General features: G+C 37.1%; 3 protein-coding genes across 9 annotated transcripts; 1 reads left to right on the top strand and 2 right to left on the bottom strand.

Moving 5' to 3' along the window:
* Window positions 1–1,844: 1,844 nt before the first annotated feature.
* LOC135114104 (UDP-glycosyltransferase UGT5-like) lies at window positions 1,845–21,154 on the top strand. 5 transcript variants are annotated; one of them, XM_064029805.1, is made up of 11 exons: window positions 1,845–1,941; window positions 8,540–8,689; window positions 9,480–9,752; window positions 12,570–12,763; window positions 13,551–13,646; window positions 14,322–14,415; window positions 14,649–14,740; window positions 15,197–15,330; window positions 18,300–18,519; window positions 18,658–18,801; window positions 20,724–21,154. In XM_064029805.1, exons 2-11 carry the CDS (start codon window positions 8,540–8,542, stop codon window positions 20,860–20,862), a joined length of 1,536 nt encoding a protein of 511 aa, XP_063885875.1. In that variant the 5' UTR covers window positions 1,845–1,941; the 3' UTR covers window positions 20,863–21,154. The 5 variants fall into 5 exon arrangements, with proteins under 5 accessions (XP_063885875.1, XP_063885872.1, XP_063885874.1 ...); XM_064029802.1 differs by lacking the exon at window positions 1,845–1,941 and adding an exon at window positions 3,844–4,000; XM_064029804.1 differs by lacking the exon at window positions 1,845–1,941 and adding an exon at window positions 4,860–4,986.
* Window positions 21,155–24,144: 2,990 nt separating this feature from the next.
* Window positions 24,145–32,023, bottom strand: LOC135114106 (uncharacterized). The gene is made up of 4 exons (XM_064029807.1): window positions 31,934–32,023; window positions 28,577–28,649; window positions 28,021–28,194; window positions 24,145–26,036 (listed from the first exon to the last, which is right to left on the bottom strand). The coding sequence occupies exons 1-4, from the start codon at window positions 32,006–32,008 to the stop codon at window positions 25,822–25,824; spliced, it is 537 nt and encodes a 178-aa protein (XP_063885877.1). The 5' UTR covers window positions 32,009–32,023; the 3' UTR covers window positions 24,145–25,821.
* An 8,177-nt stretch (window positions 32,024–40,200) lies between these two features.
* Window positions 40,201–47,007, bottom strand: LOC135114102 (uncharacterized). 3 transcript variants are annotated; one of them, XR_010275220.1, is made up of 7 exons: window positions 46,947–47,006; window positions 45,511–45,592; window positions 45,044–45,195; window positions 43,600–43,794; window positions 41,692–42,412; window positions 40,780–40,939; window positions 40,201–40,312 (listed from the first exon to the last, which is right to left on the bottom strand). XR_010275220.1 is itself a non-coding variant. In XM_064029800.1 (7 exons), the coding sequence occupies exons 4-7, from the start codon at window positions 43,682–43,684 to the stop codon at window positions 40,297–40,299; spliced, it is 1,011 nt and encodes a 336-aa protein (XP_063885870.1). In that variant the 5' UTR covers window positions 43,685–43,794; window positions 45,044–45,195; window positions 45,511–45,592; window positions 46,947–47,007; the 3' UTR covers window positions 40,201–40,296. The 3 variants fall into 3 exon arrangements, 2 of the variants coding, with proteins under 2 accessions (XP_063885870.1, XP_063885871.1); XM_064029800.1 differs by having other exon boundaries at window positions 40,780–40,968; window positions 46,947–47,007; XM_064029801.1 differs by having other exon boundaries at window positions 40,780–40,968; window positions 45,529–45,592; window positions 46,947–47,004.
* Window positions 47,008–51,711: the final 4,704 nt, after the last annotated feature.

Raw genomic sequence — 51,711 nt, 5'->3', positions numbered from 1 at the left:
TGGTAAATCCAAAGTACTTTCATTGCTCAAAATGTCATCATTGTTGTGCATTTCACCATTCATGTTTCTGAGATCCACTTTGATTATTTTAAAGCAAGTGTTTTCTTTATGTTCAAGGCTCCAACGACCACTAACTAGCCATTGAAAGTGAAAGATTCTTTAAGTCAATAAGAAGTCATGGTATTTTATGCTTTTTTGTTTTCCCAGAATAGGTCAGCAAATAAATCCTGGACCACTGAGTTTTTGGAATGTTGCAAACGGCTCTGAATTTGTGATGTGCATGTACATATGTCTTAGGAGAAGCGAAGCCAATTTTTTATATAAAAAAATAAACTTTTCTTGATATGTAAATGTACTTTGGTGTGAAAAGTAAAGTATCATTACAGATACCTCTGATTTTTTTTTGTTTTTTTTACCTATAAATCCTGAATTGTGTATTAAGTAGGAGTACCATTAAAGTTAAGTTTTGTAATCGTCATTGACACGCCTAGATTTTGCTAAGTATTTGGATTAGGGGAATTTGGCTGCTCAAGAACTACACATTTATAGTTATAGTTATTTAGTTTGGATATATATATATATATATATATATATATATATATATATATATATATATATATATATATATATATATATATATATATATATATATATATATATATATATATATATATATATATATATATATATATATATATAATGGATTGCCACCTATCCCCACGTAAAAGGACGCCTCTCTCTCTCTCTCTCTCACACAATTTAGACAGGTATCTCTTAAGTTACCGATCAAGTCAGAAGTGATGAAACGTATGTACTTAAAGTAAAATTGTCTTCTGGTATCATAGATACGAGTTTCATTGAGATCTGTCACGTAGTTCCAGAGATTTCAGCCTGTGGATAGCTTAGGCCGAGCTGGGCCGCTCGTTAGATCTACCTACCTGCCAAACGTGACTTCCTTCAGCTCGTAATAAGTTGACTACACCGTGAAAGCAGTGGCAAAAGTAAATACAGTAACCTCCGTTCGTAAGTTCAGAAGACCGAGAAAGAGTAGTGTCAACAGTAAGAGAGCATTGGAGGTGTATGAATGGGAAAGGGGAAATGTATGAGGAAGGAAAAGGATGTTGGAGCCATGTCTATTGTCGAGGACAAAAGTGGCAAAAAAATCTTGGCAAAAGAGCAACACGTCACGTGAAAAGGGAAATGATAATTCCAGGAACAGAATTACTACCGGTTTCTTGTTTCTCCCGAATGATCAATAGTTCTTTAGGCACAGAAGACGGTCACAGTTGCCGGAAACACTATTCAATACACGTCGTCGGATTAACGACCACACTTTTGAAGTCTCACGGCAAAAAATAAAACCATTTGCTTGAGAAAGTTCTCACTAAGTCTAAGAGTGTGATTGGTGAGACTCGGGACAGGATCATACGGTCCCCCTAAATGTGAATTGAGTTAGAGCATTGAGTATTGACACAGGATAAAGAAAATGGATTATCAGAGAGTGATGATGGTTGAGCGTATGGCGTGGCTCGTAAAAAGTGGCAGTTCTGGTGTACCTCCGGGTTGTTTCCATGGATCCGCCAACAACGGTGACGACTGAAGAGTGACAGCTGGGATATCGAAGATAACTACCGTCAGCCTAATACAACGACAAATACATGAATTCACAAACACCAAACACAGAAGCAATAAATATAAGATTATACAAACAAGCATACAAAATATTAGAAAATCACGAGAATATCGCAAAATACACCTTTCCAAGCATCCTCATGCATATCCAGAATTATCCGGTTCCAACCTACACGTAAGACCCATAGTAGCTACCTCAAAGCTAACACACACACACACACACCGCGTACTAGTGTAGCGGTGAGCACGCTCGGCTCAGCACCGAGAAGGCCCGACGGGTTCGAGTCCCATGCGCAGCGAGGCAAATGGGTAAGACTCAATGTGTAGCCCCTGTTTACTTGGCAGCAAAATTGGTACGGGATGTAACCCGAGGGATTGTGGTCTCGCTGTCCCGATGTGTGGTGTGTGAGTGGTCTCAGTCCTACCCAAAGATCGGTCACTATGAGCTCTTTCCGTAGGGTAACGGCTGACTGAGTGACCAACAGACGATCGTAGGTGAATGACACACACACACACACACACAACACTGGCGGGTTCTGCCGTAAAGGAGAGTTAAAACTTATGAAGTAATTTTATTAATTGACGGTAGTGCTTAGTATGTTTAGATGAGAAATATGTACATTTGGTCCGATTTGCTTGTGTTATTGATTATTAAATTTTCAGCTCAAATTGCTATGTAGCTGCGTCCATGGGTGACCTCTGCATACTGTTGACTGTTGAGTTAAAGCTGTAGGTTATACATTTTTGTTTGTTCTTGTCATCATATTGTCAGGTCCAGACTTTATACGTTTGAGCTGTGGTCCATACTTTTATATAAAGTCTGAGCATATTTAGTAAAATCATACACACACACCGGGTAGTGTCTGGTCAGCACGTTCGGCTCACAACCGGGAAGGTCTGGGTGCATATTTCCGGTCTGGAAGAGTAGATGCCCACCACTCTTGAACACGTTTAAGTTAGGTTTAATTAGGTTTATGGTTATATATAATCGGATAAATTTTATTGGGTAATCACAATCAGGGTATTTTCGAGAATATCTTGTGGCTAGTTTTGGGGTTACAACCGAGCGTCTTCATGTGTGAGCGCATGTACTACTCCCATACGTAGACCTAGGAAAAATGCGGCTGGGTTCGAGTCTCGAAATGCGTTCTGGGCGCGGCGAGGCAAACAGGCGAGCTTTTTTTAATGCGTAGCACCTGCTCACCTAGCAGCAAGTAGTAACGGGATGTAAGCCGAGGGGTTGTGACCTCGCTGTCCCAGTACGTGACGAGTGGCGTGGTGAGACGTGTGAGTGGTCAGTCGAAGCTTCCCGTAGGGTAACGGCTGGCTGGGTGACTATAGCAGACGACCATAAATAGTGTGAATGACTCACGCAGATATGCAATACTCACACAAACATATTGTACAAGCACAGTTACATTACAGCTATCCAGCTCCAACACACACACACACAAAACTACTAGCACCAAAAATAAATAGGTACGTTAATAAATAAGTAAACAAACTTGCCGCATTGGATGAGCCACCAATATATTCTCGCTCCTGTACTTAATTCTCTCTCTCTCTCTCTCTCTCTCTCTCTCTCTCTCTCTCTCTCTCTCTCTTAGGAATAAATCAATAAAATACTTCACTGGCGAAATTGTTTGGAAGCAACACTGATAACGATATTACATTATTCCCGTCAGATTAGGACATAAAGATTTCAGTGGCCTTGACCAGTAGATGCGTGCCTGATCTCATTATGACGAAGCAAGTGATTATGATGGAAGGCTCGAGTTACTGGTTGACTTTAGACGTTCCTGCTGTATTCAAATGATCAAGCGTAGATTACCTTTTGATACAGACTACCTTTTTTTTTCCATTATCTTTCCTCCCTCTCCCCACACACACTCAGTTTGAAATAGGAAATGCAACAAGCTACTTTCAGTCTGCTTAACTTATCGTAAAACATTTGAAAACTAATCATAGTCTGTAGTTGATTGGGATGATCTATCTGAGGCGGGCGACTTTGATGGTAATTCTTAGTGGTGTACTTTCAGGTGAGTGTTACGTATAAATGAAGTTAAAATACAGTATGATAATCTAAATTCAGCATACCCAATTTTCTCTCTCTCTCTCTCTCTCTCTCTCTCTCTCTCTCTCTCTCTCTCTCTCTCTCTCTCTCTCTCTCTCTCTCTCTCTCTCTCTCTCTCTCTCGTGACCTTCAAACAATGTCTATCTTAGTGGTTGCTGAGTCATCGTGACTGCACGACAGACTTTTACCATATCTATTGGAACATAACGTGTGATAAGGTACTGTGAGGTGGGCAGACGCATACTTACCTCCTCAATTTCCCAGTGTGGTTGTTCCTTGATTGCCGCCAATAAGGTAAGTTTCTGCTGCTTTATTGAGTGCTTACGGATATGTACTTGTCATCATATTCTTTTGTCCAATGTTGACTTGGCGCACCCGCTTCGAAATAATCATAATATTTTTGTTTACTTTCGTACTGTAGTGTAAAACACCAACACACTCCCCTTTCTTAATTATTGTCCTATAGTGGAATCATAAAGGCTATTATTATTATTATCATTACTATTATTATTATTATTATTATTATTATTATTATTATTATTATTATTATTATTATTATTACTACTACTACTACTACTACTACTACTACTATGATCTTGTAGATGTACTAAGAGTTAATATATAATCATATTCGTGTTGCCTTTTTTTAATATCTGATTTTATGTAGTATACTGACTGTCATGTACAGTGCATGACAATAACACACACACACAGACACACACACACACACACACACAGAGAGAGAGAGAGAGAGAGAGAGAGAGAGAGAGAGAGAGAGAGAGAGAGAGAGAGAGAGATTTTAACTGTGTAATAATCAATAACCTGGCAGTAAGATTTGAAGCCAATGTAAAGGTTTTCATATTACTGTCATTTGCCAAGCGGGATCTACAAGTAATAAATAGTACGAATTACTGTTCATGGTCCTATGTGACTATTGCAATCAGTCGCCTGGTTGACAGTCATTCATTCGTTCGGCTGTTCAATTAAGCTGTAAATGCACATGTGCGCGTCACACCACTCCATCCTTGTTGTAGCTGTTGTTGCTGAGGGCTGTGATGATCCTGAAGATCAGCATGAGCAGGATGGTTGACCTGACATTTTATGAAGGCACAAGTCAGGCGAATAACTGCAGTTTGTTTTGAGGAGTCAACAGTGAACTGTCGCCAGTAGGGTGGGTAAGTCGAAAGTGATGATCCCGGAGATTATCAGTTGGTCGCGTCTCTTTCCGTGCCTCGCGTTGCAGTTATAACAACCAACAGGACGAAGAATAGTAATGTCAGGTGGGTGCATTCGTCTCTTTCCACAACTCGCATTACAACAGCCAACAGGACGAAGGTTAGAGATATCAGGTGGATGCATGATTATAATTTGTATTTGCCGTTATGATAGTGACTATCCTTTAAAGTTACGCGCCACTTCCGAGCACAAGTTTTGAAATCTCGAATGAGTTGTTGACTCAGCCAGGGAACGGAGACCAACGGCACCCAATGTAGGGGATAATTTACAGGAAGATTTAACTTAGTGTAGTACTGAAAACTACTTGAAAGTAATGAACAACAATAACTCTCCTGCTGAACTACATACAAGTAAGCTTTTGCATTTGTATTTTACCTACACTGTTGCTTAAGTTAATTTATTTGCTTCATGGCCATTGTGGTTTCCTGTTTTTGAGCCTTGCACTTGTGTTGATCACAATAAAAAAATAAATAAAATAAATAAATAAATAAATAATGTCCAGAAAGTAGTAGGATAAGCTTATTTCCATACACTCTTTCTTGCTGTTATAAGTAAATGACTAGCTACAGTGTAGGCAAATTCACTATCTTCCTAACCAGAAGTGGGAGGGTTTGATCCTACCAGGGTCTCCATAAACAATAACCAAACATGTAATAGCTGAGAATTTCTTCAATTTATTTATTCAGTTTTTTATTAAGTTTTTATTACCAGCCTTTGCAGCAAAATTGAGGGCAACTGGCTTGTCACTTCACATTCTTTTCTTAATTAGTGTTTGGTACACAATTTAACCAATATCTTAAGTTTCCAGTTTAGTGGTGGTAGAAAGCCAGTGGTCCATGATCACACTCCTCACAGCAATCCACCCTAAAAAAAAAAAAAAAAAAAAAAAAAAGTTTCTCTTATTAATGTTTCTGTTGGTGAACTTGAACTTTTGTAAGTTACAGGCACCTAATCTTCTTTTTTTGTAATATTACCTTCTTACCTTATTTTATCATTCTACCCCAGGTTTCCCCAAGTAAGGTGTGTGTGTGTGTGTGTGTGTGTGTGTGATTTAACCATGGTCTTATGGTGGTCTTGCAACACAGCCAGCTGTCCCCATACAGAAAGAGCTTAGAGCTCATTGAGACCAATCTAAGCAAAGCATTAAGACCACTGACATACTACATGCCAAGACACTGAGGTCATAACCCCCTAAACTTAAATCTCATACCTACTTGCCATTCCCAGGACTTGAACCTAGACCTCAATTGTGAGCTGAGCATGGTAACCACTGTATTACCAAGGCTGTTAAGAGTAAGGTTGCATGGGGAGAGGATGCTGAATAGGATAACTTAGAGAAAGTCTACATGTCAGTGAACAATGAGAGAGAGGAAAGGCAGATCAGAATTTTTATTGATCAGAGCAAAGAGGGTAGGGAAGAGAGGAAAGATTTGTATTCGAGAACGAAAACTCTGAATAAAACTGAAAAGGAGTATCTTGAAAAATGAGATGTGGACCATCAAAAAAATACAGTTGTTAAAATAGAAAATCAGCCAAGGGTAAATGATGAACACCACAGCATTAGTGATGAAGGTCACTTACACCACACACTCATATATATACTCTGATTTAGTGATAAGGTTAGTGAGTTACATATCTGAACTGATAAAACTAGTTTTTTTTTTTTTTTTTTTTACTGAAACAAAGGCACACAAGCTACTGAACTGTAATATGTTTGATGATGCTAATTAGGAGGTTTATAAAAAAGATGGAGCAAATAATCATACCCCAGGTGGAGTGGCATTTTAGTACATGAAGGTTGCAATCAATTGATCATTGGCTGGAAGTTTTGAAAAATGCTGAGATTAGATAAGAATTAGACTTGGTAAGCAAAAATTGGACAAATCAGTGGGACCAGATGGAGTCTCAGCATAGTTTCAAACAGGTGTCCAGAATACTTGACTCTTTCTCTTGCTGATTTATTTAAATGTTCTTTTTAATTGTGCCTGTTTCCTCAAAAACTGGAAGAAAGCAGATGTGTGTCTTACAAATAAGAAAGTAATAATAATAGCAACCCATTGAACTATAGACCTATTTCAGTAGCAAGTGTAGCAGATAAACTGGAGGGAGTAATTAGAGACTAAATAATTAGATATTTAGAAGACCAACTCATTGCAGATAGTCAGCTTGGCTTTAGAAGTAAGAGTTGTGTGAAAAATTTGGTTTTATGTATTGAAGATGTAACCAATTAAAACCACCACTCTTGGCTGCGAGACATGTACCTAACTCCAACATGTAATCTAACTGCTGAATATAATTTTCTCACTGATATGATAATAATAATAATAATAATGATAATAATAATAATAATAATAATGGTAATAATAATAATAATAATAATAATAATAATAATGTTTATTGTCATGATGTGCTTACAATTTACATCATTACATTTCACAGTAATACCAGTCTAACAGATTTTTTCACTACATTATTTTCTCTGCCAGGATTCCTTGCTGCAGGACAAATTGATTTGATGAAAAAAAAAAAAAGTAACAAAGGCAGTAAGACTGTCTTGAATATTCATAAGGGAACTGGTATATCATATAATATATTCAGTGTGGATGGTGCGATGCAGAACTTTTTTTTTGTTGTAGATTTGGAATATATGTGGATGTGAGAAATGAAGAAGGCAAAGAACTGTTGTTGAAAAATAATTAGTTGATTTAGCAGTGCAGGGAGATGTGAACATTTTGGGCTTGTAGAGATAATGGAAGAAGAGCAATTGAATATGATACTGAGGCTGATGGAAGAGATGTAGGACCATGTGGAAGATTGCAAGTGGAATGGATGAATAGTGTAAAAAGAATATTAGATGAAAGAGAGAGAGAGAGAGAGAGAGAGAGAGAGAGAGAGAGAGAGAGAGAGAGAGAGAGAGAGAGAGAGAGAGAGAGAGAGAGAATCTGTGGAGCAGATTTTCGGGAGGAGTGTATGGATGGAGAGCGATGGTGAATGTACAAATGGGATGCAGTCTACAGAGCCTCTGTGGGAAGTGGCTCTCCTATCTGGTCCAGTCATCTAATTACATGTTGAAGTAAAATATGAGTATGTTGAGGTGTAGCAGAGATAAACCATTTCTGTTGTCAGGTTCCATCTGGAAATACAGTGTTTGGTTATGCTACAAAACCGGCTCACGTGTCATGTGGCTGGTGAAAGTTCATTCTCTCTCCTCAAGAGGTCTAAAGGTTAAGTTGTATAGGAATGCTTGTTAATGTGATTTGATATTTTTTATGCATATGAATCCCTTTTTGGGGTTACTCCTTTATGGAGGATATTGGTGGTATGCACATTATTGTTATTGTTGTTGCTGCTGCTGTTGTTGTTGTTGTTGTTGTTGTTGTTGTTGTTGTTGTTGTTACCGCTAATTGAAGACTCAAGAAATATATATTTATTTATCATAATATAATTCAGAAATAAAATGTTACTAATTACTCAGTCTTAACATAGCTAAATTCAAAAATACTTAATAGACTGAATTGGGTATTATGAGTACCTCGTGATTAACCTGTAGATATGAAATCCATAGGGCTGAAAGTTAAAACTGTTGAATTCCGTCAGATGAGATGGTGGGTAGCTGTGGTCGGCCTGCTGGCAGCTATGCAGGTGATAGAGGCCAGCAAGGTGCTCGTATTGACTCCCATATCCTCCAAGAGTCACAAAAACTTTTATATGGGTATCATCAATGCTCTGGCAGCCAGAGGTCACCAGGTGGGTTCCATTAGGCACCAGTTATGTGTGTTGTGCATATAAGGTAGGATTTTGAAGGTAGGATTTTGATAAACTATATTGATTTTATATTGAGGATTGTGATAAACTATATTGACTTAATATTAAGGATTATGATAAACTACATTGATTTTATATTGATTTTTCTGAGCTGAGAAATTGTGATATTTGTTAGTTTTACTAATTTTTAATGTATTTTTAATTCAGTTGATGTCTTCCTATTTGAGAGTAAAATTTTCCCCTTTATTTTGGAAAAGTGTTTTATCTGCCATCTGATATGATCGGCACTCAGGCCACATTGTAGTGATCATGAATTGGCAAAATGATTTGGACTCCAAATGAGGAAAGTTAGTTTATAGTTTTCAATTTTCAGTAAACATAATTATTTATGCAGTAGAAATTACAATTTAGCTAACTGATATACTACATAAATTATATATTTATTGTCACTCATGTTTTCAAAGGAAAGTACTTTTTCACTCATGTTACATGGTGAGTCTTTTTATTGATATCACAGTAGAGACAGTGTGTGGCTCCTTCCCCTTTAACATGCTCCTGCCCTATTCAGTAGCTGATGGGGCTAAGAGTGTGAATGATATATGTGTAAGTGTTTGGTGCTTTGTCTGGGCTATCCCATGTGGGATTGTGTATAAATATACTTATTTATTGATTTTGTATTTATTTTTGCTTCTACATTTCATGGTGGCATGCAATAATATGTTAGTTAATTTTAACTTTTATAAAAGGACTAAATATGTTAATCTCTCAACAGATCACAATTTTAACACCTTACAAGGCATCGAAGGTACACCAGAATGTCCAGGAAGTTGTGCTACCACAGATGGAACTCACCAACTTCATACCAAACTTATTTACTAGTGGCAAGTTTTCAGGCCCCTTCCAGTTATCACTTAAAGCACCCCAGATGTGTAATGATGCTTTGGCTGATCCAAAAACTCAGAACCTGCTGAAAGAGAAGTATGACTTGATCATGCTTGGCATGTTCTTCTCTGACTGCTTGTTATCCATCGTTCATCAAATGAAAGTAAGTTGTATCATGTACTGAAATAATTGAGAGGATTAATATAAAAGCTAATTTTTCCTCAAAAATTATATATTTCACATAAAATCAACATAAAGCTTATTGAAATAGAAAACTGAAAGCATACTCAAAGCTTAACTTCAACTTTTATATCTGTAATTGGTTCATTGAAAATTAGATAAGTAGTTTTCACCAATCTTGGATATTCCTTATTTTGTGCATCTCTCATGCTTTCATTAGGACTTTAGATATGTCAGTAATTTCCTGTTGAGGATCTCTTCCTTCTTTTACTATGTGTGTGTCTTTACCTAGTTGTAATTTACAGCAGCTGAGTTACACTCATGTGATGTTGTCTTTATATCTAGACTTATCCAGTTTTTTTCTTAAAGTTCTGCACACTTACTGCCAATACTACATCCTCACTGGGCTTATTCCAAACTTCTATATTTCTCTGTGGTAAACTATTTTGCTTTATATATCTTCCTTTTCTTATTTATTTATTTATTTATTTTATTTTTTTGCTCTCCTCATGTGTATCTGGTAATTCCTACTTCTCTTAGCAGCAGTTTCAAATTATCTGTTTCTTTCATTCTATTCCACAATTTATAAATTAGTATTAAATCTCTCCTTTCTCTTCTTTGTTTCAATGTTAGCAGCTTCATTTCCATTAACCTGTCTTCATATGTTAATTTTTCCAGTTCTGGAACCATCTTCATTTCCATCCTTTGTAACCTTTCTATTTTATTTATTTTTTTTACATTTCTTCTTGTGGGATGACCACACTGATTCAGCATATTCCAACTTTATTCTAATCATGGTGGTAATTATCTTTCTCATCATATCTTTATCCATGTATATCTATCTCTGGATATCCTTTCTACATGCTTCTCTGACTGTTGACTATCCTGTATTATCACTCCCAGGTCTTTCTTTTCTGGTACTTTATTACTTCTTCATTTCCCATTTTATCTGTCTATTTTGGTCTCTTTTCACATTTTTCCCATTTCCATTACATGAGTTTTTTTCACATTAAACTCCATCTCCCATTTTTTACTCCAGTCCCAGATTTTATTCAAAATCCTCTTGTAGAATCTAAGTCTTTGTTGTTTCTTATATGTCTTTGTCATTTTGTATCATCTGCAAACAATCTCGTGTAACTCTTTACTTCTTCAGGCATATCATTTATGTAGATCAGGAAAAGTATTGGTGCTAGCACTGATCCTTATGGTACGCCACTATCTACTTTTCTCCATCTCAATTTCACATTTTACCACCGTTCTCATTTCTCTTCCCTTTAAGTAACTTTCCTTCCATTTTTTTTTATTTTTCATTTAATCCTCCTATATTTTCTAACCTTCATAATTGCTTGCTGTGGAGAACTCTTTTAGATCTAAATGCACATAGTCTACCCATCCATCCCTCTCTTGTGTTATATCAGTCACTCTCAAATAAAAGCTCATCAAATTGGTCACACATGATTGCTTGTTGTCTATAGCCATACTGTTTTTCAGTTATTATATCATGTTTTTCCTAGAAATTCTGTCCAGTGCTTCTTTATCATTTTTCCACAGAGCTTACACACTATGCTGGTCATTGATACTGCTCTATAGTTTAGTTGTTGGTCTTTCTTTCCACTTTTATAAATTGGCACTATGTCTGTCTGCTCTCTTCTATTCTTTAGGCACTCTTCCATTTGATATTGAGCACTTAATTATGTCACATACTGATTCATTTAACTGTTTCTTGCACTATTTTAAGATGAAACCTGATACTCCATCTGGTCCTGTCGCTTTTCACTCTTCCAGTTCCTTCATCATTTTATAAACTTCTTTAATTACTATAATTTTCCACAGTTGCTTTTTTATCTTCTCATCTTTGGTTCTTTAAATTCTAATTCTTCTGTGAAAACTTGTTGGAACTTTCCGTTTAGTACTTTACTGATGTCTTTTGGGGTTTCAGATGTGTATATGTGTGTGAGGGTGAGTGTGAGCATTATGAAGTGGATAGAACAGTGGATGCTTACTCTAAGAACAATATTAGAAGACATCAGCAAAACAAACCTTGTGCATGTAGCAGAATTTGATTTATGAGCAATATTTTATTTAAGTGTATCCATAACATGAAAAGCAGCATCCATGTGTAGTGACAAGACTGTCAAGGCTCACCATAAAATCAGAGGTGGAGGAGGCAAGATGGTGTTCTTGGTATAGAGGAAACTAAAACAAAAGAAATTAAATTAAATGGAGAGGACAGCTGAGTAATGATGGGACATTTTTTTAAATATCCAGTAAGGTATCTACTGTTGGAAAAATTGAAAAATCTCATGCAGAGGGAAAAGGTTATATGTTTAGAGAAAATAATTATCTGATGGGTTTTGTTTTGATAGATGAAGAAATTAAGAAATTAAGGTTTTTGGTACAAAAGATTTTTTCTTTTTTTGGAAATAGCTATAAAAACGTAAGAAGTTAAGCATTCAGCAGCATTGTTGTGGTAATTCTGTATTTTGTTAGGGAAGTGAGACACCAAAATCTGTAGGCTAAGGTGGAAGGTAGTATGATATTGGTATTGGGGACAGACTAATGATAATGAATTGTTTACTGGCTTTTTATTTATTTTAGTTTTTTGCTTGTTTTCTTTGTAGGGAAAAGGATTTTCCATTTATAAAAGTTTTCATTTTTCACTTTTTGTGTATTTTCCTTACAAAACAACAAAGTTTAGCAAAAAATTGTTGGAACCATCCATCTTATTCTTACACTAATTGTACTGTTTCTAGTTAACTTTATCATATTGAATACAACTGTATTATATTTTTCTCGCCAGGTTCCTTATGTCTATCTGTGTCCAGCTGCACTTCATGGACCCATGGCACAAATGGCAGGAAGTGTCACATTTTCATCATTTGCCCATAATGCACTCTTCTACTACAAGCACCCATACAGCTTCCTGGAGCGCATGGTGCTTTCCCTCACAGATGTTGCTTCAAATACCATATTTGTTAAATATGTAACTAATATGTAAGTTTTCATCTTAATCCTATATGGTGGTTTACTTTTATCTGCTTAGCATCTTATCTTGTACATGGGTTGGCTGTAGAATTGTTCCCCAGATGCAATTTCCATGAATAGTTACTAGTACCTATAGCACAGGACTGATCTCCATTTCTTTGCATTATGTGGATTCACTCCAGAGCAACTCTCTCTCTCTCTCTCTCTCTTGTTGTGAATTATGTATTGTCACACCTGCATTTACAGGATCATCCCCCCCCCCTCTCTCTCTCTCTCAAGTTGTTAATTATGTATTGTCACACCTGCGTTTATATGACTCTCTCTCTCTCTCTCTCTCTCTCTCTCTCTCTCTCTCTCTCTCTCTCTCTCTCTCTCTCTCTCTCTCTCTCTCTCTCTCTCTCTCTCTCTCTCTCTCTCTCTCTCTCTCTGTATTCTTGAGCATTTAGCTGGCGTGGACATGTCTTTATTATTATTCCAAGATACACCTTGTTATCTATTCCTTTATTAAACTTTGATGAATACTCACATGAACACAAAGTTTACAATATTTATTTGTCCTTGTGGTAGAAATGACAGCCAACCTTGCTGCACACTCCACAACCAGATTTGAATATCATTTGTATTCCATTTCATAATTTCATAAAAGATGGCTGAAGATTTCATCCTTATCTTTATTCTGATTTTTACAATAAGACAGTTTGACATGGCTTGATATCTTGTCATGGCCACCATTCATGTAAAAAGGGTGTTGGCCAAGTACATAGATCTACTTTATTTCACAATTTTCTGTTTTCAGTATAGAAAAAGAGTGCCGTCAACGAGGGTTATGTCCTGAAGATATGCCAGCTTTCCCAGAAATGCACCTAAACTCCAGCCTTACATTGATAAACAGGTTAGAGATATTTTTTTTACATCTTTAATACTCATAAAAGATACAGTGCAAGTCAACACAACAGCCCCTTGGTTAATAGAGACAGAGGACTGAACAAGTGTATGAATGTTTCTGGAGGAAATAAAGTTTGAGAGAGAGAGAGAGAGAGAGAGAGAGAGAGAGAGAGAGAGAGAGAGAGAGAGAGAGAGAGAGAGAGAGAATGCACTACATGGCTGACAGTCACTCATCCACTTATGAAATAAGGTCTGCCTATGTAAATGACTTTATGTACTAGCATCTGATTTATAGATAATTTTTTCTTACCTAGGTAATTTTTTCTTACCTAGATAAATTTTTCTTACATGTTTATTAATGTTGCAGTGAAAGGAATGAGTTGGTGTGATGTAGTCTGTAAGGGGATGATGCACCCAAGAGGTAAGCCACAAATACAGGGTCTGGCTGAGGAGGAATTTGGAGTGACCTTTAAAAAAATAAAACTATGTATTTCACTTCTGAAAATTGCTTAAATGTATTGGTATGTATGAGTGTATATGAGTAAGGGTGTGCAAATGTGTATTAGTACACATACTGGCATATGAATATGTAATGAAAACAAAAATGTCAACACTAATTACTTGCATAACTTTGCCACACACCTTAATGACCATAAAAGAACATTTTTATCAACTTTAACAGTATCAAAACATTGGAAATGCCTGCCCAGCCATCTGTACCTACTACAGTGTATTGTGGAGGAATCCATTGCCACCCATCAAGTCCACTTCCTAAGGTAGGTTTTGATAACATGACCTATCAAAATTTACTTTGTAAGATGGGAGAGACTCATAAGGATTTTAAATGTAATTACAATTATTTGAAAATGTGAAGAGTTTGCACTGGAACAGAAACATAACACAGAGCAGTCTAATTTGTTTAATAACACTTAGCCTTGTAAAAGTTCAAGAAAATGCTAGCTTGTTTCTCCCAGTTGGTATTTGACCATCATTGCTTATTTACATGCAGGACCTGGAGGACTGGGTGGCAAGTTCTGGAGAGGATGGGTTCATCTTCTTCAGCTTGGGCTCAGCTGTAACCCCCTCCTCCATGCCAGAAGAGTGAGTTTTGCTTCTTAGGTGTCAGGATTACTCAGTGCAGTTTTAATCAAGTAGTCTTAATTGTTAGTTGTAGCATGTCTCATGATAGTGTAAGTCTTATGCTATTATTAGGGAATATACCTGCATTCCAACATGCTTCTTTTGCATTTCTTTACCAGGACAGTAAAATGGATTTAATGTGGTGAAAGGCATATATAGTATGTAGTATAAGAACCTCCATGATAGAATAATTATACTTCTATGCCATCTCCTTGGGGACTTCTCAGGAACAGACTTCAGATATAAATGGATGGAATTAGGAGTTAGATTGTCTATAAATGGATGGAATTAGGAGTTAGATTGTCTAGCACTCTCATGCTCCATATATAAGACAATGGATAGTCAAGTTAATATATCATTACAAATTGTTTTTTATGCGCTTTATTCTTATATTGATTGAAATTTGTATTTTAATAGGTATCGAAAAATTTTAGTGCAAGTGTTTGGATCACTTAAGCAGCATGTCTTGTGGAAGTGGGACAAAGACACCATGGAAGATCTTCCCCCCAATGTGCGCCTTGGAAAGTGGCTCCCACAACAGGATATACTTGGTAAGATAGTAATGCCAGAGGGTGTCATCAGTCACAGGTCACTGTTTGTCTATATATTTTAGGTAAAAAAAGTCAATGTCTCAGGCAGTTGAATTTAAAGCAATGGGTGTCTAAGTAAAATTACTTGGCATCTCTATTTCTTGAATCAGGTAGTTAAATAGTGTTCCTTGCTTGATATCTTTTATATATATATATATATATATATTTTTTTTTTTATTGAAGTTTTATTCAAGTCAGAAACCACAGGACATGTTACCTAAAGAATGAAAGATTAGTTGCCCAGCTAATCTTAAAGCCACACCCTCCATCTCCTCACCCTTTTTGGAAAGGCAGATGGATTGGTGCACTCTTTATTCTTGTTGCTTTCATAGATGTTCATATTGAGATATTTTCAATCACCTTATCATTACCCTAAGCTAATTTAACAAAACAAAAATTTCAAGAAAACAGTAATATTAAAATGCTAACTCCTCGGAATAATTATAGAAACAAACATTTACTCATCCCAAGTGTCACATGGCTGTTGACACGTGGTATGTCTCCAGTGGCTTGTGCCAAAAGTCATATGGACAAGTGAATAATGTCTGTTTCCATAATTTTCCTTCAAGGATAGTTAGTTATCTTTATATTTTTCTTATAATATTTTCTTTATATTCATATTTTTTTTATTATTTTTGTGGAGTAAGACTGACAGACAAGATAGCTGAAAATATCTTTGTATAATCAACAGTGTGAAAATAGGGGAAGAGGCAGGGGGTGTTTTTTGTGTTAGCTTTGCCAACACAGAATACAATTAATGTGGAAGAAATACTAGGAACCATTCTGAGATAGCAATTCCTGAATGACATCCCACAATGTCACAGGCCTTTGCAATCATGCGTATCCTGACAGGGATTTAAACCTCTAATGCAAGAGTTAACCAGAATTCTCAGTCATTCATCCCTTTCTCAGATAAACTCTGGAACTCCCTACTTGCTTCAGTATTTCCTCTTTCCTATGACTTGAACTCTTTCAAGAGGGAGGTTTCAAGACACTTTGAGCCTCCATTATTTGATTCTCATATTTGGAACTTTCTCTGGAACCTGGCATTAAGTGGGCTTTTTTTCATACATTTTTTTGTTGCCCTTAGCCAGTGGCCTTGCATGAAAAAAAAAAAAGAAAAAAAAGAAAGGGGGGTCTTGCAACCTCCCTCTTGAAAGAGTTCATCATAGGAAGGAGGAAATACAGAAGCAAGCAGGGAGTTCCAGAGTTTACCAGAGAAAGGGATGAATGATTGCAAATACTGGTTAACTCATGCATTAGAGAGGTGGACAAAATAGAGATGAGAGAAAAAAGAAAGCCTTGTGCAGTGAGGTCACAGGAGTAGGGGAGGCATGCAGTTAGCAAGATAAGATCAGTTAGTATGAAAATAGTGATAGAAGATAGCAAGAGATGCAATGTTGCAGCAATGAGAAAAATGCTAAGACAAAAAGAGGCTGAAGAGTCAGTCATAGGAGAGGAGTTGAAAAGCTTTTGATTCCACCCTGTCTAAAAGCATGGTATGAGTGGAACCCCCACATACAAGTGAAACATACTTCATACATGGGTGGTTAAGCCCTGTACAGAGCAGCTGGGAGGGTGAGAAAAACTGTGGAAACAACACAGAATGCCTAACTTCCTAAGAGCTGTTTTTAGCAAGAGATGAAGTTTCCAGTTTAGATTATAAGTAAAGGACAAACCAAGGATGTTCACTGTAGAAGAGGGGTCAAGTGTCATTGAAGAAGAGGGGACAGTTAATAATCTGGAAGGTTGTGTCGAATTGATAGATAGAGGAATTGAGTTTTTGAGGCATTGAACAATACTAAGTTTGCTCTGCCCCAATCAGAAATTTTAGAGGGATCAGAAGTAAGATGCTTCCCTGCTTGAGCTGTTAACTTCCTGAAGGATTGGACATCTATGAAAAGATGTGGGAAAGTGGAGGATGGTGTCATCAGCGTAAGAGTGGATAGGACAAAAGTTTGTTTAAAAGATCATTGATGAATAATGGGAAGAGAGTGGATGACAGGACAAAACCCTGAGGAATGCCACTGTTAATGGACTCTGGAGAAGAACAGTGACCGTCTATCATGGCACCAATAGAATGGTCAGAAAGGAAACTTAAGGTGAAGTTGGAGGGAAGGATAGAAGCCATAGGAGGATAGTTTGAAAATCAAAGCTTTGTGCCAGACTATCAAAAGCTTTTGATATGTCTAAGGCAACAGCAAAAGTTTCATCAAAATCCCTAAAAGAGAATGACCAAGACTCAGTAATGACCAGATCACCAGCAGAGCGGCCTTGACAGATCTCTTCATATCAGGGCTTAGCAGCAGAATCAGTTAACTCTTCATTCACTACAACAGATCTGTCACTTTTTCATTACAATAGATCCATCCCCTTTCCCATATCTAATCTGATCAACTGATCAGATGAAATGTAATTCTCATGAGGCTGTTTCCCATTACTGCATATATCACATGCTTTCTTTACACAGTCCCTCTCACCCATTTGTGGTTTTTCTAAATATATTTATTTTTTCCCATGCACACAGCTAACTAATAATAGTAAATAATCAGATAGCTTTACAGACCAATAGGTCTCTCATATTATCTCTCATCAGATCCAGTTGTCTTCTAAACTCATCACTCTCCTCTTGCCTAGATCTGCCTGAACCATTATAACACTCTCCCTGCTTTGCTTAATGAGCATCTTTACACTTTACTTCTCACTCAGTGCATGCACACAGCTCCACAGTGTGTGGTCAGAGGGTGACTCATATGTTGAGTGTTCTACTGAGCATCTTCCACCTCACAAACTGAATGCTTCTTTCTTGTTTTATATCCTGTACAAAGAGATATACAAATACTCAGAAATAGCTAGCTTCATTCCAGAGTTATTTTCATCTTGAGCTGTCATGTTTCTAGTGACTAAAGTAAAATGTATCCTAACAACAGGTCACCCTAAACTGAAGTTGTTCATTACACACGGAGGATTACTGAGCACCCTTGAGTCCATGTATCACGGTGTGCCTGTTTTGGGCATGCCTGTGTTTGCAGACCAGCATTCAAACATGTTTGAAGTGGAAAAGAATGGATGGGGAAAAGTTCTCCTCTGGGAGGAATTAACTCCTGAAGCACTAACAGAGAAAATATTTGAAGTCATGAATGATAAAAGGTAAGTTAAGTATAATAGCAAAGTTCCATTACATTGTGCCTTTAAAATTAGAAACAAAACCTGCTTATCACATTGGCAAGTATGCATTTGCAATGCATTTACATATTCTTATAAAAGCATATACCTTTTACATACCAGCCTGAAGGAAGAGGCACAGCGAAGATCATTGGTTATGATGGACCAAGCTCAGAGACCTGAAGACGTTGCCGTGTACTGGTTGGAGTATGTAATTCGTCACCACGGAGCACCACACCTTGTTAGCCCTGTTCGATCAATGCCATGGTTAGTGATGATGCTGCCTGTAATACGCATTTTCATAATATTGGCTCACTTACAAATGAAATACATAATCTAGTTTGCCACAGCAATATATATTTAAATCTAGTTATATCTTCAAAGTTGATAGGATAGAGCAGGGGAAGAAAAGCAATATCTTTGATATTACACAATCCTCTTTTTGGGTTTATTTATAGATGTTGGGTGACTGACAGCATTCACTCATTGCAAAATGTCATGGTCCATAAGTATTATACAAGTATTATATTAATTTGCAAAAGAACTTGAAGTAGTGGCAGTTACAGAGAGCCACTGCCAGTCATGCAATATCTGTAAACAAAGCACATGGTAAGGTTGTGTTACATTTTATTGGTTTGTTGCTCCACTCAGTCCTATTTACAACCTTTTTGTCAGGTTTGTATTTAACATGAACAATGACTGGAAAATCTAAGCAATGGAGGGTCAAGTTCATGAGGCTTTACTGTAATTGTAATCATGAGCCTGCAAGGAGGCAGAGAGCAAATTATTATAGTAATCAAGCAGCTTTACAGTCTTGTGTGTGTGGAAGAGGTGTTACATCAATTTTTAGGAATAACTGTCAAAGTTGATGAACTGGAACCAGCTTTGACAGTGTGTTTCAGACATTCCACTAATTTTTGTCACTATGGTCAAGTGACAAAAGTAGATAATAAAGCCACTTACTCTTGTAAATTAATGCATGTAAGATCCAGCCAACTGCCAGATGCATGACCAGATGCATGAAGGTGTCATGACATTGTTATGACATCACTCCCTCAGCTCCATCCCCACAGAGGATGATTTTGTTTCTTGATGATGATGAGGAATAAAATATCCAGTGTGTTGAGTATTACGTTTGCTTAATTTGTACATCTGTCATGTCTCTTATTGTTTCACCTACAATGCATGCCTGAAAATGACACAATGCTTTGTTTATTCTGAGCATGAAAACAGTAGCTACAATATAAACTATAATACCTGCAATAAGGCGAGAGCAAACATAATCAAGTAATATGAAGGAATAGAAGGGAATTTATTTAAGCTTAATGTAAATATTATAAGCTCATGATGTGGTACAATGTCAAATATAAGCCAATGACAGACTCCATTCCCAGATATCCCTTACTAACACAATAAAAGTATCCAGATAGATTCACAGTAATGCTGGTGGTGGCAGGAGTGGTAGCATTCTTTCTTAGTGGTACAAGGGTAACAATGGGGCAGAGCATATCTTCATGCATCGGGCAGCTGGGTAGGTATTATGCAGGGTAAATTTAAAAAGGTAAGCACCTTTATGATCTATTTTTGTCACTTGACCATAGTGATGAAAATTGTTGAGTATCTGAAATACACACTATCAAAGTTAATCCCAATTAATCAGTTTGTTAGAGTCATTCCAAACAAATATGATGTAACACACCTGTAACACACCCTCAAACACCCATTATAGTTGCCATTAAGTGTTTTACACAGCCAGCATTATTCAAGTAGTATTAGTAACTGTTGCCCTTGTTCATGCACATAGTACCACACATCATTTTTCACCTCTAAGCCAGTAATTAGCCTCTGTTCTAACAATATCTTCTTACAGCTGGTGAAGTGTAGACAACCATATTCTACAGATCATTGTTTGAGCTTAAAATGAAAATGTAATTCTCTTTGATTAGAGGTTAATGCTTGAATTTGATTTTAGAGTATATTATAGAATGAAATAGTACTTATTAGTGGCAAGAAGCAACAGGAGAAACTGATATAGCAGAAAGGCATATATATATATATATATATATATATATATATATATATATATATATATATATATATATATATATATATATATATATATATATATATATATATACTTTCTAAATATTTTGTAATGCAATAAAGCACAAACTCTTGTTTCTTTGCAGGTATCAGCTGTACAATGTAGATGTCTGGATCACTGTTGTGGTGGCACTGCTGCTCTTCTTTTATGTGTCCTTTCAAATTCTCCGTTTCCTGTGTCACTTGCTGTTTTGTAGCAAAAATAGAAAGCAGAAATCTGACTAAAACTAACCAGCATTATCAAATGTTTTACTTGTAAATATGTTTGAAGAGGTTAATGAATGATTCTGAACAACTAATTTACTGAACTATTAATTTAATGCAGTGGAAGTGGATGTATGCAGCAACATGTGTACTATATACCCATAATGTTATATTTCTGATAGTGATAAAACATTGTTTCCCTAATCACAGAATTTTTTAACTACTACTATTACCACTACTACTACTACTACTACTACTATTAATGAACATATAATATATGACTTACCTTAAATGAAGGAGGTTCTTTATAAAACTGGCTGTCTTTTAATATCCTTCAGCTACACTTGTTTTCCATAATGATCTTATGGTAATGGCAGTGAAGGCAGCTTCTTTAACATGATCTCCATCCTTTTTCTGGCCTTAACCTCAATTTACACACACATGTAGTGTAATGTAGTGGTTAGCATGTTTAGCTCACGGCCAAGAAGTCCCAAGAGCAGTGATGCAGGTGGGTGACCAGCAGATAGTGAGTTAACATTTCTGAGAGGAGAAAAGGATGAGAAAGTAGAGCTAACACTTCAGACAAGAAGCCAAGGAGCAGTTGAAGATAGTAATTAAATCAAGTTATTTAAGTGATTGACCAGATAACTCAGAACAAATCCTCAATAGTATAGTAAAGAAGTGATGCTAGAGAAATTAATTTGAAAGTTATATGGCATGTTCAAACATGAGTGTGATTAAAATACTTTGAAAAACAATGACATAATAATACAATAGGTAACTGAGAAGACAGGGTCTAGAGATGTGGCAATAAGATTAAATCTAATAATTTCATAACTGGAGGAGAGAGATTTTGTAGCATTAAAGGAAAAGATGCAAATATACTACTACTACTACTACTACAGTGCTACTACTATTATACTGAACATAGCAGATATGACTCATCCTCAAACAAGGACTTTTCTTCATAAAATTGGCTATCTTTTACTATCCTTTAACTATTTTTGTTTTTCCATAAGAGTTTTGTTATGGTGATGGCAACGTCTTTAACATGTATCAATCCTTTTCTTGTCCATAGCCTCAATTTACACACACATACGTACAGTGTAGTATAATGGTTAACGTGCTCAGCTTGTGTAAGGTCTGGTTAAGTCCCAGGAGCAGCAAGGCAGATGACAACCAGCAGATAAACATCAGTGAATAAACTATTTCTGGAAGGAGAAAAGGATGAGAAAGTGAAGAGCTAACATATAAGAAACAAGAAGCCATGGAGCAATAGAGAAAAAGGGGAGTTGAAGATAGTGTTGTATAGTCATATAGATGGGATAATTGCATCAGAAAAATCAGTACAGTAAAATCCCTCTCATCCGGCATCAACGGGACCGCCGACATGCCGTATACTTGAATAGAAGTGAAATTATGTCCACAGTCACCACCCTACACTCACGCATCTTACCATAACAAAAATCAGCTGATCTGATCAGCTGCTCAAGTGTAAGCACAACACGCTTCCTCTTTTCTACAACTTTAGGCATGATGAAGGCATCAGGCGACAAATAGTGCACATGCGGGACTGAGTCATTGAGTAAACACAGTGCAGTGGGCCACGGGTGGCGCGAAGCAGTGCGCTCTGGTGGCAAGGGGACAAAGTATGCCTCGCACAGGAATTTTAATCGATTTTATGAGTACACATTGATTTTTTATTGATTTTAAGGCTCAGGGAAAAATGTGCCGGATGAGAGGGATTTTACTGTATTGTTATACCGTTATACTGCATGTCTTACTGACATGGGGGAAAGCAAAAACACTATAAATGAAGTGACAAAAGTGTAAGTGAAAAATAGCACAAAATAAAAAAAAAGAATAAAATAAACAGTTACTAGATTAGGAAGAGTAAGAATTATGCAGTCACTGGTATTTCCGTCCCTCAATAAATAAATTACTGGATAAGAACGTCAACATAAGCAAGTCAAGTAATTATGTGACTGAAAAACTTGGAACAAATCGACAATAGTTGTAAAAAGGTGACAGGTTAGAGATCTTCATTTTAAATGGGATGGGATATTAAAAACATCTTGGAAAACAGATGAAGACCAACAATGAATTACATAACAATGGGTAACTGAAAAGATAAGGTCTAAAGATGTGCCAAAAAGATCATGTAATCTTATAACTGGAGACAAAGAGAAAGATAAGATGTAAAATGCAAACTAAAGTTTGCTTTGTTCCAGACAGGGTTTATGAAACCCGAGGGTAAAATTGAAAATAATGGAGACTAAGTCATGTGCAATAGAAAAAGAACTTATGAAAAAAAGCACTGCTGAAAAAAAAAAAAACACTATGCAAAATGAGGGTATTCATATTGGACCTTGCAACATTCTGGGTTAAGTACCTTTCTGTTTACCCTCTGATCTCACATCGGGGTCTTTGGTCTTCGGGGGCAGGGTGATTTCATTCATTGATGCAAGAGAGGAAGGCGTGGAGGGAAGGACAGTTTCTTACAGGAGGTGTTCTATTAAAAAGGTTAAGAACCACTGCTTTAGCATCTTTCATTTGGATTTATAAACTTTTTTTTTCTTCATCCAATTTTTTTTCCACACACGTCTACTAATTAGGAATATTAATATAATCTTTCCTAAAAAAATGTTAAAACATTTCTCAAGCCATCATTTATAATTTCGAATAATTTAAATATCAGTAGTATTTGTTTGCAAGGATTAATTTTCAGAATCGGTAAATATTATATGCCACCACAATCCCTTCACACACTTACATTCGTCTGCATTTCATCTAACTCCTCTATTATAAACAATTCTTTGACTATTAAAACTAGAAATATGTTTGTTTTAAACAAAAATATATAAATATCAAAGATATATTGACTGGAAGTATAGTTTATAATCTTTCATTCATGTGAAAATCTCGGGGCGCATGTCGGAGAGAGAGAGAAAGAGAGAGAGAGAGAGAGAGAGAGAGAGAGAGAATTATCTAGAAAAGCATGATGAAAGTGGGTGTATCAATTTTATCAAGTAAACTAAATAGACATTTTCCTACTTTACGTAGATGAAGTTTTCTTCCCTTTCTCTTCCATATTATAATCTTGACATTATGGAAATTAGAGAAAAAAAAAAAAAAAAAATCCACTACGACAATTATATAAATTACCGGCTACCAATAATTACATATCTTTGAGGAATACTAACTATCTCTTAACTAATTCTACTTCATTGTAGTACCGCCTTGCCAGATTACTGGATTAAAGGTTCTGTGACGAACTGAAATTCGGAGAAAAGAAAATCCCAATGGTATATGAAAATTTATAACGAAGGACACGATTACATAAAAAAAAAAAATTACTCACACGTTATATTTGTCAGACGTCTTTTTCGTTATTGTCTGTAGCTTTCACTCTTTACCTTAACTATATTCGTACACTTCATGTCACCGTACAAGAAAACAACTAGTGATATATGTAAAATTACTACACTATAACTAGTAGTTAAATATTGCATAATTTTACACCAAACAATTTAAGAATGATAAGTAACATACGGTATAACAAAAACTGGGGACAGAACTAAAGCAGATTACACTTAACATTAATTAGTCGATTCTTTCACCACAGCTCACCCTGCCTTCAACGTGGCGGTGGTGTGCCCTTCTCTCAACCTCACTCTTCCACAGCCAACACAAAACTGACACACTCAGTTGACTCATAGACTGCAGGGTTCTCTCGATCCTTGTCTCGCTCTTTGCTAAATGCCATTACTATGTTAACAACCATAACGATCACAGTGACGCTGTAAGGACTTAATAAACATGCTGAATAATGATGTATTCGTATGCAGCACAAATAATCTTGCTCTATAACCACTCTTCTGGCAATGGATTCCTGGAAGATACTCGCGCTTAAAGCTAAAATAATTTCATTCTAGATGATAACTGACAATTATATTCGAAGCATAGTTGAAGTAATGAATCCTTCTGTTTCTCATCGGTGGTCTCACGAGATTAAAAATTGTGATGATATACTTACAATGGCTTGTGCCAAAAAAAATATTCCAAGACAAGGCAATTAATCAAAACGCTGTGTCAGATTCTAACAACTATAACTACAACACACACACACATACCACACACACGCACGCACAAGGGCATCGTTGAAATCGTGTGAAGATGAAGACTTTAAGCAGTAAAGTGGCAAAGGGTGAAGGGATGGCTGGGAAAATGACAAGGAAGTGATAAGGTCTTTCCACATTTTCTTTTCTCAAGCAATGACGGTAACACACTCCTATACTCGCTTCTCTCGTGAAAGCCGTTATCACTTCACATGTTCACACCAAACAACATGACCATCATGCTGCAAGGACTACTGTTAGTAATTAGAGATAGTAAATAATGAAATGTAACCTATATAATACTGTATAAACATAATAATGGTTAGTACATGAATCTTTCCTCTTTATTGCACCGCTAGTGACAATACTTCCTTGTAAAATACTTTCTTTCACTATGAAGTCTGGTCACAAAAATCCGAAGCTTTGTTAAAACAGACCATGAATCTTTCTTTTGTTTCGAAGTCTTCAACAAGTTTATATTTATTCATAGAGGTCATTCCTTCTGTATGTTGGCAGACGAATGCTGATATATATGACTCTCTCTCTCTCTCTCTCTCTCTCTCTCTCTCTCTCTCTCTCTCTCTCTCTCTCTCTCTCATTTCGATCGTATTGGAAATCTGTTAGAACTATCGCCGTCAGCACATTATGTACTAGTTGAACTTGTGACGTTGCATGGTAAGTTGCTTTCAATAATTTCACTAGACTTCTCACTGCGTTGCTAAAAAAGTATTAAAGATTAAATTTTTTTTTTTGTTTCCTACCCTGTCCAGAGATACATTTTTCTCTATCTTTAACACTCATCCATTTGAGGAGAATAACAACTGCGAAAACAAAATCCTCAACTCTCAGAAGTCACGAACAATTAACACAAGCGATAAACAGTGAACAGTAAGGCAAGGGGCAGCAGCAGCAGGGAGAGGTGGGAGATGGCGGAGGGCGGGGCGGCGTTACAGCCATCATAGGTGCACGTCAAGATGCATCCAGTTAGTTGTTCGCCTCCGAATTTGAAGACACCGCACTGCGAGTCCATGTTCTCCAGCACGCATGTCCGGATCATCAACGACTCACTCGTCCTTACTGCAACACGGGGTGAAGTTTTGATGAACTCGTATTGTTATTCTGGTCACAGTGAAGAAAGAGTCAAGGGAAAAATGGACATAAAAGGGTATGCGACTAGAAATTCAAATAATGAGAGGTATAATTTCTATTTTCACCGGTATATGAGTGTATCAGTGACAGACATGACCTTAATGTAGACTGGTCCAACGACACTAGGCCATTTTGGCGATAAATTTAAAAGTTGAGAGCCACTTATAATAGTGTGTGTGTGTGTGTGTGTGTGTGTGTTTTATTCCATATACATAACTGTAGAATCACAGATAGTTTACATTTGTTTCATGTTTTAGAATTAACCAATATATTAATATGAGTGTTCGCCCACGGTCCCGCAGTTGGACCAAACTGCCTTAATATATTACAAGAAAAAAAAAATCCTGAGTAATTATATTCTTTATGGTATGTATATAACGCTTAATGGCTTACATAACCTTAACGCATTAAAAAGTAGCCAGTCTTTTCTTATCTAACAGCAGCTAAGGATGGTCCGAAGAAAAGTGAGAAAAAGACAAAACCATTATAAAAATGTTATCCACGCCCTTACGTTAAAGCAAGATAAAGACTAAAACGATAATTTTCAAGGTTGAGACACCCACAACGGTACCCGCACTTCCCTCCTTCCCATAATGATCTATTCTCACCATTCCCATGCACGCATGTCGCTCTTGACAACAACAGGGTCAAGAAAATATCGTTATTTCATTAACTGAGATGACTTATCTCGTCTATGAATCAAGCGTAACAATATATTTAAAAAAATAAATAAATAAAAATAAACAAATAAATAAAATTAGTAAATAAATAAATAAATAAAAACAGGTAGTAAATCGTGAAAACTGTGTCTCGGCACACTGAAATCCACCCCTTCGCTTGAAAACAGTAGATGACATGAACAAACCTTTTGCATTAATATCATGAACATGGTAACCATTGTTGCTACGCGCGCGCGCGCGCGCGCGCGTGTGTGTGTGTGTGTGTGTGTGTGTGTGTGTGTGTGTGTGTGTGTGTGTGTGTGTTCGTAACATTATGCATTTATTGATATATCTATTAAGACTGTAATCATGAAAATCATAAAAAAGCGTAAAAAAGCAGCAGCAGCAGCAGCAGCAGCAGCAGCAGTAGTAGTAGTAGTAGTAGTAGTAGTAGTAGTAGTAGTAGTAGTAGTAGTAGTAGTAGTAGTAGTAGTAGCAGCAGCAGCAGCAGCAGCAGCAGCAGCAGCAGCAGCAGCAGCAGCAGCAGCAGCAGCAGCAGCAGCAGCAGCAGCAGCAGCAGTTGTAGTAGTAGTAGTAGTAGTAGTAGTAGTGGTGGTGGTAATAGTAGTAGTAGTAGTAGTAGTAGTAGTAGTAGTAGTAGTAGTAGTAGTAGTAGTAGTAATAATAATAATAATAACAATAATAATAATAATAATAATAATAATAATAATAATAATAATAATAATAATAATGAGAGAGTGAGAGAGAGAGAGAGAGAGAGAGAGAGAGAGAGAGAGAGAGAGAGAGAGAGAGAGAGAGAGAGAGAGAGAGAGAGAGAGGGTAAGTGACTGTGACACAGTGAGAAAACAGTGATGAACAGTTGCGACTCTCTCTCTCTCTCTCTCTCTCTCTCTCTCTCTCTCTCTCTGTCGTGTTGTTGCAGTTGTTCTCATCATCATCATCATCAATGTAAATAAGACCTTCATGATTTTGACCTTGTGGATAGATGTATCTATATAATGCAACACACACATCTGTTATGTCGTTAATATATATATATATATATATATATATATATATATATATATATATATATATATATATATATATATATATATATATATATATATATATATATAAAATCCTAAAATTCAAGGCCAGGCTACAACAGCATCTACTATTTAAAAGCCAAGGATGGAAGGACACTCATAACAAAACAAAACAAGTGAATCAGCAGGAATACACTCTCTCACCTGAAGTCCCAATGATTTTAACGCAATAGTTGGCGGGAAACTGGCCAATGTGACCTTCTTTGGGCACTTTGCAGTCTTGGGAGAAGACAGAATGGGCGGGGTGGTACGGGTCCTCGCAGTTCACGTCTGACCCATTCTTGGAGGAGCAAACATAGCAGCTGATGCCCCGGACACCTGTTGTCAGCACGGAGAGAGAGAGAGAGAGAGAGAGAGAGAGAGAGAGAGAGAGAGAGAGAGAGAGAGAGAGAGAGAGAGAGAGAGAGAGAGAGAGAGAGAGAGAGTAAATATTCTTGAGGGATACTATCTTAATATTCTTTTATTCGTAGAGAATGTATAGTGTTAAGATTTTTTTTTCTGTGAGTTATGACTACGAAATTATTTCAGACTTGGATAAAAGTTATAGGATTTAAGTTTACAACCTTCGTCGTTCACGAAATGAATTAGGCGAATGAACTGAATTTGCCCTTCCATGTTCTTTGATCTGTACAGGAAAATACAAGATTACGAATGACCAATTAAATACGTTACTGTATCACTACCAACACAAGTCACTTACCTTTCTCCAGTGTCAAGAAGTGGAACAACAGCAACACCAGCTGACAACGAACACCTTTTGGCATGGCCATTTTCTGAAAAAAATAAATAAAAAATCTATATTTGTGTTTTGCATTCGTTCTCTAATACACCTTATTAACTGTATTTTCCAGGAGTTTCTCCCTACTCGAGCTGTACGGTAATTGTCCTTATTTCGAGATACACTGATCTCAAGAGGCTAGCCTTGAGAGGGAGCAGCCATTGGAAACTTCTGACGCAACGTATAGAGTTTGCACATCACAGTGATCACCACAGTTCACGCCAGTACAGAAGTTCTGAGATGGTTTAGCGGCGATAAGGCTAATGACTTGCAAAGGCAACTTCATACGTACTTCGGTACAAATTAAAAGCATACTAATATATGCACAATAATACGGTATGATTTCAAGATATAAGGTAGTTAAAGCAACTTGTATTTCAAAATAATACATACAGGAAAATATACGTACAATCTTTTCCCAATATAATTATTATAAATGGCAAACAAACAAGGCCAAAATAACGGAAAAGTTAGTTACAAGGCAGCGGAGTGAGGGTGCCGTGCTTAACGTTGGCTGCAGCTGCAGTGAATTATATACTCATGTTCGCGTCTGTTGACTGCTCATCCTTCAAGGGGCCTGCGCACAGTCATACATGTTGGCATACTTGCATGACAAACACGTGTATGAAGCTAAGTTTGACCGTGTGATGGGTGAGTTTGGTTGGCATACATGTTGGTCATACTGTATGACGAAAATCAAACCGAGCTTGACTTTTCTGGGCGGAGCTTATATGTCCACATACATGTTGGTACGTCTGACAGTTCGTCATACCGTCAAACATCAGTTTGAGCTTTACAGGTTGTGAGGGAAGATGTCCATTAACAGCAGTACGGAGTGCGCTAATGCAAAACAGCATGAGAAGAACATTATATTACAATTTATAAATTGCTACAGAGAACACCCGGCTCTATGGAAAGTCAAATCCCAAGAATACTCAAATAAAATTGAAAGGAATAAAGGGATTGTTCAACTTGTAGAAATTCTAAAGGAACTAGAGCCAGAATGCACTCGAGACGGTGTCATGAAGAAAATAAATAGCCTACGTTCTGCGTTCAGGAGAGAACATAAAAAACATGAAAATTCAAAGAAATCTGGGGCAGTAACAGTTTGAATGTGAAAATTTCTTACTTTTTAAAAGCCAGCTTCTTGCCCATTTCGATCTCTTTGTTTCTTTTTTCTTTAACGCTAAAGCTAGCCCAACGCCAATTAGGGTGTCTTCGTCTAGAGACATGTCGTTCCTGCGCACACACTTTACTGACTGATGTTTGTTGCCAATTAGTATGACTGTGTGATGAGTCTTCATACACGTGTTTGTCATGCAAGTATGCCAACATGTATGACTGTGTGCAGGCCCCTTTACGCTGCCGACGCTGTCCTTCATCATACACGCGAACACCCCCCTCCGTCCAACCCTCCACACACACACACACACACACACACATACACACAGAGATTACTTTCTCAATTTTCTGGCAGAAAGACACTTTAACAACAGACACGCCTCCTTCTGCACTTCTATATTGGCAGCAGCTAGGGTGACAAGCCTGGGGAAGAGCATTTTAGAATCGAGCATCATGAAAATCCTTTCTTGCGAGATGTTCGGGTATGATTATAGACAGATAGATAGATAGATGGATAGATAGATAGACAGACTGATAGATAGATAGATAGAAAGATTATAGATAGATAAATAGTTAAGTTTTGCGGATGAACCAGACATGAATCTGCGACTCGCGGGCCACCTGTGGCATGGGTGCTCCTTTCGTGCGGGTGGCTGAGCTGTGTGTGGTAATTACGGGGTGTCTCAGTCACGTGAAACATGCAACACAACATTCTTATTTGTTTATTCATTTTATTGTTTATATTATTATTATTATTTTTTTTTTGGTGATTGGGTTCTAAATCTGGAAGTCTAACCTTTGGTATTATACTATATTTAATTTTTTTTTACAAGTTCCACTATTTTCTATTTTTTTTTTTTTCATTATCTCATTTAGTATAAGTTTTATTTATCTGTCGGCAAAATACCACAGCGAAAGAAGAAAATAATAATAATATAATACGCATATATCACATCAATTGCAAGACATCAATTCTTCCTGTACATATTACAGAAATAATGGCAATGACCTCATTAATATATTCATAGTTGTTAGATATCTTTATAATAATGTAAATTAAGTCACCCGTCGATGGATACAACGAACAATATTAGCTTGGACCACAACTCAGAAGGTTATTTGAGCCCATTCCTCTTCAAGACAAATAGTACATCCTGAACACGTTCCAGTCACCCCCTCTCGCAGCCTTGATGGATGAGCACCCCTCACAATTGCCTAAGAGGACTGGATTGGTAAGTGCTAATAACCAACAGGTGAATAACTTTAATGATTTGTCAGGTAACTCAACCGAAGATCATACATCGACGTATTCTAATCATTACACGCATGTTGCCTATCACTGCCAATACTACGTTCCGGCTTGCTTTTACTACTGCCGTCCCTTTGATATTTTACTTCTACTTCTTTTTTTTTTTTTTTTTTTATGAACAGACCTCACAAACGCATATTATCCTTCTTTTCCATCAACAAGCCTGACGTTGTTCATTCTCTATCCTCATTTCACTAGCTCTTCATAGCTTTTTGTTTTCCCCTTCCCTCTGTTTACATCCAAGGGTCATAATTAGCGCTTGTCAGTACTATATAAACTCTACTTCATTAATTTTGTTTGCTCTATAGATTCCGAATGGTTGTGAGAACATCAACCATATCACTGTGAGTCTCCATTCTTCTTCCCTCTCCTTCAATCCTTCCTGCCTATCCTTTCCCGGTCACGTGCCAGTATCCTCCTAACAAACCAAGAATTACGAGGTAGCAAATGCTATGAAATTTCTCACTACAAAAAATATATACATATACCTGCATAAAGTTAACAATCATTAATTCAACCATCGGTGTAAGTGACAAACAGGGTTATATAAAATTACGTCATTACAATTAGAACGATAAAAAAGTTTTGCACGACAATATCGTTTCAGTGACACGGAACTGGACTTACCGTGTGAATATTTTACAGCATCCTCAAAAGACGCCGCCCTCCCTCAACAGCGTATATTATTGGATCTGCCCTCTGACGCTCACTCCTCGCTTCCAACCGACTTTCCCACTCCCTTGTGAAAAGTGTCCTCGTAATATATCGGGATTGTCACTGATGGGATTCCAGTTCAGCAGATGCTACTTGTTTAGTTTCTCTACAGTATTACACACAATAGTACTCACGCCGTAGCGGGGACGTGAGAGGAACTGAGGCAACGAGTCCAATGGAAACCAATACTTATTCCGGCGGCTGCGCATTATCTCCCGCTTTCATCTCTCGGCCTCGCCTTTACTGCCAGTGATGGAGTTTACACACAATACACTAATTGATCCAATACTGTTTATACTCGACTTAAATATACAAGATCTGATGCATTCAGTAATAATACAATATTGTGATTAATACGCAATATGAATGACAAAGCAAGAAATATGAACATCGTACGTTTGGCAGCCTGTTTGTTTCCCTTACAATTTCCCTGCTTCAGAAAACAAGCAGCATGTCAATGAATATACTAAATGAACAAGGGCTGAAAGTCGGTTGTGAAAAATCTGTACTCTCTGGTGTAATGGTTAGAGATAATAACATCGATAACGAGAATTAATAAAGGACCACAGGTAGCTGTTAAATGATTTCCTTAACCATACAAAGCAAAGATGATAGACTGTATTATATCTCTCTCATCCATGATACAAAATACTTTGAAATTCAAAAGGTGTGCTAAATGAATGCATTAGTGCAGTATCTTTAAAGTTAATGTAAATATTGGTTACAGTTATATAGCCAATAACAGTAAGCTACAGTTGGCGATATATATTATTATTATATGCTGCTGCAGTGCGCAAAGAGGGCATTTCTATTTAAAAACACGATTGTGCACCTACATATTCGTTACCAAAAGTAAGTATTTTGCGTACTGCGACATATCATGTAAAGTATCAACTGTAGCTTACTGTTGTTGGCTGCATAACTATAACCACTACTTATATTGCCTTTAAAGATGGTTGCTGCTTTTTTTTTTTTTTTTTTTTTTTTTCGAACGTGGAGACAACACTGAATGAGACCCGCGTGGTTCAGGGCTGGAAGAGATGGCGATGATCAATTGAGTTTATCTGTTTGGTCTTTGTAATGTAACTAAACCTATCGTCAAAAATACTCTCTCTCTCTCTCTCTCTCTCTCTCTCTCTCTCTCTCTCTCTGTGTGTGTGTGTGTGTGCGTGTGATTTTTTTGTTTTGTTTTAAATTATTGCTGTAAATCCTCAATATATAACCATTTAAATCCTTTTAGGTATAGGGCATCAGTTTGCTTGGAGAATTCTGACGTACTGTACAACCAAGAAATTGGTCTCCTTCTCTCTGCCATACCATATGAAACCTTTGAGTGTAGTGCCTGCAAGTCTGCAGTTCACGGGTGTAGCTAAACTGCTCCTCCTTTTCATGCCATTCTATTATAGTTTCTAAAATACTAGTGTCATGATTGGTAAAATAATAATTAACTAAGAAATATGTTGAACAAATATATTTGCTTTTGTAATTGTTTATATCACCATCACAATAATACTAATTTGAGATTACTTGGTGCACTCACTACATTGGATTACATACGTAATAAATTACATTACCAGAATCAAACCATTACATATATACATCTGGTTTCAATTCACCATAGAATATTACATTTAGGGCGCACTAGTTTAGCCCAGTAACATGCATACTTCATAGGAACATAATGTGAAATGCTGACATATTTGAAAAAAATCAGAATATTGTCTTTGTCGAGCAACCATAGTTTATCTGAATATTTCTGTAGTGAAATATGCGTAATACAGCTGGGGAGACCCTAGAAAACTTCTGTCTTCACTTGTAGAAACCAAATGTACTTTTATTCCATATTTTAGTGGGAATTTTTCTATTATTTAGTTTTCTACCTCTAATTTCCGAAGCAATACAGTAGAAGTTTCTTTAAAATGGATAAGATCACACAAACTACTGTGCATATCTCTCCCGCTTCATGGGCTCCTCTCACACCTAGCATTCATTTCCATGGATCACATTTTCCTAGAGTCGACATCCTCTTACAAAGTGAGAAGAAAAATAAATAAATAAAAATAAATAAATAAATAAATGAAAATAAAAATAAGTAAATAAATAAATAAATAAATAAAATAAATAAATAAATAAATAAATAAATAAATAAAATAAAATAAAATAAATAAACAATAAAACAAATAGATAAATAAATTAATTAAAAAAGACTCCTTCACGTTCATCACCTTAACACTTCCAAATGGAATATATTAGGTTAACACTGAAATTGAAAACATATTTCTTTAATTTCTCCAATTTATTTCTTCACCTAGATTAGACCTTGGTTTATTTTCATCCACACAGTATCCTCATTGTCAGCTCAATAATCTTAGTTTCTGCATAAATATTGTAAGGAGAAGAGACACAATGAAAGGAAACAGTTTGCCATAAGTAAAAGATAATTCAATGAACTTAGCTAAACAAATAATCTCACACCATTCAAATCCAGGAACCACAGGCTCCAAGGTAGTGTTGTTTCCATTCAATCTCACTATGAGTTGTACAAAGAAGTGAGATCACCAGCGACAGGTTCTAGTGATGCCCAAATGGTCAAATAATCCCAGCCACCACTTACAATAAATCACCCAAAATACTCTACATTCATGGTTCCCATCAATTGCTGGGAAATAGGAAAAAATGCTCAGCAGAAAGGTAATACAAAAACTATAAAAACTAATACTGAAAACAAATATGATTTACTTTCATGCATGTACTTCATGTGCATTTCACTACCAAATGAATTCATTTCCAATCAAAAATACAGAAATGACTCTTTAATCTTCTTTCTTTTCAATAACTGGTAATTGAAACTTGTAGCTGGAGTTATTTCTGTCAATATGAAAGGAATATATAAATGCTTATCACATACTATTATGTATAGTGACTGCTTTTGAGGGCCTGTTCTTACATAGGTAACTGTCCTAATTAATTTGTATCACATTTTCAAGACAATTTGATCATAACAAGCTATCTGATTAGTGAGAAGAGGTAATGAACTATTCAATGCATAGACTGTGCACATGGAATGGCACAGACGGTAAGTTTAGTTGTAGGTAATCTCCCAGAGAGGGCTGCTCAAGAAAGTGACAAGAAAGATATGCACAGCTAAACAGCACACCAGACATTCATGTAAGAAATCTTTTTTCGTAACAAAATATATTATAGAAATGCTAAGAGAAAAAAGTTATCAATAAGTTTTAGGTACTACAGCACTGAAATAAATAAAGCATCTACATCTCATTAAAATTTACTGATTGTTTTGGATTTGCATGAAAAAAATAACTTAAAATTCATAAACAACTTCAATGTAACTTTTGAAAATATGAGATTACATATCAAAGCAACTTTCCTTTGTTATGAAGTATTTTTTACATACTGACTACTATAATGATGTAATATAAATCCGAAAAAATAAGATATGTAAAAAAAAAAAAAAAATAAAATAAATAAATAAAAATAAAAAATAGAATAAAATAACTAAGTTGCTTCATCAATTCCAGACTCTTACTATTAGTGATGTGATATTTGAACTACATTAAGCCAAGGGGAGGTTAGCTGCATTTCAATATCTCATGGTTTGTAAAAGTGAAAAAAAATTAGAGAGAGAGAGAGAGAGAGAGAGAGAGAGAGAGAGAGAGAGAGAGAGAGAGAGAGAGAGAGAGAGAGAGAGAGAGAGAGAGAGAGAGAGAGAGAGAGAGAGAGAGAGAGAGAGAGAGATACTATATTAGCAAAACCCTAAAAAAAAAAAAAAAAAAAAAAAAATATATATATATATATATATATATATATATATATATATATATATATATATATATATATATATATATATATATATATATATATATATATATATATATATATATATATATATATATATATATATATATATATATATATATATATATATATATATATATATATATATATATATATATATATATATATATATATATATATAATGAGGTTAACATTACATTCTTGCCTTTGTACAGTGAGATCATACACTAAATCTATGATGCTTCATAGAATTTACTGTAATAAAATACTGAGCTCTTTTTTACCACAGAAACAAGACTGTCATCTTATTTCTGACAGGCAAGTGGTTTTCTCTTCACACTTGATATAATTACAAAAGATTAAGTTCTTATCACACCATTAAAAAGAGCAGCTCTCATCCCAAACATTTGTACTCTTTCATTTTCACACACCTAATTTGATGCTCCTATTACACTTGTAATACATAGATGTATATGAACACTTCAATTTCTTCTTTAGTAATGACTTATGACTGGCCTTTGACAACAGTGACCAATTTAACCAGCAAATTAGTGTTATGGCATCTCTAATTATCATATATAGCATATCAAATTCAATTATAACACAGAGATCATAATAAAATTTCCATCTCCATCCAATCTATCAAACCTGCTGTCGCTGACATTATATACAACCATATTTAAAGAAGTGCAAAGGATCAGCTTACTGTAACTGATATTTATCTGATATATTCATTAGTAGACACAATTGAGCAGGCATAAATACAACTTTTTGCCATTACTGATGGATCTCTGCATATTTGATGACATCATGATGTTCAAACTAGCAACCTATTAACCAGATTAACCCTTATACCTACAGTATTCTTGTGGTTTAGAAGTATGTGGTTTATATACTTCTAGTGTTGGGGATACAAAACCAAATCAAGATTTACTTGACACAGAATCCAACAGATGTGACTGAGGATAAATGGCTGGTGCTGGGAGTGTTTACTGTTCATAAAGTGATACTGAAATAAAACATAGATATCATAAGTGAGTATCACATCACTTCTTTCTATCTTAATCACACAATGAACACTGGTAATGAACATGTCAATAACTTACTCAAATGTACAAATTCAAGGCATATGTGCAGTTAATGAAAAAATAATAATCTACCACAGCAGCTCTATGATAGCATTACAACTTTGTGGCAATGCAAAAAATGTGTTATGTAAGAGGAGACACAAGAAATAGCTGCAAGATTAGGATGGGAGGTCCTAGAATGATATGAGGCCTCAGTAGTATGTGAGTCACTATTGTAGCCTTCTTTAAGTCTATGGAGCTGAAAGTGATAAATGTATGGAATTTCCTAAAATAAACAAGGTCATCACCACTAATATATCATTCTTGTCCTGTTTTTTTGTTACCCCTCATAACTAGTATATGAAAATGTGGACAATCACACTTATGATGTTTAACAATGAAAGTGATGGACTGAGAGAAATTTGCTGACACATTTACTGAACCTAGATCCTAAAGCTATGTGACATCATTACTCTTCCAAAAGACACTCAAATTTTTCTAATTCATATTTGAATAGATGTGAATATTATAATATTCACATCTACCAAAGACAGTGCAGTACATTATGAATTTTGAATATGATGACATGAGTATAGTATTGATGTGGGTGCACTCAAACAGAGAATAAAGTATACGAGTATGAGAGAGAGAGAGAGAGAGAGAGAGAGAGAGAGAGAGAGAGAGAGAGAGAGAGAGAGAGAGAGAGAGAGAGAGAGAGAGAGAGAGAGAGAGAGAGAGAGAGAGAGAGAGAGAGAGAGAGAGAGAGAGAGAGAGAGAGAGACGGGGGGGGACATTATGTAAAACAACAAACTGTGGAGTATAACATGGTATTTACACAAGTAAGGTGACCAGAATCCAAAAGGCATTTCTGCTACGGCTATCCCTTGCAGAAGCTCCCAGGAAACCGAAATGGCATTAAAGATAATGATGATGGTGATGATGGAGTAGAAAGATGAGAAAATAACATACTGTAATTATAAATAATAAGGTTGCCAGCCTGAAAGTAGAATCAAGTGGAATAACTTAAAAAAGCATGTTACACTTGGAAATGCCTGGGGCCATATTCTTCGTAAATCTATGAAATGTGTCATAACTATGGCAGGTGCGTCTCATAGCTTAGAACATCTATCATAAATCGTATGCTATAAGTTATGACTTGAACAAAAACGTCTACCATAAGTCTGCTATGTGTAGCACTTACTTGATTTCAATGCTAAAAGATGAAGCAAAAGCTGTTGTTTACTACAAATTTATAGCTTCTATAAATATTTCTTTTGTTTTTATATATTGGGAGAAGAGACAGTGGGTAAGATAGTAATTCAGTCTTTGAAATATGGTAAATGTGATCCTGTAGGAACACCTCAATGTAAATGAACACAGTGTTCAAATTGTTGGGTGGCAAGAATGGCTCTCTTGATGATCCCCCAAGGTCACCACTACTGGAAAATTGCATTTTTCTTGTAGCTTTTCCCACGGGGGGAAACCCCTTTTTTCAGGGATAAGTTAATTTCTCCTTCCTGTGTTACTCTGTTAGACTTCCCTCACTAGGTTGGTGACAAAGAGAATGCCTGCATGGTTTAAACAATATCTTCTGATGAGTTTCACGTCCCTAAGTTCATTCGATGCATCCTATCTGGGTCAGTAATTCCTGAGCAGATGGTTGTAGGGCGGCCATCTTAACTGTGGGCAGCGTCAGTCATAAGCTGCTAGGACAGGGTGGATCCAGTCTTAGCATCCTGCGCAGATTTATGACAGACACACGTGGTTCATGATAAGAATGTGCCATTTTGCCCTAGCTATGACGCATTTCATAGCTAAGACTTGCTAGGACCACTTCATGAATACAGCCTCTGGCTTACAGAGGAAAGAATAACTGATGGTGTAGGTCCAACTATTAAAGCTTAGCAGGCCAACCAGTGTACAAAAATTATTCCTGAAGAGACCAATAATGACTCATCATGCTCCAGCTGGATGGGTGGCAAAGATTCATCCATTATTTCAACAATTTCTGGCTGATCTTCAAAAACTTTTCTATTCTGTATCAGCTTGACTTTGCATTGGAAAATGTTTAAAGTCAGGTAAGGAACTGAATGAAAGTAACAACTAGTGCACAGTGATGCATGAAGATACTGAAAGGTGTGTACTACTTTAATAATAATACTTTTGTAATAATATCAGCCAACAAACTATGTAGTGTTGGCTAGTTGTGCCAAAATATTTTCTTTATGGAACTGAGTTGAGAAGCATATTTGGAACTGAAAGCATCAGTGAAATACTGAAAACATGTATAATGCAATGGTATGAAATGTGGGGAGAAAAAAATGTGAATGATGGATGAAGTGTAATAAAAATCTTGAGAGGAAAGGCAGAGTGCCAGTGGGTAGACCAAGGAAGACATGAGATGAATCCTGAGGAAGGACCTCTAAAATAAAGGACCTGATTACAAGCTGTACATCAATGTACAGTTTGGCAACCTACCTTAAGGTGACAATGGCTGACCCATGAAACCTGCCTTTCAAAATAATGAAGTAGTGAAAATTGCCCTTCCTAAATTATGGTGAATCTGCCACAATACAGCATTTCATGAAAAAAAGTATAGTATTTGTAGGAACGTCAGATGAAAGTGAGAAGTCTGACTCACGAGGCATCTAACATCCTAAAATTCATACAAATATATGTGATTTTAATAATAACAGAGTAACATTCATCATACATTACAGTAATAATTAAAGTGGCATAATATAATTTCTTATGGTTCATAATACTATTGCAAAATATGTAATGACATCTTCTTCAGTTGTCCAAATGGCACTAGAAAGGATATGGATCTGGGGCAACATGATACTACAGAATGTGCAATAGAATTGGGAAAGAGTCTTATGACTTTAGAGATGGCCAACCATATATAAGAAAAAAAAGTGACAGGCAGCACTGCTAGCCATCAACCAGTGAGAGGGAAAAAAAAAGAAACATAGTCATGACCTATGACACGTCAAACCTATCAACGCCAGGAAGCAAAATGTTCTCTTCAGAAAAATGTGCATACTCCTTATCAGATATAACTGACAATAACACAATATATGAAAATCAGTAATTATGCTTTCTAAAGAGAGTTTTATATCAAGAATAATACACTGATATTTTCACTTAGACTGGCCTTAAAGGATAATGATAAATGTAACTAATAAATTAGTGCTTGTATCTACAATTGTGCATAAAGTTGCATTTTGCACCAAAATATTTGGACAAACCTTTTCTAAAAAAAAAAAAAAATATTGAGCTTCTTAGCTTCAATGATATATTCAAAACTGCTTCTTAAGTCAATACATGCATATAACATACTGCACAGTTCTGCTAAAAAAGTTTACTTGTCACGCCTATAAATACTGTTAAGTGAAGAAGTAATGTAAGGTGGAATACATAATTCACCATCTTTCATAGTAATTATAGCCTAACATTCAGATTTCATGCAAAGAAAATAAGTGTCATAAACTGAAATCACATAAAAATATAAATTACAACATTGAAATTTTAATCTTACAATATAATGAAATTTTACACAGGTTCACACACTAACATAAAAATCTGTTGAACTGCATACAGAAGCTTGGCTTTCATGTTCTTGGGAGTCTGTAAATTAACAAATATGCATGAGATCATGAGATATATCAAACTCACACTAAATCTCAACTATGGAGTGACAAGATAATGTGGACAACCATAAAAATGTCTAACTTTGAGTGCCCTTTAAGTCTCTTCTCTGAAGCATTCAGACTATTCCTATCTTAGTAAATAAATTAATCCATATGAAAAACAGAGAAAGGAAGATGGGATGAAAGTGAGATATTGCAAAATGTCTAAGAATGATAGGTGATGTAGGGATGGTTTCTGAACAAGAAAGTCAAAAGAGGTACAGTGATAAAAGCCATTAGAAATTTAAAGAATGGAATTACAGCTGTGCTTTTAAAATATAAAGAAACTGTGATTGAATTGATAGAGAAAATAAGTGGCTCAGCAGGTAAAGAGACTGGACATGGACAAAGACCATCATTATCCCAGTCTAAGAGAAGAGTAGTACATATTGCAAAGATGCTCACCGCATCTCAGATGTCATATCCATCGAGGTAGAATCTTCAGAAGATGAAGAAAATGTCCTTGTAGGAATGTCAGATGAAAGTGAGGAGTCAGACATGTCCATACTGAGGCGCAGCTGAAACTGTTCCATGGTGGTTGTGCGGCCAGCATCCCTGTGACTGGCTGAGGAATGTCCTTCTTTGGGGCTTAATCTGTGCACATAAATAAATTCTCAGCCCCAGTTTCTATATTACTTCATACTGATTAACTGATAATGATGTATGGATTAGGCATGGAAGCATGTGCAAACATATCCAGACAATAAAGTACCCTTAGGAAACTAAATAACTATGAGAAGTCTGATAACAAAAAGAAAGGAAAGTGAAAATAGCAAAATGACATCATGTAAATTAATATATATCTATATGGCATCAAGGGCATCTTTAATGTATCAGATTAAAAAAATTATGACAAAAATAACCTAAGGGTATAAAGGAGGATATAAAAAGAGGAGAATAATGATAAGAGATGAGCAAAGTGAAATGGGATTCAGAAACCTGAGAAAAAGCCACTCACAAGTATACTGGAAACTAACAGCACAATCTTTAGCAGCTTAAGTTTCATCAACATCAGCCTGTTCACACAAGCACCCTTTCCTCAACTCAACCCTATTAAAGTCAGGCATGCTAAATAAGTCAAAGGGAGACACATCAATTCAAATGTAAATAATTACTATAACCACTCAGAGACAGAAAAATTATACATAAATAGAGGGAAAAAAAAAAATAATAATCCATCTATTGATAAACCAGACCTACAATCCTACATGGGGTGTCCCAAATTATAAAAATAACAAAAACAGGAGGAAAACAAAAATGCAAGAGAGCATTATACAAGAGCCTCATGGAAGACAAAACTTAACACATGAAACAAACCTGGTAGGTGCAGCAGAAGCACCATGATGATTCTGTTCCACATTGCTGCTGCTGCTGCTGCTGGCAAGTGGGTGTTGTTCAGGTCCACACAACCTACAACTGGGATCCTGGGCCTGAGTGCCTGCTCCAGAATCCCTCCCACTATTGTTCTGTGTGTTGTCCCTGGTAACCTCAGTGTTATGATCCAGGTTGTTGAGAGGGTGAATGGGAGGATAGTAAGGTGGGGGAAGATCCTCTGGAGTCACATCAACATCAACATCCTCATACACTTCATCTGACCTCAATGTTACATCCCAGTGTTTAGCAGGACTGGAAGCTGCTCTGGAAGGTGGGTGAGTTGAGGTGCAAGGACCTCTGTAGCTGCCACCAATAGCTCCAATGAGTGCCAGAGCCCCTCCTTCATTAGCATCTGAGGATTCACCTGCTGCAGGTCCAAGCTGCACCATAAGTGGACCCAAAGCTGGGTAGGAGGAGCTTGTCTGTGGCATTCTAAAAGAACTCTCTACTACTTCACTGTAAGGTGGGGGAGCATCTTCATGGGGAAAATAAAATGAAGGAGGTTTCCAGAGGGAATATGGTGGTGTCTGGCCATCTAAGAAGAAATCCACATGGTCATTACCATTACAGTAAGCAGCATTGTGACAGCAAGCATTGCTGTGGCATGAATCTGGATTAGGCCCAATAGGAGAATCCAACTGATCTTCATAATATTGTTGTTGAGCTGTAACAGAAGAAATAAATGCATGAGGATAAAGACTGAGAAAGACCCCAAAATTAATTTCAATGGAACAGATGTAGATAAAAAGGAACTAAATTTGAATGTAAATACCTTAAATTTTCCATCAATAAAATTCCTGAGAAATGCAAGTTCTGTTCTATCTAAAAGACAATATTTGAAGAAACCATGGAACCTTTTTTTTTTATGTAAGACAGCCACTGGCAAAGGGCAGCAAAAATTTTTAATAATAAAAAAGAAAAAAAGAAAAAAAGGCCCACTTAATGCCAGTTTCCATAGAGAAATCAGATAGAATGATCAGAAAACAGAAGACAAGTGTCTTGAAACCTCCCTCTTAAAAAAGTTCAGGTCATTGGAAGAAGGAAATAGAGAAGCAGGCAGGGAGTTCCAGAGTTTACCAGAGAATGAATTATTAAGAATACTGTTCAACTCTTGCATTAGAGAGGTGGACAGAATTGGGGTGAGGAAAGAAGAAAGTCTTGTGCAGTGAGGCCACGGGAAGAGGGGAGGTATGCAGTTAGCATGAAAATAGTGGTTGAAGATAGCAAGAGATGCAACACTGTGGCGATGAGAAAGAGGCTGTCAGTTAAAGGAGAGGAGTTGATAAAATGAAAAGCTTTTGATTCCACCCTATTTAAAAGAGTGGTATGAGGGGAACTCCTTCCCTACATGTGAAGCATACTCCATACATGGATGGGTAAGGTCCCTGCAAAGAGTCAGCAGCTGTGGGGGGTAAGAAAGACTGGCAGAGATGACTCAGAATACCAAATTTTATAAAATCTATTTTAGCTAAAGATGAGATATGAAGTTTCCAGTTTAGATTATAAGTAAAGAACAGACCAAGGATGTCCAGCTGTTAATATTGAGTGTCAATCTGTTACTCTTTATCCAATTATATATATATATATATATATATATAGAGAGAGAGAGAGAGAGAGAGAGGAGAGAGAGAGAGAGAGAGAGAGAGAGAGAGAGAGAGAGAGAGAGAGAGAGAGAGAGAGAGAGAGGAGAGAGAGAGAGAGAGAGAGAGAGAGAGAGAGAGAGAGAGAGAGAGAGAGAGAGAGAGAGAGAGAGTATAAAAGGTAGAAATTAAAATAACATATTCATCATGCAAAAAATTCCTTGGTAAATTATTGATATAATAAGCATCAAATTTGATAATGAAGACACACCTCTCAGTCTACGCTGCCTCAGTCTATGAATGAGGAAAAGCAGAAGGGCTAAAGAGAGGATGGCAGTGACAGCAGAGGCTACCATGCGCAGCCCCAGGTCGGTGGACGGGCCATCAGCATCAGGTAACGTGGGTAATTTGTCATCCAGGCAAATAAAGTCACAACAAGTTCTACCAGGCGGAATGACTTGCAATTCTGTTGAATAAAGACATTTTAAATATTTAACCTATACCTGAGCTTCAGTTGTCATGATGTTGCTTTTATATATATATATATATATATATATATATATATATATATATATATATATATATATATATATATATATATATATATATATATATATATATATATATATATATATATATATAATGTCACAAAATATTAAATCCCTCATATTACAGAAGGGTTGGATTATTAAGAAAAAGGTACATGTGATGGAGCTTCTGGAGTTTATAAATGCTCTTATGGACGCTTGAGAGGTTGACACAAAAGTCTCCACGCACTCCACTGCAACTCCAACCACACCACAGAAAAGACGTGGAATGTCTGTGAAACAACTCAGGCTTAGATCTCTGGAAGCAGTGGTGGCAGTATGGGAGACCCCAACCACTCAGATATGGAGAGGGCACCACCTCCACCAATGCAGCAACAGACACCGCCGCAAACCAAGATGGTGCTAGCTGCAACAGCAGCAGTAGTGGAGACAACAGCACGAACAGCAACAATGCTGGAGCACTGCCAGGATGTGATGGCACTGGAGGTGTGCCACAAGACCCAGGTGCAGGGTATCCCCTACCTCGGCCCACTGAGGCTTCTTCCATGCACTGTGCAGAGGCACACAAGGGCTGCCTTCTGCAGTGATGAGATGGTGGAGGTGCCTCACTTGCACTCCAGGCAGCAAAGCTAGGACATCACAGCTGTAGGACATGTTCTGTGCAGCCATATCCCTGGTGATGAACATGTCCACACACCAGATGAAGCTGGCTACCTATAGGTGGCAGAAACCCTCCCATCCTTGTGGGTGCTCCACTCATAGATGCTCAGACACAAAATATTCTCCCACCACATGTATACATAGATTGCTTATTGTCTGTTTATTTATGTTGCTGTGGTTTTCTTTTCTTTTGAGTGTCTAGTATTTCATTTAAATTTCTATTTTATTTATCTTTCATTTATTCATCTATTTATTTATTTTTGTGCAAGTAGCTAACTAGTGTACATTGGCTTTTAGAAGTTTTATAATCTATATCAAACTTTAAGCCATGTAATGAAGATGTTGGAGAGAGGTCTTTGATTCTAACTTATTTATATGATTGAAACAAATCATGCAGGAGGAGAATAAATAAGTAAATAATAATAATAATGACATTAAATAATTATTATCTCTAAAAAAAAAAAAAAATGTTGAACTGTGTGTTAAAACATTAAATAAGTGACTGACCTGAGGAGGCTGGCAGAGTACTGACTGACACTCCTTGTACTTGCCCTCCTCACAGCGGCATACAGTGCAGTAGTCCGGGCCAGGGACAAACATTTCCCCATTGGCCACCCGCATCCCATCTATGGCCACACACTCCCATGATGATTTGCCACCTGCATGTCAGATCACATGTTAATACTCAAGAATGAAGTGGATGATATCTTTTTCCCTTTTCTGCTAGATAAAGAGGTGTTGCAATGTGAAAGAAGACTGCATTAAATTATCTCTGCTCAGGTGAATATTCTGCATCACCAAATATCTATATGATAAAGAATACAAATTAGCTTAGCACTGAGATACAAAAAAAATTTATTGTATACCAAATGATTATTTCAATCACTAGTCCTTAAACACTTTAGTTTTTGCTAATTGAGATTATTTTACAAAATATATACGAATATGAAAATACAAAAGTTTGATATCCTTACTGTCAGCTGTAGCCTCACCTGCTCCCTGAACTACAAAGTACAGAAGCAGGATGGAAAGCATGACTCACTTCACTCTCACCATCTGCAAGTAAATCATTACACATTACCAAAGGATTGTCTAAAATTCTTCACTAAAGGTATCACTCAATTTCATGAAGCAGAAATATACATCAAATGTCTTTGTACTATCAACATATAAAGCTACAGTATACAGTTTCCCTGCATTGACTATATTAGGCTCAACCACAAGCATGTCTATATTTTTACTCACTGCAGTGCACACAAGTTTAAATATGGTCTTTTCTCAGTAAAGAATGGATTCACATATTACTTTCTTCCATAAAAATCATATATATATATATATATATATATATATATATATATATATATATATATATATATATATATATATATATATATATATAATATACCTATTTAAGGACTTTCTTTTGTGAGTGCACACAATATTACAGTCATTCAAGAGTTGGCTTCTTTTATGTATGTAGTAGTAGTAGTAGTAGTAGTAGTAGTAGTAGTAGTAGTAATACAAATATTACATATTGTACTAGGAGCAAATGTGACAATTTTGTATTGATTTAAAGCACACCTTCCTTTTATTAGCCAAAGTTAGACCATGGCAGTCACTTACAAAATTGGTTCACATGGTTCACTTGCATAGTGTTATGTTAATACATAATAAACTGAAGTTGAGCAACCATAAGACAGAAAGCTACAAAATGAAATAAAGAAAAGTCAATAATTTTCTTTCCTTGTGTAAACCTCAATCCTTAATCCAACATGTCACAGTAATGTCATGGCTCATAAAGGATAAAAATGACATACTGCCTTAGGATAAATACCTCTTCCTTGGATACACATTGATTCTGGTCAAATGGAAAAAAAAAAAATAGTTTTCACAAAAATCTATAACTTTCAAACAATTCCCAGTCTGTGCAAACGACTTGACTTGTAAATTATATTGAATGAAATATAATGGTAATCCACTAATCAGAATGTTCATATAAACCATAAATGTTACTGGGGTATATTGCTCATTTATGGTCCGTGGAGTACTGGTGGTTGCCTTCTGCAGGTATTATGCCTTTATTGATGACTGCTAGACATGACAATCTGACATACACACACAACACTAATACGGAAAATCTTGAAGGTGAAAGTCAAAGGTGACAATGCCTCCTCAGTTTCTTAATCCTGCTCTAAATGAGTGAGGAGAGCAAGAAGTAACAGTGCATATTATGGAGGGCGGTAAAGACAAAACTGGCTAGCACAATACGAGACACGAAAAGAAACTAGCAGCCTCCGAGCATCACCTCCCACCACCTACTCCTCCAGTCACCACGCTGCCCAGGCGCCCCTCACTGCGTCAAGAGGCGCGAGGCAAGGCAGGGCACCAAGGAGTATAGATGACAGATTACCTTCAGAACAGACATCACCACAGAACACCTCCCCTCACTTCACTGTCAACAACTACCACTGAAGGTTTCGGTACTCGCTACTCGGCGTTTTTTTTTCACTCCTCACCCTCAAATGATTCATGAAGCTACTCTGAGTCCACCAATTTTACCACACTGTATGGACACTAAAGTGAGAATTTTTAGGTATTCTAGGTATAAACAATACCCGCCCGAGAAGTGTACTTATGAAGGCGCGGTAAGTGCTGCCATCTTTTTCTTCGCCCGGGGTGTCGAAATGACGAGAATTTCTTGAGGTCTGATAGAGCGGGTCCAATAAGTGTAGAAAGTGTGCAGAGAAACCAGGATGTACTTGCATTACAAGAGGTATACACACACACACACACACACACACACACACACACACACACACACACACACACACACACACACAGCTCATTTTGTCCTGTCTCCATAATCATATTTATCTAGTTTAAATAGATATTGGATAAATATGGTTATGGAGACAGGACAAAATGAGCTTTGTCTCGTGCCCTGTACAATACAACTAGGTAAATACACACATTAACATCATATTAGCGTCCACATACTATGGTCTGAATACTCAACTTTTTCGCTTTTAAGAAGCCCTATTGGGGGTTGCTGCTTGTCTTAGTTGAAAGTTGTCGGTTCCCCTATCTTCGTATCAGGTACGTATACGTATAGTGTGTAACATGACCGGGCCAAAAACCCCTTTCGAGGAATCCCGCTCGGTGAGTCATAAATGATTGGCTGACATCATTAATCCTGTATTCACTGGCTCAACCAAAAGGCGAGCCGTAAATCCAGACATTTAACTAACTGTCTATCAAGATTACAAGGCTTAAATCATCAAATATTCCGTTGGATTTCGTCGAACGTCTTTTGGTGATTTTAATATTATGATATTATCGGAAGCCAAGCCATTTAACCTAAATTGACATGGAACTAAAATATTTCCTGCTCCACCTCCCCTGTGGCTGACCGTGATACAAGTAAAGCACTTTAGAAGGCACAATCTGCTATGACGCGTCATATGCTGCAAAAACACAAATCGATTGTATAAAATTTCCACTGACACATTATAAAGTTGGGCACTCACCTTTTTATCTTTTCAGTACAGTTTCTAATAATGCTTTCATTCAAGAAAGTCCAATTTACTATTACAGTTTGCTAATCTTAGTACTGGCGTCATTGTTCATTTTGTCCTTTATGTACCTAGTATGTATAATTACAGCACACATGAATGATCTTATGTGTAACACGGTGCGAATCCTGGTGGATATTATTAGAATATTGTGTTAGAGATGGATTTCCGTCCATAGTACTGTCTTATTTATACAGTACTGTACCATACCTAGTGTAAAACAAAAAAAATCACGATGATGACAATGATGAAGAGAGAGAGAGAGAGAGAGAGAGAGAGAGAGAGAGAGAGAGAGAGAGAGAGAGAGAGAGAGAGAGAATAAGTTCTAGCCGGAAAATAAACGGTAAGCCTAGACACACAATAACATTTCGTTCTATTCAACATGCATCAGTACTAAAGCCCATACATAGCCAGCGGGTATTTGCACACACAATCTACTATACTTATAATGTATTGATGAAAAAAAAAAACTAAGCCCATCATCAAGTTACGAAGTGAAGAAGGAATGATGAATGTCAAGTGCTGGGAGCAACAATGATACAAGAATGCGCGGAGTATAAAAAAAACAATCGCGTTAAGATGCACCGAAGCAAAACATGCGGTTGATGCGAGTAACGGAAGACGCAGAAGACAGGGTAAAGTGGAGACGGGTGAAGCGTTGTGGCGACCCATAATGGTAGCAGCGTAAAAAAATAAAATAAATAAAATAAATAAATAAATAAATAAATAAAGAAAGAAAGAAAGAAAGAAAAATAATAAATAAATGAATAAACAAAATAAAATAAAATAAATAAAATAAAATAAAATAAAATAAAAATAAAATAAATAAATAAAATAAAGGAAGACATAGAAAATAAACATATGACGAAGAATAACAAAGAACAAGAAATAGAAATGGTAGAAGATAGGTTAAGATGGAAATAGGTGAAGCAGTGCGACGAAAAAATAAAATAACACAAAAATTGAATACGTCACAAAAAAAAAAAAAAAAAAAAAAAAATGGAGGTGTTGGGACATGTAGCTGGAGGAGCAGATAACAAATCCGAGGAAAAGACTGACAGAAAGGACCCATGAGAAATAAGAGATACGTGGACAGAGTGAACAGAGAAAGGAAAAGGAGAAATGGTACTGAAAAGCTTGAAAGCAGAACTAATCAGAAGTTGGCGCACTACCAGACAGGAAGAGGAGAGATGATACTGAAAAACTTGAATTGCGGAACTAGACATAAACTGGCGCAGTGCGTGACTCATAGATAATGTGAAGATAGCGTTAGTTCAACATGTTGAACTTGAAATAGTTGATAATGATGATTCTAACTGCGATTCTTTGGACTTTCGGATAACTTGTTCAGCACGATTTTTCTTCAATAATTCAATGTTCATACCCGGACTGGCATTGATCCTCAAATGTCTGTTCCGTATTGTGCCACAGGTCTGATTCTTTCCATGTCTAAATAAAGTTTCTATTTGCTGGCCATGACACACCTTTTTAATACGTCCCTGGTCATGACTTACCGGGAGGGGGGTGGGATAACCTTAGTTCTCATACATACACTGCTTAGTAACATACACACACACACACACACACACACACACACACACACACACACACACATCTGATGGCATAGTAGATGTGAAATTTTAATGTTGTTTGTTTGTGTGTGTGTGTGTGTGTGTGTGTGTGTGTGTGTGTGTGTGTGTGTGTGTGTGTGTGTGTGTGTGTGTGTGTGTGTGTGTGTGCGTGTGTGTGTGTCTGTGTTTATATGCAGTCAGTTATTCATACTTGTGCAAAATTAAGGCTTTCTGGCTTTGGCCGGATGATGGAGGCGGGTCGCTGACACAAGAACGGCAGTGCCACCGACAGGGAATGGCGCTCCTGCTTCAGTGAGCGTCGCACAGTCGCCACACCCATCTCCTGCCTCTCGTAAAGTCTCCTCCTATTTGAGAGAGAGAGAGAGAGAGAGAGAGAGAGAGAGAGAGAGAGAGAGAGAGAGAGAGAGAGAGAGAGAGAGAGGAGGGGAGGAGGTGATCGCAGCAGAACGCATGCGCAAGGGTTCTCACAGCCGCCTCACTGGGGGCCGCGGATGGTGCCTGGTGGTGTGTGCGCGTAAGTCAGTATCAGTCGTGCGTAGTGGCTGGCCCCTGGCACTGCCCTCCTCGCTCGGGATATTTACGTCTGCTTCACTCTGAAAGGTAAGCCATGTTTATATGCACTCAGTATTCCCAAGAAAGGGCGTACTTTGAGGGGTAGGAGATGGACGGGTAGGCCGAGCTGAGCACCACTGCGTTTGGACAGAAAGCGCGGGAAGACTGCTATCGATCGTTCTCGTGCTGGAAAACGCGCCAAAACATAACAAATGCCATACAGCGAAACTTTAAAAATTTCAAACCTTTTCTGGCGACTCCCTTCTAGTCTAGCCAATAGGGAAGGAAGCTCACTGTACTGACAGTAGCAACAGGTCATGACACGCCTGAAGCTCACTTTTTGATGGCCAAGACGAGCGGTCATCCAGGGGCCAAAGGTTGTTGGTGTGGAGGCGCGCCAAGTGCTCGCCCCTCCGCTCCTACTGATATATTAACCGCGCGTCGATATTCAAGGGGATGATGGGTGACCTACGCAAGCATGCACACGCCGAGGATTACCAGGAAAAAAACATTCCTTACACGCGAAACTGATCTTCAATGAAAAGGAAACAAAGAAAGAAAAAAATTCCTACGAGCACATCAATCGCTTTGTGGCAGCCATGAATTAATCAGGCACTGGCAAAGGCTAACTCGATACATTCCGTCACCCTCGCAACTTGCGGCACAACAAACGCTTCAGCAGGTGCCTCGTGTCCGCGGGAGCCACACAGGAGGGCCAGCAGAGGAGGAAGAGGAGCAGGGAAGGCGGAAAGGGTCACTCAGAGCTTCCGGACATCCACCCTCGCCACCTCCCGTTCCTTCAGTCTCCCTCGCAAACCTTCCTCGTGTTATTATGCATCACTGCTTTCGTTCGGGAGCCGTTCTGAATATTTAAAGAACACGAGGGAGCAAGGGCCATTCCCTGAGATTCCAGTGTCAGTTTAAGAGAATCCAGGAAGTGTTATGGCCGGAATCTGAGGAGGAGGAGGAGGTGGAGGAGGAGGAGGAGAAGGAGGAGGAGGAGGAGGAGGAGGAAAAGGACGACAGGGATGAGGAGGTGCGGTAAGGCAAAACATGCGAAAAAGGGAGTGGAAAAGATGATAATGATGGAATGCAGAAGAAAATAAATTGTGTATATCTCCTTGAGGGTATCGTGACTTCAGACAGTATAGGGTAGCGGGTCACGGCTGGTGAGTGGCTGGTGAAGGAAGGTGCTGCGGCATGCTGTTCTATGTGGCGTGCGTGGGCGGGTGGGTGAGTGAGTGGGCGCAGAAGGTGGCTAGGTGGGCGTAGGAATTGAAGGTGTGTTTACTTGCATGACGTCAGCTTCTTTCCATCATCTTCACACACACACACACACACACACACACACACACACACACACACACACACACGAGCTTACATCATCGCCAGCAATATAGTGACGCAGAGAGAGAGAGAGAGAGAGAGAGAGAGAGAGAGAGAGAGAGAGAGAGAGAGA

Source organism: Scylla paramamosain, chromosome 27 (assembly GCF_035594125.1).
Source record: "Scylla paramamosain isolate STU-SP2022 chromosome 27, ASM3559412v1, whole genome shotgun sequence".
NCBI lineage: Eukaryota > Metazoa > Arthropoda > Malacostraca > Decapoda > Portunidae > Scylla > Scylla paramamosain.
This window is presented reverse-complemented; position numbering and strand designations above follow the sequence as displayed.

Bases quoted from the DNA above. Each gene is read 5' to 3' on its own strand.
- LOC135114104 (XM_064029805.1), top strand. From the start codon at position 8,540: ATGAGATGGTGGGTAGCTGTGGTCGGCCTGCTGGCAGCTATGCAGGTG. The intron at 12,764-13,550 runs GTAAGTTTTCAT...TTCTGTTTTCAG, and splicing joins GTTAAATATGTAACTAATAT to TATAGAAAAAGAGTGCCGTC. The intron at 15,331-18,299 runs GTAAGATAGTAA...TCCTAACAACAG, and splicing joins CCCACAACAGGATATACTTG to GTCACCCTAAACTGAAGTTG.
- LOC135114106 (XM_064029807.1), bottom strand. From the start codon at position 32,008: ATGCGCAGCCGCCGGAATAAGTATTGGTTTCCATTGGACTCGTTGCCT. The intron at 28,650-31,933 runs GTGAGTACTATT...TATTTTTTTCAG, and splicing joins TCTCACGTCCCCGCTACGGC to AAAATGGCCATGCCAAAAGG. The intron at 28,195-28,576 runs GTAAGTGACTTG...TGCTGACAACAG, and splicing joins CTTCTTGACACTGGAGAAAG to GTGTCCGGGGCATCAGCTGC.
- LOC135114102 (XM_064029800.1), bottom strand. From the start codon at position 43,684: ATGGTAGCCTCTGCTGTCACTGCCATCCTCTCTTTAGCCCTTCTGCTT. The intron at 42,413-43,599 runs GTGTGTCTTCAT...CTTCTGTTACAG, and splicing joins GAGGCAGCGTAGACTGAGAG to CTCAACAACAATATTATGAA. The intron at 40,969-41,691 runs GTTTGTTTCATG...TTATGTGCACAG, and splicing joins GCTTCTGCTGCACCTACCAG to ATTAAGCCCCAAAGAAGGAC.